General features: G+C 44.1%; 4 protein-coding genes and 1 pseudogene across 7 annotated transcripts; 2 read left to right on the top strand and 3 right to left on the bottom strand.

The window, feature by feature from the left end:
• Positions 1–1,219: 1,219 nt before the first annotated feature.
• On the bottom strand, positions 1,220–12,152 carry LOC133914743 (cytochrome P450 90D2-like). 2 transcript variants are annotated; one of them, XM_062357791.1, is made up of 10 exons: positions 12,004–12,152; positions 10,595–10,645; positions 6,559–6,893; positions 6,071–6,407; positions 4,946–5,098; positions 4,508–4,771; positions 3,549–3,638; positions 3,241–3,426; positions 2,560–2,681; positions 1,220–1,768 (listed from the first exon to the last, which is right to left on the bottom strand). In XM_062357791.1, the coding sequence occupies exons 1-10, from the start codon at positions 12,013–12,015 to the stop codon at positions 1,681–1,683; spliced, it is 1,638 nt and encodes a 545-aa protein (XP_062213775.1). In that variant the 5' UTR covers positions 12,016–12,152; the 3' UTR covers positions 1,220–1,680. The 2 variants fall into 2 exon arrangements, with proteins under 2 accessions (XP_062213775.1, XP_062213815.1); XM_062357831.1 differs by having other exon boundaries at positions 4,946–5,095; positions 12,004–12,150.
• Positions 12,153–15,919: 3,767 nt separating this feature from the next.
• LOC133914661 (uncharacterized) lies at positions 15,920–17,743 on the bottom strand (annotated as a pseudogene).
• A 2,072-nt stretch (positions 17,744–19,815) lies between these two features.
• Positions 19,816–22,756, top strand: LOC133914503 (PRA1 family protein F3-like). 2 transcript variants are annotated; one of them, XM_062357677.1, is made up of 2 exons: positions 19,816–20,584; positions 22,489–22,756. In XM_062357677.1, the coding sequence occupies exon 1, from the start codon at positions 20,009–20,011 to the stop codon at positions 20,582–20,584; it is 576 nt and encodes a 191-aa protein (XP_062213661.1). In that variant the 5' UTR covers positions 19,816–20,008; the 3' UTR covers positions 22,489–22,756. The 2 variants fall into 2 exon arrangements, with proteins under 2 accessions (XP_062213661.1, XP_062213620.1); XM_062357636.1 differs by having other exon boundaries at positions 19,816–20,619.
• Positions 22,757–23,456: 700 nt separating this feature from the next.
• Positions 23,457–29,056, top strand: LOC133914398 (uncharacterized). The gene is made up of 3 exons (XM_062357537.1): positions 23,457–23,807; positions 27,083–27,206; positions 27,681–29,056. Exons 1-3 carry the CDS (start codon positions 23,657–23,659, stop codon positions 27,742–27,744), a joined length of 339 nt encoding a protein of 112 aa, XP_062213521.1. The 5' UTR covers positions 23,457–23,656; the 3' UTR covers positions 27,745–29,056.
• Positions 29,057–39,231: 10,175 nt separating this feature from the next.
• Positions 39,232–42,299, bottom strand: LOC133914228 (putative transcription factor bHLH041). 2 transcript variants are annotated; one of them, XM_062357447.1, is made up of 5 exons: positions 42,047–42,299; positions 41,809–41,924; positions 41,008–41,688; positions 40,501–40,908; positions 39,232–39,844 (listed from the first exon to the last, which is right to left on the bottom strand). In XM_062357447.1, exons 2-5 carry the CDS (start codon positions 41,899–41,901, stop codon positions 39,731–39,733), a joined length of 1,296 nt encoding a protein of 431 aa, XP_062213431.1. In that variant the 5' UTR covers positions 41,902–41,924; positions 42,047–42,299; the 3' UTR covers positions 39,232–39,730. The 2 variants fall into 2 exon arrangements, with proteins under 2 accessions (XP_062213431.1, XP_062213370.1); XM_062357386.1 differs by having other exon boundaries at positions 39,233–39,844; positions 41,809–41,893; positions 42,047–42,298.
• Between the last annotated feature and the right edge of the window lie 18,649 nt (positions 42,300–60,948).

Below are 60,948 nucleotides of genomic sequence, written 5' to 3'. Positions count from 1 at the left end.
CCTTCATCACCGGACTATCCTGTTAGTTTATCTTCGTTCTTCAGCACAACACCCTTCTCTGGAAGAATTGATCTGATGAGCACATTTGCTAATCACCAGACCTTCCGATGAGGTCTTCAACCCTCTCTCCTCCTTTGTCAGATATACTCCGATGAGTTCAACGCTTTGAACATCGGATGATCCGGTGAGTTCATTTTTGATGAGACTTTTACAATTTAATTAAATTTATCCCGGCTATGATAATTTCTTCATGTATTACATTTATAAGATCTACTAATATATATTCTTAACAAATATATTAGTCTCGTTAACTATATTATCATTAATAATCAAAATTACCGTCATAACCTAATAAAACTACTTTCTTTACAACAACCTTTCCATCACCAGTCACTGACATGTTACAGATAGGCTCCCGCTGTATTGGGACACCTATGTACAATATTCTTCAAGGAACAACGCACAATTCAGTTCCTCGTCCAATCCAACTTTGGAGAACACGTAATTTCTCAACGAATTGTACAATATATGTCTAGTTTTGCCTCGTGAGAAAAATAAAACCCAGAAACCTAGCTTAAACAAGGTGGAGGGAAACAACAGGTGGTCTCGAAATTATGGATTAGCCACTGTTTACGGTTGGCAACTGAACGAGTTGGGTCATCTGTTCTTCTTCAATGCCATACCACCTCCTGCCTCATGAGAGCATCCCCAAAAAGCATCCAGTGCATTTACCCTTTCTTCCACCGGAGGGACATCATTTTTTGGCAGCTGCAGCTGCAGCATGCAGGAATCAGGATCGCACAAAACTGTGCGGATGGAGTTCCCAAGGAACTCGTCACTGTTCATCCATTTCTATCCTCTCTCTCTCTCTCTCTGCCGTTCTGTACACATGCGTCATGTTCTTCTTGGACCTCTCTCTCTCTAGGCCCTATATAGTATACTTGTTTGCCTGCTCCCCAAAGGAAGCAGAAGCATGCAGTAGCAGGTGCATGCCCACCAAGCTGCCCCAGTCTCATACACAAAACTCCAGCTTTCCAAAAAGTCCATCAAGAACACAGCTTATACTAGGACCCATTCCTTTGAACACATCCACAACCCAATTTTTTATTAGATTTATATCATTATAAATATTACAGTTTAAAATATGTCACTACACTTTTGATATTTAAAAAGACGTTATTATAAATCTCTTAAAATTATATCCATACAATTACAAATCTTCTGAAATTGGATCACACAATTATAAATCTTTTAAAATTAGATCCATACTATTACAAATCTCCTAAAATTAGATATATATCATTACAAAATATGCCTGAAGACTAAGGTAATAGTGTAGATCCAATTTTAAGAGATTTATAGTGATATCTTTTCAAATACCGAGTGTAATATCATATTTCAAAACCGTAATATTTATAATGACATAAATCTTAAAAAAACCAATACTACACTCGTACTAGTAATTAGTATTACTCCCTGGCTGCTTGATCTGCCTACCCTTCCTCTCTCTTCTGTACAGCTCCAATCTCCAATGCACGGCAATGTGGAGCAGCAACATCTTTCTGCCGGCACCAAGACGTACCTTTTGAACTTGCCACCTTCAAGGATTCTTCGTTCTTGCTATGAGCCTACGATGGTGTATACTTGTGTAAGTTGCAGAGCTGCATTTGCAGGCTTGCGCTAGTCTGTGCTGGTGACCCGGATGGGCATGCCTCGCTTGAGCCGCACGGTTGGGAAGTTGACGATGCGGTCCTCCTCCGCTACCCACCTACAAGCGCAGGGTGTCGATTCAATGCGATCAGTTCATCAACCAGCAAACACCCAGATGCAGAGAAAGAGAAATATCAATCACACAAGCCGATGCCGATGCCGATGCCGATGCCGATGCCGATGCCATGCACGATCTAATCCACATGTGACTGGTCGGGTGACCGGACTGGGCACAAAGCATGTCACGGATCCGATCGAACTGGTCGAGCCATCTCCATCGGGATGTGTCCAAGACTCGACGGATGCTCAAAAGCTGGGTTGTTTGAAGCAGTACGTACTTGCTGGAGTGATTCACCCGCTTATAACGCTAGCTCTATCGCATTACTACTCATAAACACCCAAGACACGACCTAGGCTAGATGCACGTATGAGTTGGTAGTACTTGGCGGTCATGTCGCACGTGCGGGGCCACTCAGGACTAGACGAGCCGAGCCGAGCCGAGTCCCCTCGACGACTAAGCTGTGTGTAGTGTAGGGGTCCCCTTCCTCTAGGCTTGGACCTCCCTACGCATCTTATCTCCCTGTTCCAGCAAAAATTGAAGATCCAAAACTCGATTCACTTTATAGGTGAAATCCATGTCTTTTATCATCGGTTTTTGGTAAGATGAGTTCGACTAATAGGTGAAATCGATTAATCACGCATGAACAAGCTAGCTATGCTCAAATGATAGGAAGATGAGATATATCGGTATGATTTGTGAGTGATGTGGTCATGTATGCAAGGAATTGAAGGATCCGATAAAATGCCTTTTATTTTGGTTGTGTATCGATGTATGAGATTGATCCATACCTGAAGCTGGTGACCAAGTGATGCAGAAAAATGGAAGCTTCCAGCCTGGCCAGATCCAGGCCTGGGCACAGCCTCTGCCCACCGCCGAAAGGAGTGAAGCTGCTAGTGCTCGCGTCCTTCTCCTGTTATGATCAAGTTGTTGACCACAACAGCACATTATTAGGTTTCTAAATCAAATCATAATAACGATAAGCTTCACAGGTAGCCCACATCATTGTCAACACCATCTGCTTAGATTGATCTTCAACTTGGATTCAGGTTTCTATTTCTTCTGGATGTTAAGCCACCTAATTCCTCTAGGTTCGTCCAGTTTTTATGTTCATCTCCTTGACAAATGTACAGAACTCAAAATTGCTACTTTTTCTAGTGCATTTATTTTTGGATACTCGACCGCATTGAGCCTAGTGGGTAGTAAGAACAATGCAAGCTTTAAGATAAAAAGGGTCTTTGTGATTTCCTGCCATACTAGATGTTAGTACAAGGCAATTCTATGATGAGCTTAACCCATATAGGAGTAAACACTAGTGTTACTTGGACACCCATGTCCAATTAGGTAACACTGGTAAACACACATGTCAGGAGTCCCACAAACCCCACTCATCAAATCCCTATTATGTTGGTGTTGACTAAAGGAGTAACAATTGGATGAACATCTCTACCAAATGTGGGGCTCCTTCTTACCTTCCACCTCCATGGATTGAACCTGCAGGGCTCATCATAGAGCGTGTCGTCGAGGTGGACCGATCGGAAGTACACGAACACACACCAACCTTTGGGGATGAGGTGCCCCTTCACCTCGACGTCCCGGACCGCCTTGCGCATGATACCGTTGATGATGTTGCCCATCCGCAGAGTCTCGGTTATGACCTATGATCAAATGTTTGATCCAGGCAAGGTTTTATTAGAAAAGAAAAATGGACACTCAAAACGTACACGATCATTGGTGACATAGAAATTTAGAAGTTATGAGGAGAATCGGGTATACTTACATGTTGTGTGAATGACAAGGACATGTAGTCTGTCCACTGCAAGGTCTCGCCCATGTCAGTTTTTCGCCTCTTGAGCTGCAGGTTCTCCTCCTGGTCATTGCAATTTGGTTGGTTTCATTATTGCAGCAAATGATCACTGAAGCTGAAGGGAAAAATCAAAATAGACAGGCATGTTCTCTAACAGTAATTCAGTAAAAGGCAGGCAGAGGTTTCAATGAGTTCATTGTTTCACGTGGCATCAAAACTGAACATGGTGGACAGAAGAGTACTTTCTTAGCGCTGTAGCGTTGCAAATGTAAACTAGTAAATGACATGATGCTGCTTGGGTTGCTGTAAGAGGCCATGCGTCGTCTAATTTCCATTAGCAAAAAAGAAAAAAAGAGTTCTACCCCCCTGTTCTCGGCTGATGAACTGTATGTACAAAATTAGCTTTGTGCAACTTAGTTTTTTCCCCCATTTTAGAAAAAAAGGCCTACCTTGTGCAACTTAGTTTTTCTTAAAACTATGGAAACAGTATGTCCAAAATTCAGTGCACGTGTTTGTATTTAGGTGTGCATCGCTATCAAATGCACTAACTGGACAAATTAGCTTTGTCATCATACAATTCAGTGCCGAAAGCTAGATAACAAGAATTAGGTGGCATGATAACGTCCAATTGAAGTGACTAAATGCACAATAACATGACTATTAATCGACCAAGTAGATGGCACATCATGATACTTTTTGGAGTGAGAAGATGACTACTAGTGATGACACGTATGCATCTGACTTAAAAATGGTGCATGACTTACTCTAGATCCTGCTTCTCTATATTAGGAGGAAACCAACCATAGTACTCAGCTATAATCGATCTAATTGCAAGTGCCTGGTTGTTACTCGTTAGGATGTTTTGTGGGAACTCTCCCAAAAGGAAATGTCGAGTATTATGCTAAACATAGATGCGCACATACACTACTTACCTCTAATTGTTGCAGAGCCAAAGGGCACTCGCTAAGATACTTGATGGCAAGCGTGATGAGCACGGGCACAGAGTCCTCTGCCGGGATCATCAGGTCGATCATGTTGTCCGATATCAGTTCGTCCGTGAGCTCGTCGCTCCCGTCGCTTATGAGCACGTCGATGGCGTCGCGGGGGGCGGCACGCGGCCCCTCGCCGTCAAGGATCCTCCTCCTCCTCTTCTCCTGTATGATCCTCTGTATCAGCCTCGCCATCCTCTTCTTGGCCTGGCAACAGTAGGTACATTTACACCCCAGAAGCGAGGCAAATAGAAAGAACAAAGAAAGGCTGATAATGTTAGCAGTGACAGTGATCGATGCTGCTTCAGTCTGATACAGATACAGGCCATTGCTTGTGTGTGTGCAGGTGCAGGTTAGTGTAGTAGTGGTAGTAGTATATACCTGGAGAGATCTGTAGAGCCTAGTCCCTGGCAGCTTAATAGGAAGGGACATGAGGCCGACAATAAATTCCTGGAATTGCTGCTTGAGCTGCTGCATTTCTGGCCCAGCCTCCAGCCCGATCAGACCCCTCACCAGGATTTGGAACACTATCTGCTGCCACACACATTCATTCATTACTCACTGCTATTGAGGACATAGTGATACACGCGCTCTTTTTTTCATTCTTTTTCTTTCTCTCTATCCATTTTTCTTTGAAACTAAGGGCAGGAGCTCTGCCATTTATTTCAAGAAGAAGAGCATACAGTAGTCCAAAGGGGGAAACACCACAAGAGAAAACACAAACACCAACCTTTCTCCCTACTCTGCAGCAATGCGAGTACTAGATTATCATTTCATTGGTTAAGATCACTTGAAACGCCAGAATTTAACAGACTTGAAATTCCAGGATTCAACTGAACTATTCTGTAACTGTAAGCTATCAGGAACAGCCTGCAGACCATGCATACTGGTCTCCTGGAATGCAGAAACGACTATGCTAGACCGTGTGACTGACGGTAAGTGCAATAAGAGTGTGTGTAATGCCTTTGTAGACACAACATACGATAGACATACTGTAGTACTGTACGTTTGGTCTGAAGAATGTAAGTTTTGCCGGTAATTCGATGTATGTAAAGTGTGTGCGCGTGCGGAATTGAATGGGGAGAAGAAAAGGTAGGCACCAACAGTGCTCCAACTCCCCCAATCTCATCAAGATACCACGCACATACGAGTATGTGGTGGTACGACTGAGATGAGATTTTTGGGCCTTCCTTTCCCGGCCTTGGATAGCTACTTCCGTGTGGTGACACGGCCGCGCACGTGTGCACGCCGTCCTCACCCCCTTGGTCTGCGCGCCATGTCACCTCTCTCTCTCTCTCTCTCTCTCTCTCTCTCTCTCTCTCTCTCATCCAATTCATCGCAATCCTTGTTCCGGAACATGACTGTAGAGCGCAGCGCATGTGAAAGCAAGAAGCCAAGGCGGCGGCCATGGACATGGAGGAGGGGAGTAATCACTACTAATCAGCTAGAGTAGCGTACTAAGTCGTATATATAGGCTGTAGGTAGCAGAGAGAAGCAAGTACGTACCGTCTTGGCGTGGTCCTGGATGCGGAGGAGCGCGCCGGGGCCCTGGGCGCGCCAGGCGGCGAGGGTGGGCACGAGGCATCGCTGCATGTCGGCGGTGACCTGTGCCTTGAGCTGCGGCGACTTGAAGAAGGCGCCGACGAGGCCGTGGACGCGGCGCTGCAGGCTGCCGTTGATGAGGAGGATGGAGGACTTGCCCATGAGCTCCGTCAGCGACCGCGGGTACCACGGCACGAACGCGCGCGCGTCGCTCTGCAGCACGAACCGGCTCACCTCCGCGTCCGCCGTCACCACCGTCGCCGACCCGAACAGGTGCGACCGGAACACCGCGCTCCCGTACCTGCGCGCGCACGTGTGAATGCATGCCATGCCCATCGTGTCACGACTCCACGTACACTGTTCGCGTACCTGCCTATATGCGCGCGCGCGCACGTGTGCCGGAGGCAGAGAGGAGAGAGAGAGAGAGAGAGACAAGCTAGCAAGCGACTTACTGGAGGCGGCGCTTGTCGACGAAGGCCTCCGGGCGGGAGGAGTAGGCGCAGGACACGAAATCCAGCGTCTCGCCGACGAGCGGCCACCCGAAGCTGCCGGGCGGGAGCCGGGCCTCCTTGCTCGCGCCACTCCCCCCACGACGACGACGCTCTCTCGCCCTCGCCGTGGCCGGCAGGAGCTTGCGGGACAGCAGCATCCACACGCCGGCCCCGGCGATGATAAGCAGGGACAGCGCGACGCCGGCCGTGCACGCCGGCTCCGGCCAGGGAGCGGCGGCGGTAGTCGGCATGGTAATCTTAGCGTGTTTGTTTGCACCCGCCGAGCGGTGAGCGAGCTACGAGAGGACGAGGGAGGAGAGGCACTTATATGTAGCGAGAGGAGAATGGAATCGGCAAGTGCAAAGTACAGAAGAGGAGACGAAAGGATTTTAAACTAGTAGGAAGGAGTATGTCCTGACAATTGAAATTTAAAGAATTTCCAGATGATTTAGAGTAGTTTAATTTTTCTTTGTGTAGTCCCCACGTCTATGATTGTGTGTCTTTGTTTTTGCTTCTCGAGGATTGAGAACTGAGAGTCCCGTGCAGAGGTGAGGCGACAGGGCTGAGCTGCTGATGAGTGATGGCCGATGCTCGCTCACCTCCTCGTGCACACGCGTAGTTAAAAGGCCTGTGCGCCCTTTCTTTATTTTAAAAGATTCTTTAGTTAATATATGCAGAAAATTCATAGTAGAAACGGTTCGATGTCTTCATGATGTAGACATGATCCAAAGGAATTTTGAAGTTCAATGTTCAAAACATAACTCATAAATGGACTCTTTTCAACAGGCCCATCTCGGGTGTTGGATAAGTGGTCAAATGAACGGTGTCCTAATAAGTTATGTGTCCGCATGTTTTAGTAAAATTTTCATTGGGTAAGAGACCAAATTCTTGAATAGAGTGAGAGCCTGAGCTACGCCAAGCTACCAAAAAGATTCCTAGTGCAGCACTGGTAGCGCTCCAAGACGGCTAGACTACCACAGTACCGGTACGTCCCACGACAAATCTGTGCACACGTTCGCTTTGAAAGTCTTGCGAATGCAATCAATGCCTATCCCTATCTCTGTCGGTAAGAGGAGATTTTTCTCAGCTTTACTTAATTCTGGAAAAAAAAAAAATTGAGACACAGCAAGGATGAAGAGACCATTGCGAGGATCCCCACACCACACGATCCACTGTTCGGCATGTGTTTGTCTCGCCACTTATAATCTAGCATTCGTTCCTCCTTAGCTAACAACTCATGTGGTGTCCATTTCTTTCCAATTGATTAGCTTGTGATGTCCTTTACTTTATGTAGGCTGCCGACTCATGAAAAAGAAGAAAAGATAAGGCACATGCAGAACGGTTTAATCTGCATCGTATGCCATTATGCGTCTGATCTAAAACAAACAGAGACGCCGTTGACGCAATCAAGAACAGAGGAAAGTAAACTTTTAAACCTCAAGTTGATCAAAGCTCGATGCACCAGTCACACAGCCGAAATGCAAAAGAATGATGCACAACCATGGATATCACTAGCTTCAAGCATAAGTGGTGGGTTTATTTTGATCGAGGCGGCTTTGCAGTTGATTACGTATATGAACCGCATTACATATTCGAAAAGCAAGCGAATACTGCCCCACGAAGAATCTTAGGCAATGAAAACAGTAAAGAAACCGTGGCAACTGCTGGGGCAAACCACTGTGCAGCTCAACGTGACTCCTTTCGGCTAGATATGTTATCATAAAATTAAAATATTTAGGTAATATCATTAGCCTAATACTCCCTCTGGTTACAAATGTAGGACGTTTTAGCTTCCTCAACTATTATCTAAATATAAGTCATTCTCGAACTTCTATGCATTTTTTTCTCTTTTGTTCCCGTCTTACTCTTATTTAATAAATACTACCACTCTCACAAATGAATAAGTTATCTTTTTCAATACTAAATAAATAAAGGATAATAAGATTATTTAATCTACTTTCTTAATCTTTGTGCACATATCTAAAATAATCTACGTTTACAATCGAAGGGAGTATTAAAAACTCCTACACGATGTTCAAGAATAGGGTCTACGTTGCCATGTATACCTTCAACTTGGGGGCACTTTAGGCAATTGGGTCTGCGTCAACTCACTTTATGTTGCGACGAAACTACATTCTTAGATATGAACATGTTTCCGTTTACCACTAATACTTTCCCAACATGAACGAAGGACAGATGCAGCCAGCCACCTTCTGTGTCCGAGAGGCCAGTGCAAAGCAGGCTCAGAAAAAAATTCTGTGGTCTGTCACACTATCGTCTGGACGCACCTCCAAGACAATCAAGCGACATTACATCACGAAAGAAAAGCGAGGTCGATTACACTCCCTCCCAAAGCAACAATGCTAATAGCACAACAACAAAGCTGGCAAGGAAACAAAAGCAGCGGCGGCAGCAGGAACGACAACAGCGGCGCGGCACGGCAGCGGCAGGGCACACCAATAACTGGAGGCGCCGAGCACGTACGTCCATGCCGCTGGCACTAGGGCTGCGTGTGCTCGCGGCCAGTCCGCGTCGCACGTCCTCTGCTCCCCCGAAGCGGCACATCTGCACGAGCAGGTCGCAAACGCACGAGCGGTCGCAGCGTGCTGTTTCCCTTTACCTGTTGGGAGTACTATCGTACCAGTACTGCATCATCTGATGCGGAGTTGCATCAAAGGGCAGTGGTACTCTGCTTCCGACAATTTTTTTTTTTTTTTTTTTTTTTTTTTTTTTTAGGGAGGTCAAAGAGAGCCGAAAGGAAGGTCCTCTCGGAAATATCATGTCACTCACTCACTCTGTTCAGCATTTCACCATCATCGAAATTGCAAAAAATTCGAGGCGGCCATGGGTGGGGCAATCAATGGATTGTTAGGAAACGTTTGGGACTGATGAGTTCTAGAAATTTTTGCAGCAAATTCATTCATTCACAGGACACAGTTCAGTTACCAAAGGATGATTGTTTCCCGTGTGCCAGATGAGAACTGAATGGCCTTCCTAATCTTCTAGTGCGGCTTGGATAAGTGCCCGGTGGTGGGAGTGCAAGAGTGTGCAGCTCCTGGCCGAGCCAGAACAGATCCGATCCCAGTCACATTTTCACTGTTTATCTAATTTTGTTGTCAAACCTTTAATATTTTCCAACTTCTAAGGACGTGTCGAATTAGCAAGTAAAGTCCAAAATAACAACAACAAAAAAACTCAAAATGACATGCTCTCAACAGGGACCCTCTGGAATTTCTGGTTTTGGCACTAATTGGTCGACTACAACTGAATCTGGAACCCTAGCCCACGGCATGCTACTCCATTGCCGTCAGAAAATATGTGTAGAAGAGCATAAATTCTTGGGCAGTGCGGTATCAAGCAATGATGTGACCAAACCCAAACCCCACACTAGCAAAACGATGCACATCACACTCCAATCACTTGTTTAATGGTGCTTTTCTTCTATCTGTCCCACCTCTAAATTGCTAGCATACTTCTACTCTTCTAGCTCTGCAGATTTGATTAACACAGCCATGCACCCGTGGTTGGGCCAGGGATTGGAGCTTTTGATTCTGTTTTAAGGCAGCTCCCTAGTCGGTACTTGACCTAAGTTTAGGGTACCTCAGTGGGAAACCAGGGCTCACCATTCTACTTAACAATCTTAGCCTAATCTAGGCCTGATAAGTTAGTTGATCTAGGTTAATAGGCGAAATATTGCACTTACGAGTTACGAAGCATTGTGCAATGACAAAGGAAAGGATAAAGCGGATCCACTTTGTGTTTTAGCTGGAATTTTCCAGGTTTTGGATGAACCCATAGGTGAAACAAGGGTCTGCAGAGAAGCTGCTAGTTGCCACACTTGGTATTGTGCTTTAAACAGATCTATGGATTGTGTTTCAAAATCTTCCTTTCCCCTAAATTAGATTCGTTCCAAATGATTTGACTCTGGAAAGTAGCAAGCTGCAATCTTCATGCTAAAAGAAGTGAAAACCAGAGGAAATAAGCAATGACACTTTACCTGAATTTGAAGCTGACGATGAAAAGGTACAGATATGGAAGTGCCGTCCCTCTGCATTACAAAAGAACAGTTCTTTTAGGCAGCTCCAAAATTGCTGATACGCAAGCCTTTAAATTCAATCCAACATAAGCATCACACACACAACAGAAAATGCTATGAAAATTTCTTAGAAAATTTTGTTCATGTACGTAGAAACACTCATCATATGAAGGTGGAGGTGGCCCAGTTTTGGATATAGATGGACGTCAATCATTAGGATTTGCCAGGAATTTCTTGGTCAAAGTGATGGGAAATGCCAGCTTGACTATGCCCAGACAGTCACTGGAACATTCTTCTAATCCTAGCCCTAACAAACAGAACAAGCTAAGCTAGCTAGCTGTATAGGAATGGAGACACTTGAAACTTCAGATACGATTTGACTACGACTGGTTACCCAATCCTTGGCAGGGTTAGTGGAAGAAAATAGGAAAGTCGCATGCAAAAACAAAACAGGCCGTCCTGTATGCACAGAGGGGCATCACATTGGGATCGTAAAGGAAGGAACAGAAGGAATCAATGATAGAGGCCCTTTCTTCATGGAAGTATTCATCATTGCTGCATGGAATATCTGGAAACAAAGAAATAATTTAATCTTTAGGAATATCAACCCAACTTTTCAATAATGGAAAAATGACTTCATTAAAGAAGTTTATCTTCAATCTCACAGGATGACAGAGTCTTTGAATCTTCTTGTTTCTGCTTGGCTCTCCTCTTTTGTATAGCTGCTCTTTTCTTTTCCTTCCTTTCTCTTTCTGTTGTCCCCTCTTTAGGGGGTCTTTGCACAGTGCTTCCTTTAATTTATATTAATATATTTTACCACAGTAGGGGATTCCCCTACTGCTTCCCCCCAAAAAAGGAATCAATGATGGGTGAGTGCAACAAGGACAGAGGCTGGAAAAATATTTAGGAGGCAATGGCCAAAGGGGGATCTCAATAGTGACCTTGTACAGTTGTACAGGGCCTTGCTCTTATTGCATGCAGCTGACGAGGACACTGGTGAGTTGCAGTTCAGGCTTTACGAGTGCAGGTACAAGAGACATGTACAGAGGCAAGATGGGCACGGAGGTTGATTGATCAAGACCAGGAGCAAAGGAGCTCTGTATAGGGCAACAGAAGCAAGTAGAGCCTAACTTTTGGTCCTAGAAATTAGTGCCCACAGATTATCCTGCAGTCTTGCACTCTTGCACCATTATGGACTCGTTGGGTACGGAGTAGTGCCATGGTAGTACTCCTAAACGGTAAAGGCAAAGATACCGGACAATGTTCTGTGCAATGATGCGAATGCTGGGTATGAAAGTATCGCAGAACGGCAATGGTAAAAGAAAGGAATGACAGGTGAGGTAAATTTACTCGATGAAGCAATTACTGACCATGAGATTCATACAGCAACAGTATTGCTGGCATGGACAGGCTTCCTTTGTCCTGAGAATTATTTACTACAGATCAACCTGCTGGTAGTTCCTGCAGCTGCGGCCAGTACACCTGTTTCTCCTGGCAGACCAGCACATATTATCACAACCTTTCATGTGCACTGTGAATAAGCGCAAAATATGTAGGGAGCCCTGCAAGAGGAGTGGCATTGGTAAAACACAATGAGGAAGAATTTACTCAGCAGTTCTGCAGAACTAAAAGTCTGGTGCACAATTACTAGTTTTTTTAACACAAATAGCAAACAAGGAGATATATGTAGCACTTGAATGCCCTGGCAAATCTTGCAAATCAGTTGTGACTTATGACTAAAGGAAGAGCAGTACTTAATATGGTCTTCAAAGGAAATAAACTACTTAATATAAACTCATGCAAACAATGAACTGTGACAATGGTAGAGAAAGGACCAACGCTTCCATTTGGCAGATCCAGTTCACACAGTGAAGCATTTCTAGGGCCAACTAAAGCATAAGCACATTAACAACTAATATGGACCAAAGCAATTAAGATTATAAACTACCAGACAGCAAATGCGTACATGGTCTGCACGACAGATTGGGTGGCATTTGGACCCTAATTATTTATAGCACATACTGTTTCACTATTACCATGTTACCGGTTCCAGAAAGCTTAAAACAAGGCCACGTTTGCTACTGTTCACCATATCATTAATCTCAATCTGTTCATGGCATAGTTTGGGAGACCAGCATACGGCTGACACCTCTTGCTTGCACCACACTGCCCAACTATGTTGAAACAGCCAGTGGATCGCATGGCCATTATGCTCTTACTGTGTTGCATTTATCACTAGATCACATGGCACCTCAAGTTAAAAGGGACGGTAGATTCAAGCAATAGGACATCTTAGACAGGATTAAACACATCAGGACCACTATGTACAGACAATATAATTGAGTAAATTTCACAGAACTGTACTAAGATCTATCGCAAAATTACACTTTCAATAATCAGTTTCGCAAAACTATACTCTTATTGTAATTTCATCTCTAAAAATTACACTTTTAAGAATGATTTTCCCAAAACTACGCTTATATTGGCATACCGTATTGCAAAACTACACATTTATTGTCATTTCATATCGCAAAACTACACTTTTAAGCCCTAATGGAAGGTGTAGTTTTACCATACAGAATGACAATAAAAGTGTAGTATTACAGCACCGAATGACAATAAAAATGTAGCTTTGCAAAATTGATACCTAAAGTGCAGTTTTGTGACAGGAAATGTTTAGAAAAGTGAAATTTTGCAATGCTTTTCCCAATTGTATTGTAGTTTGGTGAAATTTACTCAATAAAATTAGATTCAACTAAGAGCTAGAAAAAAATATGCTCGATAACAAGTCATTTATCTCTGCTATTACTGAAAGTTACATTGTTTTTTACACAGACAGCATCGCAGCAATTATTTGTAAATATATGAAATAAAACAAGGTATAATAAAAGGACTAGTACAAGTATCAGTGTTACCATTTCAACAGTATCAACTGATCTTGTATTCTTGAATCCTGCATATATGGAGGATAGAATCCAAGTTATCTCATCAACATTACTCTGGACCCCATGATCTAGGAAGTTACAGGAAATCATCAATGCTGTTCTTTTCCTGGGTCCTCGCTACTTTTCTTGTTCATTCTGAACAAATGAACATCGTCAAAAACACATGAACCCAATTTCAACACAGAGATTACCAGCAACACTTCTCATTTAATATGTCCTATTTTTGAAGAAGGATTTTTATTCTATAGATAGCAACATTAATCACTATTTCAAGAAAATAACTGCAATGTACAACCATATAATAGCTACTAAATATGACAATGCCTATCTACTTGCTATGAGGCTATTTTGCCCTCGAAGGCTCTAACTGGTAGCATACTTCAATACCGAACCTAGCACATGCTGCTGAGAAGGGACCACACAAGCCTTCCCACTGCACCTGCTTCCGCAGCAGCATCTACTGTGACCATTAACTCGTGACAAAGAAAACACAAATCAGCTCAGAGGAGTATCTTGCATGTGGCCCTCAAGTTTCACAGATAATGAACCAAGCAGAATAAGTAGTTAACAAAATTGCTCAGTTAACTAGAAATGCATTTAAGTAGATAATGTACTCAGTTGCACGCTAGCACAGCATTTGCACAAAGAACTACAGAAAAAAATTATAAAGCATGTGCAAGAGAATGAAAGAAGAATGATGGCAAGTCTTGAGGCAACTGAGATAAACAACGATACAAACTGGTAAGAAATAGGAAAAAAACAGAATTCTCTTCTTAAATAGAAAACACGCAGAGCAATGCTCTATAGAATACATAGAATTTCTAAGGCTGGAACACTGAAGGATGCCCTTTTCGCCAAGAGATCCAAGACAAGGTAGCAATTACATCCTTGGAGACTCCACATGGAGGTAACCAGGTCTAAATATAAAATCATATACATGCAGACCCACTAGGAGGTGACTAAATTCAAATTAACCAAGTTACCTTCTACAGCTAATAATATGGTAGCTTAAGTGCAACAAACTCCAAATTATCATGCAAGTTACCTTTGAATTTCAGATAACTGTTCCAGCAAGGGAAAAATAGGATCTGTTATGATTAAATCATCACAAAAATATTCTGATCCGGATCAGATAGAACAAGCATGTTCCAAGTAAAAGCACCAGACAGATTATCTGCCAAAAGAGCTAGTGAAACTGACCATCTAAGGTAAGCTATATTGTACCATCAAGTGTAGGTACAAAGAAAAACGTTAGATTTTTGCAAGGTTTTTTTTTTCTGCGAGGGAAAGAAAAACATTAGATGGCAGCTATGAAGACATGAACTAGAAGATTAGTTACAATTCAGTCTATATCAGAGAAGTGTAAAATTAAGAACTAATGACTATATTCAAGGCAGGATGTATAACATTTTCAACATTCAAGATCTTCTAACTTTGCATCAATAAGACCAGAAAAGCTTCCTTCAACCAAAGGTATAAGATGCGTAGCATAAGCTTAGGTTCAGGCGTTCAGCAAATGAAACCAACAGTATTAATAAAATTTGAAAATATGCAGGAAACAAAAGTAAGGATGACTGTAGAGTTTAGAGGCACACAGTGACACAAAAATGTTAGGTGCATAAACAAAATGGTGCTTCATTTCAGACGAAAGGAAAAAATGAGTTGCCGACAATAGTTCTTCATTATTTCAACTATATACAGAAAGAACTGTTATGCACAGAGAACCAACCATGGTGTTACAATGCACTCATGAAAGCTATCAATTGGAACAATATAGGTTCGAGTCTCTTACGTGGTCTGCAGCACAAATCCAAATAACCTTAGAAGAACTTGTTATGACCATATTTTACTTCTAGTCATGGAACAGTCCATTCATACGCCTAGTATTTGTTACCCAGAAGAATAAAAAGGGTCTACAAGTTAGTCTGAGATATCCTACTTAATCATCTAAAAGGTGAAAAAAAAACTATATTATGGCTTTCTGATTTTCACCATACAAGCTAAACAAAGAGCAGTAACAGAATTTGTTTGATGACACCATACCAAACGATGACAAAAGCGTACAAACACAGTAAGAGAGTACCTCTAAGAAAAGTACAAATAGTAAGGGAGTAGGACAAAGAACTGATGCAATCACAAGGTGGTAAATTTTGTTTTACTTCTTGCCTATATAATATGCTGCCACACAATTTTCTGTTACAGTTTCATATGTTGGGATGAGTAATCGAGTATACCTGTATTTATCAAATAACACATATTCAATAGTCTGGTGCATTGCCAGGTAACAACTTATACAAAACCCAAGCAAATTATCATAATGTAATGCAATGGTTGAAATGAGTACCATGAAATGTTGATCAATTAATCTCTTATCAACAGGACGAGCATAAGCGTCACCTCAAGCAGAAAACATGGAACTTAAATGAACTCCTATGAAAAATCCAGCACAATAGAGCAGCTAAAAGGTTTGATGTGAATCGTGTTACCAAATGATGTCCCTAAGGAAAAGATACCCAATACTAGCAGCATTTTCATTCAGACACAGTGAACAAATGCTGGTGACAGAAGTCTAGTTTAAGAGGTGTACAACAACAACCAAAAGAGAACACCATCAGGCATCAGCGTGGCCTTACTCCTATAAAACCACAGCTCGTACATGTATTCATGATCACTTGCTCGGTAAAAGAATTGTGCTAGGGAAAGAAGCTGAACCATTGTTCAGAGCTGGCTTCAAACTGAGAATGGAAGCCATGACATTGTATATCTCCACATTCTCAAATGAGGGCACAGTCCTACCCCACTGAAAACGAGGTCCATGTGCGGCAAATATGGTCCTCATTGAGAAGAAGGCATTGTCATACCCATGTGCCCCTCCACACTCATTTCTCTTGGAACGTTTCATCTCCACCTTATAGCCTTCCTCTACCAGCCCAATGACTGGCGGGATCCTATAATTCTCACAATAATGCAGGCGAGAAGGCAAATCCTCCTTTAAGTACATCTTCAAATATCCCCCATTCTCCACCTTCCCAGACCCAAGCCCCTCATTCATCTTGGCCACAACCTCAGCAGGCAGACACATCATCTGGCGGCCTGATTGCCAGCAATGGCGTCATTGACAGAACCCAATCTTCCTTCAGCTCAACTCATGGAGCCAATTCTTCGAGAAACACTAGCTTCCTGTCGCAGGTCCCAACCATACCATGGTCCCCAACCAATATAATGTTCACATCCTCAAACATCCCCCTTGCCTCTAAACCGGCAATGAGCTTCCCGATCATCTCGTCAATCCGTATAACCGCATCAGTGATAGCCGGGTCGTCAGGACCCACCTGGTGCCCCTGGTGATCAGGATCCTCAAAGTACAGCGTAAGGAACTGGGGCATTTCGTCAAAGGGGAGATCAAAATAACCAAGGATTGCCTCGACCCTCTCCTCAAACGGCACAGAGCCATTGTAGTGGCGGCAGTACTTTTCCGGGCAGTCCCAGGACCCCTTCTTAACCTCCGAGCCTGGCCAGAAGAATGTGGCGGCCCGGACCCCCTGGGCAGCGGCGGCGGCCCAGAGGGGCTCCCCGAGCCACCACTTAGGATCGTGGTTGGCCATGTTGAAGCGGTCCCCCGAGATGGGGTCCGCGAAGTAGTTGTTGATGATGCCGTGGGAGGAGGGGTAGAGGCCGGTGACGATGGAATAGTGATTGGGGAAGGTGAGGGTGGGGAAGACGGGGACCAACCCCTCGGCGGCGGAGGTGCCATTGGCGATGAGGCGGCGGATGTGCGGGGTGGGGGCCTTGTACTGGTACCCGAAGCGGAAGCCGTCGGAGGAGATGAGGAGGACCACAGGCTTCTGGAGCTTGGCGAGCGGCCGCGCGATGGCGGCGGCGGGGAGGGGCGGGCGGAGGAGGAGGAGGAAGGCTGTGGCGGCAGCGAGGGCGGCGGTGAGGAGGAGCGGGAGACGGGAGGCGGTGGGGCGTTGGGTCCCGGGGGCGGAGGGGGAGCTGGTGGAGGAGAGGAGAGGAGAGGAGAGGAGAGGAGAGCAGCGGTGGGCGGAGACGAGTCGCCAGGGGTTCGGTGCTGGACGGAGAAGTGCGGAGACGCCATAGGACTTGGGAGGCAGAATGCTTCCTGGCTGGGTTCTGACTTGGGAGTCGTCTGGATCTGGCGCTGGTTATGCGCGAGCTGGCGAGTCGCGATCGTGTTTGATTGATGGGCCTCTGCCCTGAAGCGGGTCCGGATCCGGCTCGTCTCGGAACTTAAGGCCCGTGGGCCACTTGGGTCCTGATTAGACCAGTTAGCTAGGCCCGTGCTAAAACCCAGATAATTTTTGGAGGTTTGTCAAAAAAGAAAAACCCTATGGGCTCATGTTGCGCTACTTCCTCTTCTCTGCGATATTTATTTTTCTCCCATTTTTTCTTCCCTCACCATATTAGGTTATTAGCCTATTTACTGCCACGGCTGGTGATTTCCATCGTCAATAAAGTGCTCTCTCTCCCCTAGTCCTTGAGGATTGGCCATTTGGACGTCGTTACTAGAGGCAGAGTTCAACGCAAAATCAATGCCCATGGCATTGAATCGAGAAGATGTGTTGAGGCGTTTCCTAGATCTAGTGAGAATAGGAGATAATTGCTCTGCAGAAATCAAGGCTGACATAGAGGAGCTCAGCCTCGACGGAAAGGAGCTCCAGTCCAATTTCGATAGTGAAATCTCAATCCTGGGTTGAGGAGCTCAGTCATGTCGATTCATATGGACAGATGCTCAATCCCCCCAAGAGGGCATCAATTTGGGTGACGAGGAACTCATTTCGGATAGGAGGGCATCGTTTTGGGTATTGGTGAGAGCAGTTCTATAGCTTGGCGATACAGTTGTATTGATTTGCTTCTCTAGCCATAGTAATTTGCTTTCAAAAATTGTATTGATGTGCTTTTCATTTTGAATATACACATGATGTGGTGATTCTCGTCACCGGTGGAGTTCTCTCTCTTCCTGGGTTGACGATTGGGCGTTCGATGCTGGCTGCTCATCCCTGACGACGAGGAGCTCGTCCTAAACACGATGAGGAGCTCCATCTGCTCTATTTAGGTGGCGTGTAGTCTAATTTTGATGGTGAGGTTGTGGAGCTTGGTCCTATCGATTCAAACAGTGAGAAGTTTGATCCCCCTGGAGGATGTCTATTTGGGTATTGGCAGAAGCAACTGCAACTTGTTTATAAGATTGTACCGATTTGCTTTTCTTGTCACAAAATTTGTATTGATGTGCTTCTCGTTTTGATTTAAATGGGGGAAGGTTGCGTACGGTTGCCTTGCGGAGCAGAGCAGGAAAATAACTAATTAGTCACTTTCCTAATATGGTTAGTTGACCTAATTAGGAAAACAACTAATTAAACATTTTTCTAGGTAGAGGTGTACGACAGATGGACATTAGCATGCACGTGCATGTATTAGTAAGATCCATAAAAAGTAATATGTACCAATGATGGAAGTAAGGAGCAGAATAAGGGCTCCTCCATCCCTTTCTCTCTTCCTATTTTTCTCCTCTCTTTATTCTTTCTCTCCTTTATCCATGGCCTTAAAGAATAAGAAGAGCTCCATGGTCTGCGTGCTATTATTAAGCTCTGTTTGACACAACTTCAGATTCAAGATTTTTTGGAGCTGATCAAATCTAGTTTCAAGAAATCTCAAATCTAAAACCATAGGTGGATTGAGGGTATTTAATTGAGTCATCTAATTTTTATTTTAAACTAAAAATTTAAACTACTTTATTTTATCATACAAACTCTATATCCAATATGAATCTTAGAGCAAGCTATACCAAACAGTACCTAATTCCACCCTGATCTGTACAATTAGAAATCTTTGATTCAGAAATCGATGTGTTGCTAGGCTGCTTGGAAGATGTAGAAAACATTAAATTACGAAAGCATCGGTTTAAGTTGTTTCCTATCAACTAGTACCTTTTTTTTTACTTATTTTGATATAAAATATTTGACAGAATGTGTGGATAATAATAAATACATAAAAAATATCACGACGGCCCTATGGGCTGGTCTGGCTCTATGGACCTAAACACCAGGCCCGCGTCCGGCCCGACATCAGATGCCCTCCCAATACGGTCCGCGTTCACAACTAAAAAAAAATCATCTAACGAAACTATTCCGTGACATAGCATCTAATCACTAAGCTCCGTATATCCATGACGACGTCACCCCGTAATAACAAGCCACGTGTCATGGTCGCTCGAAGCTCACGTTGTCTTGTCGCGTAAACTGGACCCCCTCCAGTGCGGCAGCGCTCCCCCCATTTTCGTCGACCCCATCGTCTTCCCCGATCCATCTCCAGGCTCCTGATCCGGTGATCCCCTCCTTTCTCTTCGCCTCTCCGATCCAAATCCATCCCCCACCGAAACCTGCAAGCGCGCACCTCGCCGCCTCCGAGCATGTCCAAGTACGGCACCATCCCCACATCGTCTTCCGCGGGCGGGGCGCCCCTCGGGGGGCCCTCCCGGCCCGACTTCATCTCCCGCGCCAAGGCCCGGGGCGCGACGGCGCTGGCGACTCGCCGGCCCTGGCGCGAGCTCGGGGACATCCACGCGATAGGGCTGCCGCACAGCCTCGGCGACGCGTACCTCCGCGTGCGCGCCAACCTCTCCCATTTCGCCATGAACTACGCCATCGTCGTCCTCGTCGTCGTCTTCCTCTCCCTGCTCTGGCACCCCGTCTCCCTCATCGTCTTCCTCGTCTGTATGGTCGCCTGGCTCGTCCTCTACTTCCTCCGCGACGACCCGCTCGTCCTCTTCGGCCGCGTCGTCGGCGACGGCTTCGTCATCGCCGTGCTCGCCGTCGTTACGCTCGGTCTCTTGCTGCTCACCAACGCCACCGCCAATATCCTCTCCTCGCTGCTCATCGGTCTCGTGCTCGTCGTCCTGCACGCCGCGCTTCACAAGGCGGAGGACAACGCCGACGACGAGGTTGTTCGCTGGTACGCGCCGGTGCCGCCACCGCCGTCGCACTAGGTGTGAGATCGCCTGCCCTCCGATTCTTCTTCCTGGTCCGTCCTCCGTATGATGATTTTTACCACTAGTGTTACTGTTGGTGCATGATTTATTAATGTGTTCTTGTTAATTGTCATGCTGTTGCTAGTTACCACTTACTCTTGGGCATAAATGCAAAGGTTTCTTTGTGCTTCTTTGCTATGAGTGACTTGGACTTCGTGACGCTTCTCATCTCTTGGCATGAATTTTAGTCGTGCAGTAATCGATAAACTAGAGCAGCTATTTGTGCAATTGGAGCTCAACTTGGCACAATCATGTACAATCGTGCTGCTTCTTTAATTTCTGTGTTGAAGAAGAATTGCATTGTCAAACAGATTGCCTCTCGCTCGAGGCTTTTGTCTGTTCTATCATCAGTCGTTTTCATTCATTCGCCTTTTGTGCTTTCTGAATTCCCCAAACTGATAATTGAGAAGTTGTTTTTTCAAACATAGATTGAGACATACTGTATTTCTACGTACCGGGTTTGTCAACACCTCGTAGGAATAAAAGAAACCTCCAAGTGTCTGCACTATATGTCAGAAATGTGAAAATGTTTAACCGAATGAGGTTTGATTGAGATTATACTGAGTTAGTGTGATCCCAAGCACTTGTCGTCATCATCCTACCCGAATGCATCAAAAAACAATTCTAGCAATCATTTCATCTCTTTACATCCTAATATATTCCCCCTGATCACTGGTAGTTGCCAATTGTGTATCTGTTTATCTGTTTTTCTTGAAGGGCATTACAAGTGCCAGCCAAAAGGGAATGGATGTGGGGCAGCAGTTTTGGTAATTGTTGGATTGACAAACCTGGGCCAATAGGGTGTACTAATTTTATTGAGAGTCAGTAGTTTGGGAAGGAGTTGGGGGCCAGCTCCTTCCCCACTTGGCATTAGAGAGGTACAGCAGACCAACAACTGAAACGAACTAGCTTAGCAGGTTGTTCGGGCCGAATCCTGACCTGTTGACTTAGGAACAAACCTTCAAAAATTAGAATGTAAGCTCATTTGGTCTAGTTTCCAAAAGGCCCGATTTGTTAGCTTGCTTGCAGAAGCATGTCTGTTGTTCCAATTTCATTTTTCTATTTTCAAGCAGCCATGTTTTTTTTCTGGACTTATTAACCAGATCTGTTTGTCACGAGATGTACATTTTGCATTTCGGTTTCATTTTTTCAGTTCCTAGCTGCCATATTATTTCTGGACTTAATAATCAGATATTGACAGTACTTTTCCCATAATGTGATGGCTGGGCCAGTAAATTGTTTAATTATTAAGTTGATCGCGGCTAAAATGATTTTCAGATACAGTTGAGCCTTTTTTGACATTTATTGTATTGTCATTTCTCTTTTTTATTGCAGTTCTTTCCATTTTATAATAATTGACTAAACATATGCATTTCGTAAACCCTTGCCTAAACTTAAGTTTAGTGTGAAAGTAGTTTATTACCATAAGTTTGATGCGATATTTAGCTACAGACATCTCTAAATGTGCCATACATATCTTATCATAGAATACTGACTCTAGAAACCCATGAATGAAACGTAAGTAATCTCATCCTTGCGTTCAAACGCTGCTCTTATCGAGTTGATCATTGATCTGCCCATATTATTTTTGGATCAGGGGCTCTAATAGGTTGTGTGAGCTGTGTTTGATCGATCACATATCAAGCTAACCTAAAAGATCATTAAGACAGATGGAAGCGAAGGCAATCAAGAGAGAACAAAAATAGCATAAGTGGTTGGCAACTTTGAAATTGGAATACATAATGGCCTGCAGTTGTGCTTAATCTGCTATTTACTGTTTGTTCTCATGAAATTAAGCATTCACAGCGTGACGATCGAAATTTCCGTTTGAAGACTGATAAATCCCCATTTGTGTTTTGCAGGATCTGAATGTGGTCATTCTGCCCCGTGTTGGTCATCCTGTCCTTGTTTCCAAGTATTCCAGCTGTGCAAATTGGGCCACCCGTGATGAAGAACGTGTCCATGGTGATTGTGTTCCACCTGTTGCTGGTTCTATTAGAAGTTTTGGATCCAATGATGATGCAGGGTTGTAAGATCTGATCTTCACGCGCCACTTTTGTGAACCGTATAAAGCCTCTTGTTCACATGTCTCAAATTTGGAGAAAAATCTCTCTCTCTCGAGTTTGTGAATTGGGGATGGATGGGACACCCGTGTCGAGGTTGCTATCGACTGAAACGTGGTTTTGTCGTGTGCCTGTTTTGTTGCAAGGGATAGAGCAACCCTTATGTGCGTTCGATTGGCGTGGCAGAAGTTTGATTAGGGATGGATGTGGAATGATCTATAGATTTATTTTAGTTTAATTTAATTAACTAATTAGTTATTTTGATTAGATAAAATGACTAGTTAGTTAATTAAACCGGTGTTGGTGAACTCGAGCCTATGGTGGGGTGGGATGGGATGGTGGGATTCTGGCTGTAGCGGGGCGAGGGTGACCGTGTGGAGTTCCCAATTATTTTAAGAGACAATTTATCTGTCATCCAATCGAAAGTTATTAAAATCGTTGATTTGTATGTCACTGTTTGAAATTATTCTTACTCTATATGTCGCTGTTATTGTAACAATATTAATTCGAATAGCATAGGGGATGAAAAACTAAATTTTTCTTTCTTTATGTTTATTGCCGCTAGCTTTATTACTATGACAGTGGCACATAGATGAATAGAAATTTTAAGTGGTGGCATACGAAGGACAAAGAACTTTTTTATGACATTGAGTGTTCCGAAAATTTTTAATGGCATACGAGGAATTATCTTTTATTTTAATCGTCAAGCGTCGAACAGAGGAATCTTCTTCCGAGATCAAGCGTCGGACGCTGCAATGTGCTCGGTTTTTAAATCGAACTATGCTGCTTGCTCGCTTCATTTTTTTTCACCACACTGGAGGTGCTCTTATCAATATTCAGACTGGGAGTAAAAAAAAAAAAATCCTAAAAAAATGTTCAGCCTGGGCCCGGCCACATTTGTGGACCAGCATAGCATTTATAGGCACGGCACAATTCGTCAGCTCCTCTCGCCCTCGTCTCGGATCGGATGCTCCCGGCGGCGAGGGGTGGCGCGGCGGTCGCCGGTTTATGTCACGAGTGCAGCGGCATTGCGCGATCCGCCGAACCGCTTCGCCTCCAGCGCCTCGGCCTCCTCGACTCGCCCGAGGCCGCCGTGTGGCGCGCTCCGCTCACTCAAGGTAGTGTACCTCCGCGTAGCGGCTAGGGTTTTCGGTTCTCTTTGCTCCGTTGATGCCCGGAGGAGTCGATGCGTGCGCATTTCGTCACATCCTATAGCCCACCGGCGGTCGCTTTGATGCGCCGATGATGCTATGACATCGACTATTCTAGATATGCATGGAAGTGCTTGTCTAGTTCGCGAAATTCAACACGAGATTTCCATATTTTCGTGTCAGGAATAGTAGGTTCGTGTTCTCTCAGTGCATCATACTGGCAGGACTAAAGCAATTAGAGGAAATCCTAGGGTGTTAGTATTGGCCAAGTGATTTCGGATTAGGGAGTCTGATAAATTCCTCCTGTTGGAGGAATTCTTGTGGCGAGTGATTTTTGCATCCTCGCACAGTGGATTGTTCGTCTCGTCCTGCTCTGCTTGCTTTCCCTAGGGGCACAAATTGCATGAGGAAATATTCTTTCTCCTGTAATAAATTCTACACTTCCTCATCTTGTCGGAAACATACAAATTGCATTAGGAAAACTAAGAAATTTTCTTCTAGAGCTTCGTGTCCTGGTTTACAAAGTGTTATGGTGTTGACCCGTTGTTCTGTAGGGCATCTGCTATTGTTTGTTTGTTCCCCTAGCAGAGGTAGTGAACTAGTGGTGTTTGCCACACTCGCCTATAGCTATTTGCAACACATCCAACTGGACCACCGGTGCCTCATAATGGCTTTTATCCATTACACGTTGCAGCTGAGCTTAATGCATAGAACATTGCTTCTACTTGCTTGCCAATCTGTGTTGGTATGGTAGCCGAGTCCAAGGCGTGTCTCTATTTGTCCATTAAAACCAGAACCATCTCATTCACAATGCAAAGCTAAAGAGCTGGATGCCATGCATTCCCATCCCAACATACTCCAGTGGCCTTGCTATTCCGTGCATGCTTACCCTCCCCTCTGTTCATTGATTCTGCCCCTATGTAGAAGAAATTACATTGTCGCATTTACAGGCCCATGTTGGCAGTGCATTTGCCATCATGAAATACACTGCTTGTGCTTGGGGTTGATAAAACTTCATAAATTAGGACTAGCTTTCCACCTTTTGCTGACATTTTGGCCTCCATCCAACATATACAGTATAGACACTGCAGTTGTTGAGCAAACAACTCCAAGATCTTCATGTGGTGGGGAGATATGACTGAATTGTCTTTAGAAACACCATGATATCATCCCAATATATTGGTGCTCCAAACGTCATCTCTGCGAACACAATTCCAATTAATGCACCTGCTTGCTCATCTTTGATAAGAAGCACAGTAAGCATGTCAAAACAGGGATAGTTTACTAGGGCTACTTTTCTGCAAAGGGTCACCTTGCCAAATTGCATGCCGCGCCTTGGGTTATAATACATATCATTATACTTTACAATGGATATTGTTCATGAAATATGAATTGTACAGTATGCATAGGTAATCATTCGCCTTACATGTTCAGTGACAATTACTATGCACCCTGTTAGTATACGACATATGATCTTGGTGCTTTGCTTGCAAACATGCTATGTCATTCATGGGAAAACAGAAACTGAGGTGGCACAGCTGCATAAAATGCAATGCTTTATTGGATATTGAGTTCACCAATTGAAGCCAATGTCACGTGGTGCAGGTGGTGGTAAGATAGCTGGTTGAAGCAATGATGCTCTGGACCTAATGTCTATTGATGAAATGCTTAAGGCAGCATGTGTGTATTACGATCTGAAAATTGTTATCATGCAATTTTCCTATTAGTTAGGCTTTTAGAGCTCCTACTGATCTAGATTTGCTTGTTCAGTCCCATGTGTCGTTGATGGTGACCGTGTATATGCACAGGTAGGTCTTGTACTCTTGTTCAGTCCCATAGTAGGCTTTTTTTTACTATTACTAGTACCTTTATTATCATTATTGTTTTCTCGTTATCTTTTAGTTGGATCCTGTGGGTTTCATCTCTAGCCCACCCCAACTTGCTTGGGACAAATGCTTCATTGTTGTTGTTGGTTATCCTGCCATATCCCGGTTAAGCAATCCCTTATGGTGCAAACTCAGTCGACCAAAACACATATTGCGTAGTTTGGCCAATGATGAACAGTTGGATGGCCTTACGAACTTTGTAACAGGTTTTTTTGTGAATATCCTTATATTTAATTTTGTGCATATCCTCATATCTCTTTTGTAATGTCCAGAGTTCATTGTTTCTCAAACTGTATCTTGCCTGGTCTTCAACTGAGTGGCATACACAAATAATTGTTATAATTTGGAGCTACTACATCTGATCCACAATACTTGTTGCTATCCTATATGTTCAGTCAATCTTTCTAAACCTTAAGTGTCAATCAATGTATTTATGATATGCTGATTGGCTACGTGAAAATAACATGAGTACATTTCAATTAGACAAATGCACGTTGCATTTCACCCTATTACTAGATTTGCATCATTTTGTGAATAATATATTTCTGTGCAAACATTCCTTCGTCAGTAGTTCAGCTAATTTTTTTAATCAAATGAGAAAAAACTCTCTCATTTCTACGCATTCGAGTGCTGACAATTGAATGTGAGGGTTCTTCCATTTCTACCATGCAGCAGTTACAGAGATGGTACTCAATTTAGGATCGCTTTATTAGGTCAATTTCTAAATGTGAAAGTGCCATGCGCAAGTGCGCGCGCTATTCTAGATAAAGATGGATAATACTAGCACCTTCTTCTTTTTCTGTGCGCTAATATAGAACTCTACAATGCTTCTTCCTCTCCCTCTCCCTTAAGATCAGCACCCATTTGGTATATTATGTCCTGTTGGTGTTGTTTGCATAATTCGGAATGCCGTGTGTTACTTACCCCCTCTTTTCACATTATTTTTCCATTTTCATGGGGAGCACCATTTTATAACATTTGTCCATTGAGAAAATCAAGAGTTTGATTGTCGAATATTTCCACCTTTTATTCCTATTTTAATGCCATGAAAGAGGTTAAGTGGTTGTAGCACTGCCAGTCAATAGTGATTTGTGTGGTCATTTGCCAGTAAATTTTGCTTAGATTTTCTTTTGGTTTGTGCACATGATGGGCTTAGACAAATATTGTGGAATGGAAAGATTATTCTTTTTTACTTTTGTGCTATCACCTCAGATGTTCTAGAGAAGCCTGATAGCGTAGAGAAAAGGATAACTCCTGTCTGGCGATTTCATACATGTTCAGTTGACAAGTTATAATCACTGTAATAAGTGATGCATAAAGACTTTGTAGGTATTTCACAACTTCTTTAATGCATAGGTTCAGAACTGAAGGATGCCACAGTGGTAAACACTGCTGCTTGGTGCAGCGTCAATTTACCTCTCAAATTTGGGGATTGTCTCTTGCTGGATAGTTTATGCCCTCCAGGAAAAACCTGTAGAAGGTATTCCTCAGCATTTTCTATCGCAAATAATATCCATCACTGTACACATGTTTGTTTTTTCCTTTAAGGTCTTTCTGTAAACAGCTAAAAAAAAAACCCGACCCTTCTTTTGTATATGATTAAGCCTCCATATGGAGATGTTAAAAGGAACCTTTAGCACATTTTTACTGAAGAAATATGTATTGACTCCTTTTGTTGGTTAATGAAAAGGCAAATGAGGTTTATATTTAGAAGATAACATCAACCAGTTTTTTTCAAATTGATCATTTGTTGTTATTTTATCCCCAAGTGGCTGGTCTTCTGTCAAAATTGTCTTCATGACCGTCGTCATTGCTATACTAGGATACTACTATCATATTGCTGCAATCATGCATGTGTATTTGAAACAATTAAACTTCTAGAAGCTCACTCATATGTATAGGCGGAGGCTTTTGTTTATTAGTTTTACCATTGTACATGCTATTTTTCTGTTAGGTCCATGGCATCATGGACCAAAGGGTGGGTGTTGCTCGAGATCACTTCAACTGTAAGCAATTAATTCTCTTCCTTGATAAATCATTATCTATGCAACTTATAGTACCAGTTGATATGGTCATCTCTGAGATTCTGACTGCCATTTTCTTATTCATCTGCAAAGAAAATTACCAGAAGACAACATCCAGATTATTGTGGTTTTATCGACATGTGTTTCAGTTGTGTAATCAGTGAGTGGACAAGATGAAGTGTTTGAGAGATTTTAAGGCAAAAAATCCTGAATGGCAAAACTTCACTATACAACTACACAGAAAGAAGGCCTGGGAAACCTGAGGTTCTTTTGGAAATGATGGGGAAATCTGTATAGATTTTTGCTGCCTAGGACTAAGGGTAGAAACAACCGACCATTTTCCCCCCCAATGTCAAATCACTTCTACCGACTTTTTGTTCCCTTGCATATTTTCGTCCTAGAGCCACATTCCTGCCAATTTTACCTAGATACGGAAGACTGGAAAACGAAATAGTGAATTACGTTATGTTGACATAGACTTGTCATAACCGGAAAAAAAATTTAGGATGGCCTGGAGTTTTTGTAAGCTCGTCATCTAATCAGGTAACGCATTTCCTTTTGTACTATCTGCATCATAATTGACCAGTAGTAGTATGATAGACTCTTTATTTGGTCAGCTGACTTCCAAACGCTTGCACTTTTCTCCTTTTTATTTTTTGAGGGAGGAATGGTGGGAGTGGGAGAGGGAGAGGGAGAGCATTGCATTTCCTTCCTCAGCTTTTAAAGCTTTGTTGTCCTGGTGGAATTATTTCTCTTTTCATATCTATTCAACGTAACACATCTATGGAAATCTGCATCATGTACCGTGGTGACAAGATGACCTCCCTATCTATGTTCTTTTCTAACTAGTAGTGCACCTCAGGAGCCAATGTAGGTCATTTCAGAAATACAGATAAGATGTTGCTCCTTTATCTTTGAGACTTTATCATGACCCAAAACTTCTCTTGTGATATTTGGCCGCCCTGCACGGGACATGAGTGCCCCGCTGAATTATCTTATTGTTATGATTTCACTAGACTAGTGCAAGAAACACTTTTGCAATCAAACCCTTGTTTCAGAGGAGTTATACTGAATTGTCTTTCTATGGGTGTAACTTAGTCCAGTCCCTTGTACATTTTGACCACCAAACGAGCTGTGAAAGGAATACAATCATATAGGAATAAACAAGTAAGCTAAATACTGATCTTTTCAAGGGTGAAAATGTGAGGACCACTATTCTCAGCAAGTAGCAGGGGAAGGGGAGCACCTTGCAGTTTGGTCTCTGGAGTTGTAACTTCCTGGAAATGTCGGAGCTGAGATCTCATTCCAGCAGCTGCTATCTCAAGTATGGAACATGGTTTGCATTACAGTTTACTGGCCAAGAAAATTGACAATCTGCATTGCTGTTGCTTTCATGAAAGTTGAGTAGCTTTCGCTGCCAACTAGTCTGCAACCCCTAGCCCGGTCGATGCAGACAGGCAACATTCCCATACTATAGAGGATGGAAGATTTGAATGACTTGGCGGAGAAGAGCCTTGGTCAAGCTTGCCCATGCCTTGACATGTGCTCTTCCTAGAGAAATGTACAAGGAGAAAGGTCAATTTCCACAGAGCTACGAATGCAAGACTTCCAAGTATTCATCTCCGTTTGATCATTCTTCCGTGTCTGCATATTAAAGTTTCGGTCGGCCGTTCCAGGTTGCGGTGAGTAGCAGACTCTAGTACTGAAGGGGTACATGGATAAGGGTTCAGGTTTCAATCTTGTTTACTTTTAAGATTCTTGGTTCAAGGTCATGCCCAAATTCACCCAACCGAGATGGTTCCTAGGTAACTTCCTTACATGCAGTTTTCTATTGCGTTGTGAGTTTTTATTGGTAGTTACTGGGAAATATAGACGTTATGATAGAGGTCTAATCACGTGCCCTGGTGTAAATCTCAACTAGGAAGGCTACGTCCTTCTGAGTTTCTCCTCGAATTATTCAACCTGCTGTTTTACTTTTTACAGTTTGTTGCCTGACTTCTGGGTTCTGATTTAGTACAAACTGTAAGAAATAATTTTTTATTTGGACCACGTAATTCATTTACCTCAGAACCAGTGTGAGTTAGCATCTACATGCTATGTCAACCACATTGATCACATGCACCAATGGATGGATACTTGGCACAATTGAAAGTGTAACTCAACCGTCAACACTAAGATGGTAGGGGAGAAAAGGCGAATAAGGCGAAGGGGCTCTGGCGACTGCACACGCTACCGGTGCCTTGTTGACGACCACCCAGTTTCCTAGTCATCCCAACGCTTGACCCCTCCACTTTTCGTCCCACTCACCAACTACCTCCACAGCCCAAGTTCGCACCCATGAACTTAGCTCAAGCCTCGCCCCTGCACCATCCCAAAACCCAGATCTAGGACACTGGCTTGACTTGCCACACGACGTTGAATCTTGGAGCTCTGATGAAGACGACGAGGAGGAAGACATAAAAGGGGGATCCGTGCGGCTTGAGGTTTGCCGTGTCGCAGATCTGCAGGGTATGGCTCTTGTTGCGAATCTGCTTTTGAAATCCGTAGTGGTGGGCACCGCCTTGTCCGGAGGTTCTTGTTCCGACGATTGACAGTCGTCGCGATCCATGGTTAAGGAGGATTGTGCAAGATGGCGAGCACATTCTGATGCGGCCTCCTGGGAGGACGACTCCATGCCGACCAGACGGCTGTCTCTCTTCAGAAGGTCAATGGCCCCGGTCGGGACATTTGGTCCTGGCTTGGGGTGTCGACAACGCATCGGCTTGTCCATGAAGTCTTTGATGGAGAGGTAGGGTGGCAGGTGGTGAATCGGTCGCATTGGTGGCATAGGAATCGCCCCTGGATGCCTCGACGGGCGCGTCGCTCGGAGGAGGGGCGTGACGCCTTAGTGTTGCGTGATGCCTATTTGAAGAAGCTTCGGGGCCGCTGCTTTAATTGCCTGGCTCGTGACCACTTCTCCGCTGAGTGCCAGGACCTATCGAGGTACTGGGAGTGTGGTAGGCTAGGCCATTGGGAGGTGAAGTGTCTGCGACATGCTCCCGGAGAGGAGCCCAGGCGGCTGACGACACCTTCCTCTGGGTCGACTGTCGCTGCTTCAGCTCCCATGGCCCTCCTCGACAACCTGGGCCTTCGCTCGAACCAGGAGGTCTTCATGATTCCGATGTCGGAGGAGATCAGGGAGTGCGCAACCTTCTTTGAGCGCTTGGCCCTGCTGGTGTGGATTGGCTGCAGCAGGCCTGCGACGGAGTCATAACGTCGTCGACACATTCACGGCGGAGTTCGGTGTCCATCTCATGGACATCCAAGTCACCAATTACCACCTCGAAGATTTCATGGTGGTGCTCTCTGACCTAGCGGCCTTCGAGAGGGCCAGCTCTTGCTCTAGTTTCTTCTTCGGCGAGTGGGAATTTCGACTCCGCCGGTGGTCCGTGTGCAGCCAATCCAACGGGGCAGCTCTGGAGTTACACGTCACGCTTACCCTGGATGGGTTGCTTGCGCACTTGTGGACTGAGGAGATTACGGCCACGATCATCAACTGCACGAGTGCGATGCGCTATGTTGATAGGCCTCCTGCCACAGGAACAGGGCGGACGCCTTCACGCTGTTTGTGTGGACGTTGGACCCGAGCGCCATTCCAAAGGCGGTGTGGGTAACTGTCACTGAACCAGAGTTAGAAGGTCCTATCCCACATATTCACGTCCCTCTGCCGCAGGCCTACATCGAGTGGGCTAAGTCGCGAGTGCCAAAGCGGGGTCACACGTACAAAATGTTGGTCCACTTGGTACCTCAAAGATCCGTGGTCAGTAGGAATTGCAATCAATCCTAAGAGGCACAACTTCATTTGGCTCCAGGGCGTTCAGGACGGAGACACGTTGATGGAGGTCGTCCATGTGAGAAGCTCGTGCAGTTCCTTTGACTGATCCCACATCTTGCGTCGTAGTGATGACGAATATGAAGATGGAGGCGGGGGTCGGCATCCGGGTGATGGAGACGGTAGCCCTCGCTCGGTGTGCCAGACGAGCTGGTTTGGTCGCCTCCACTGGGGTGGCGACTATAGCAACAGCTTGTCCTCCAGATAAGGACGCGATAGCCTCCATGACGGCGGTAAGAACCATGGCCGCAGTGAGCCATCCGCTGTCGATGGGATGAGGCGGGCCGGTGGGGTGCTCGTTGAAAGGGCAGAGCACCACCTTTGTATCTCTGCTCATTAAGGGACGTCGGTGGCCGGGATTGGTCAGCCCTGTGTCGCTCCCCCGTGCAAGCAAGGTCCTAGACACGAGGCCCGTTGATCACCGTCGGTTCTCAAGCTCCGCTAATGCCACCTGGGGTTGACCTGTTAGTGCAGGAGGGTGGGCTGCTTGCGTCGGTTGATCCTGTGTACTCGCAAGGAGGCCTCCTGTTGGATGACCCGATGGTCAATCAAGGCGCCTGTTGCGTGTGGCACCACGATGCACAAAACTTCACATCTGCCTGTTGCAATGGCAGGTATGGTTGCGTAGGACCACTCAGTGTCCACCTTAGCACCAACGGTTTCAACGGCAAGTGACATTGAGCACTTCATTGCTGACATTGCAACGACAACAGACAGGGGGCTCGTCTCCACACCTGAGAAGGCCAAGATTTGAGGTTTGAGGCTTGCCAAGGGAGACATAGTACGTCGTAGTGGCAAGATCGCAGACAAGAAGAGGGCTGATGGGGTCAGCCTCTGAGGAGATGGCAATTGAAGTGCTTGCAAAGAAGCTGGGTGCCCTGTCACTAGCAAAAAGCATCAACGTTCAGACCAAAGAGAGGCTGATAAAGATGTTTGAGGGCCCCCTACTGGCTGTGGCTCTGGATGTGATTGAGAGCTGATCAAGGCAATGGATATTGACATGGTCAAACTGCCAAAGGGGGATCGCAAGAAGATCGAGATGCGGGAGTGATGCATTTGTGGTGGTTAGTCTAGAAGTTTAATCGGAGATTGCAGTCTGTCATGTGTAGTTCTGATATGTTTTATCTTATGTCTAGTGTATCTTTGCTGGAGGGCTTCTTTTTAGGCTAAGTGTTGCTAGGCTGGGCGCAGAACCGTTGTCCCTTTGGAGGAAGAGGAGGCCAGCGGGTCTGTTGTTTCTTTGGGTTTGGCTCTTGCCATCTTGTTATGACAACGATGCTCTTGCCGTGTGGTCTGCGGTTGTTGTCATGCCCATCGTTGATGTGCCGAGCATGCCTGTCCCCTCGTCCTATTTGTTCAAATGTACATTCTGTATGGTTCATATCTATGTGTTGCCTACCTTTGTGGACAACAAGGTATGGCTTGTGTTTTGTGAAGTTGAATCCTTCCATGACAGTCAATGATATCAAACTCTTGTGTTGGAATGTCCGGAGCGTGAATGCAAGCATAAGAAAGGATGCAGTCCATGAAATGGCCAGAGCAATATGGGATTCAGTTGTGTGCTTGCCAGAAACTAAGCTGGGGCAAATTGATGAGGATATTGTGGCACATACTTTGGGAAGGAGATTCGCTGCAAATTACTCTTATGCACTAGCAGATGAGAGTAGAGGTGGGGTGCTAATTGCGATGGATGAGGCAAATTTGCTGCTGATCTCATCCACCAAGTGTGCCAACATGCTGGCTGTGACGGTAAGACATTTGGATGATGAAACTAAGTGGAGTCTAACAACCGTGTACGGTCTGTAAGGAGATGCGGACAAGGTGAGGTTTATGGAAGAGCTCAAGGAACTTAACATGACATCGAGCATAAGGTGGTTTGTTGCTGGATATTTCAATTTAATTTACAAAGCAACATATAAGAATAACTCTAGGCTAAATATAGGACCAATAAATATGTTCAGGACCACCATTAATGGGCTTGGCTAGAAATAATTAGAACTACAAGGGCACAAATATGCCTAGACAAACAGGCAAGTAAACCCTACAATGACTTGGATTGATAGAATGTTCTGCTCTGCCGATTGGGATTTGCTCTTCCCCATAGCCACCTTAACTACTGCTGCTTCCACTTTATCGGATCACTGTCCCCTTGTTTTGCATGGTAATCCAGGGTACAGAAAGTACCATGGATTTAGATTCAAGTCCTTTTAGCTTGTCATGCCGGGTTTTCTCGAGGTCGCGCAGGATGCTTAGAGCAAGTCGGTTTTTGTCTGTAGATGCCACGAGAGCCTTCCACATCAAGCTATCATGCACGGCAAAGGCGTTATAGAAATGGATCAGGACCAACATCGGCAATATTAGGTTGTAGATGGAGATTGCTAAGTGGGTGTTATCCTTGATGGATGGTGCATAGGAGTCCAGAAGCCTCACAATCAAGGAAACAAAGTTCAGAACAAGAATCAGAAGCAAGTTCTTTGGGCTAGTTGCTATCCAAAAAATCAAGCACGACAACATGCAAGAATGGCGCATATTAGAACAACAGACATAAGCACCAAGTTATTCTATCTGTATGTTAATGGAAGGAAGAGGAACACATTCATCTTTTGAGAACAAGCGAAGGGGTTGCAGTCACGCATGAAGAAAAGGAGCATGATATCCTTACCCATTTCAGCACCATTCTTGGCTCTTCTCCAAGGCATGATCATGCTGTTACTTGGAGTAGCCTTGGCTTGTAGCGGTAGGACCTTTCTGAGTTAGAAAGAGACGGTGATGAGGATGAGATTAAGAATGTAGTAATGGGCTTACCAAAGGAGAAGGCGTCAGGTCCAGATGGTTTCATGGGGTGCTTTTATTCTACATGTTAGAATATCATCAAAAGTGATCTAGTAAAGACAATTAAACAACTAATTGACCTCAGAGGCCCTCGGCTAAACCTACTAAACTCCACAAATATTGTGTTGCTGCCTCAAAGGAACATTCTGAAGCTATCACAAACTTTAAACCTATTAGCCTGATCCACAGTTTCAAAGCTTTTCTCAAAGATCTTGTCAAACCGGCTAGCACCACATTCACATAAGATTGTCTCAAACTGTCAGAGCGCTTTTGTCTGTGGGAGGAGCATACATGATAGCTTCCTTCACATGCAGTGCCTCATAAAAGACTTACACAAGAAACGGAAGCTGACGCTTTTCCTCAAATCGGATATAACTAAGGCTTTTGATTTTGTACTTTGGTCTTACCTCATTGAGATCATGTAGCATGTTGGTTTTGGACCGAGGTGGAGGGAGTGGATTTGCATGCTCCTGGCCTCTAGCTCCTCAAGGGTTCTTCTCAACGGCGCCCCGGGCAAACTGATTCAGCACAGAAGAGGCCTTCGGCCGGGGGATCCGCTATCTCTTATGTTGTTTGCTATAGCCATGGAACCCCTTCATAAAATTTTGTGCTTAGCAAAAGAAAGGAGCCTCCTTGGTCCGGTCCACCCAAAATCAAGGGGTTTTCAATCTGCACTATGTGCAGATGATGCTGCTCTTGTGATAAATCCAAGCACGCAAGAGGTATTCACAATATATGCAGATGATGCTGTTCTTGTGATAAATCCAAGCACACATGAGGTATTCGCAATTAAACAGCTTCTAAGGATCTTTGGTAATGTATCAGGTCTTCAAACAAACCTTGATAAGACTAAGCTATATCCAATCAGGTGCAATGGGTTAGACATTGAAGATATGTTGCAGGTTTTTCCTATGAAAGTTAAGTGTTTCCCTCCCTTGCAAATATTTGGACCTACCTCTGCACCTTCATAATCTTAGAAAGGTTGATTACCAACCGCTAATTGATAAGTTGGCAGGACAGATACCTGATTGGCAGGGTAGGCACCTAACAAAGGTGGGAAGGATTGAATTGACGAAATCGGTACTAACATCTACCGTGACATACTGCGCCACAGTGTTCAAGCTTCCTAAATGGCTTATAAAGATGATTGATAAGATCCAAAAGCGTTTCATTTGGTCCGGGACAGAAGCTGATGAGGGAAGATGTTGCAACTTTGTCAACTAGGAGGTAATGTGTAGGCCGAAAAGCCTTGGTGGGGTTGGAATTCTGGACCTCGATCGGTTCTACCAAGCGCTCAGAATGAGGTGGCGATTGTTTTCCTAGAATAATCCTGATAGGCCATGGAACACTTTCTCAGTGCAGCTAGACGACACCGAGAAAAAGCACTTTGCGGCATCAACATCTATTCAGATGGGAGATGGGAACAAGGCCCTGTTCTGGATGGACAATTGGCTTGGCCAAGGCTATCTAGCTCATATTGCGCCAAATCTGTACAATATCGCTAAACACAATAATTGGACAGTGTCTCATGAGCTAAACAACTCAAGATGTATCACAAATATTAAGCGCATTCATATCTTTCAACAATTGAAGGACTTTGTCGAGGTTTGGATGTTGTTGCAGGGGGTGGCTTTGCAGCCGAGGGTGCAGGATGCAGTGGCCTGGAAATGGACTTCCACTGGAACTTACACGGCTAAATATGCTTACGAGATGCAGTTCGAAGGTGCAAGACTACCTTTTAGGGACACATTCTTCTAGAAGGTGAATGCAGATTCCAAGGTGCGCTTCTTCACGTGGACGACCATGCACAACAAATTGCTCACAGCTGACAACTTAGAGTCGAGAGGCATGAACTATGGGATTATGTGCGCTTTGTGCCACCAGCAACCAGAGACAGCTACACATCTGCTCCTCCAATGCTCCTTCGCGAGGCTTGTCACCTCCAAGGTATGGTTTTGGTACCACATTGCAGGAAATTTTGAACCATCCGAGCTGCAGGACACTCTCACGGAGTGGTTGCATAGGGTCGTGATGCTAGGAATAAGTAAGGAGCGTAACGTGAAGACTGGAAAAATACTGTATGTCTGGTGGAACATTTGGAAATGACAAAATCGACGTGTTTTTGAAGGACGCGAAGAAAATTTTGAGAAGGCGGCGTTTAGAGCCATAGAAGACCTCAACGGTTGGCGCATGAAACCTCTTTGTATTTGTTCTGAACTTTTTTTCCTGGTTAAATAAAATGGCAGATCACCTATCACTTTGCTTTAAAAAAAAGATGGCAGGGGCTATATTGCATTGATCTAGAGTCATGGAAAGTACCTTGCGAAAAGTTAAAACTTAAGTATCACAGATCTAATTATGCGCACCACTGCAAATCTTAATATCGAATCCAAAAAAAAAAAAAATGGTGCAAAATGTAGAAATAGTGCTACAATCTATTTGCCCTCTGGAAGAAATTTGCTGAAGAGAGTTACTAAAAGGCTGTGTTGCTGGAGCCTTCTTTAGTGCTACAGTAAGGAGAGGCGAAAAAAGAGGGCGACTTCTTCTTCGGCGGCGATCCGGCCGATTCCTCCTCCCTGGCGTCATCTCCGGCGCCGGGAGGGGAGGGAATCGGCCCGGTCTCGGCCGATCTGTATATAGGTACTAGGTTTTACTACTACCTCTAAGTTTTACCGGTGGCGTTGGTGATGATGGCTTCGTCCGGCTTCCGGGAGGGCCAGGCATCTACGACTCCACGACGGCTTTTGCTCCTCCAGCGGATCTTCGGCGATGGCGTTTGTGAAGGCGCTCTACCGGGCGACCCTTCTGGGGGGTCCGTTTTCCTCAATCTCATGCGGTGGGGTTGGTGCATATGCTTCCCCCTTTTGGGTGGACTTTATTCCGCGTCGGTGGATTTTGGTCTGACAGCGGCGGATTCCGTCTTCTTCTCTAGTGACGAAGCTGCCGATGGTTGTTTAGTGGTCTCTATGCGCGTCGATGGTGAGCTCGGCGTGCTGTCTTTTGCGGCGTTTCCAAGGGTTGGAGCTTCTTCACCGGCTTGGAAGGAGATTTCTTTCCTCACCCTCGGCGATTGTTTCTCTCGGTTCCTGGTATGGCAGCGGGGGAAGCACGGGTCGGAGGTGGAGAAGATGAACAGGAGGCCCTGTGCTGCTTTCCTTTGTAATTTCCAGTTCTTGCAGGGGCCTCTTTGTAACAGCTGGGTTGTAATATCCTTTTAATATCAATATAAATCCAGCCCTTCCGAAAATTTTTTTTTTTGCTGAAGAGAGATTCCTTGCATGTAGTCTCCCTGATGACGCAAATGGAAGAGGAGACAAACTGGCACTGGTGATGCCATATGATGCTGACAGCATGCTATTGATCATATTATATTGGTTAACGCGAAGAATATATTGTAATGATTGGTTCGCACATCTGAATCAGGTAGACGCATGATATGCTCAGACAAACGTCAGTCACGCTGAAATATGTGATAGGGCTTGCAGGAAAAAAACGTGTCTGGGGTAGGATGCATCTTTCGCGTAAGCGAGTAGTCAGCTTTGTCCATGCCTCTGAATTTTCTCAGCTCCTTTTTCATGTGATCTTTTTAGGCAGGATATTTTTTTATCTTCGCGAAGACTTCACCGAATAACGCCAGATTAAACCTATAGAGATAACTGAAGCAGAAAATTTTAAACACGCACAGAATAACCGAGCACGCTGCAAAAGTTTGCAGCAAACACGACTTGACTTTAGCTACGACTACGAAGCAGTGGACCGGTGGCGTGACGGCCCTCCTACGTTGGTTTAACGGCGGCCTGTGGTCTGGCGGCGGAGGCAAATGTGTCAGAGGGGTTGCGCCGGCGTTAGTTCTTTTTTAAATATATAATGGAATAGAGTTTTCGGCCTCTAGCAAGTCTTCTGCACATCCTTTTTTCTCTAACAAATTTAGTGTAGTATCTAGTATGTTTTTCTCTAAAGAGTGTCTTACATAAAATATATTTTTTATCTTTTCGTCAAAAATGATATTATTATGGCATAGCTCTATAGCCTAATATAAAGCTATTATATCAACACAAATGTTATTCGGAAAACACAACTCCGCAATATGTTACGCATGTAGGGTATATCTTGGATGTTCATTTCTCCCATATGATACTCATCCATCTCTTGATTCTCTCATATACTATGATTTTTTCACCTACCATTTCAACATAAATCTTAACACAAATAAACAATCCTGGTAAGCCATGCGTCCGCATGACATTGTGGAAATTTCTCTTCCATGTTATTCTTGTGTTTTTGTCCAACACCCCTAAGTGAATTACCCATCATATATATGCGTAGTGTTTGTAGGTGTGTTTATGTCAAAAGCAATTTTGACAACATACCAAACAGATTTAGCAAAATGACAGATGTTGTATGGTTTTCATAATGAGTACATAAACAACAATTGATGTTCCCATTTCAATTACGTTTTGCTAAATTGTCTTTGGTCATGATAACTCCTCCCTCTCCATATACCACATGATTGTCTTTATCTTCCATGGAATTTTAGTTGCCAAAGAAATTTGTTGGGAAAGGGTATACTTGTGTTAGTTGTACGTTGATACATGGAGCGGACTGAAAATTACCCATTCGCATGTAAGTTCCATCTAAAGGCATGCCTTTTCTTTTCTTTAGACAATTCGTGGCGGTAGCTAGCCGGTGTTTCCGTTCTTCAATTCCTAACGGAATTAACAAACTTGGTTCAAACATGTGCTCAGTCTTGTTTACAATACTAACAAAGATCTCGATCGTATGAACATCTCCGAGGGAGGGAAAGACTGATCGTGCATTATATGAATTACTACTGGTAAAAGTACATATATATGATGAGATTATACAGTCACACTCCCCCCTATTCGAAAGTCCAAAACCATCGAAAGCTCCTAGGTTGACGTTCACATTGCATACATGCATGTTAGTACTCCTCCTAGGTAGGTTGACGTCCACATTGCATACATGTTAGTACTCCTCCTACTGTGTACTTTTCCATGGATTCGTGTGGTCTATGCTAATCATGTGTGCACATCATCATCCGTCAACATCGTACGTGGAAGTAGAATTGTCCACGCGCTGACACTTCTTCCTCGGACCACACCGATCCACCATGCATGCACCCATGGAGTGGGTCGGGTTGGTGTCACGGACACTCGGACGGGTCTTCTCAGTTAAGCGGCGGTCTCTTGGGGGCGTGCGTGCTCGCAGCAGAGTAGCTAGCCAGCCGCTGAGTTCAGAAGCCTCGTCGAAGCAGCTTTACTGGCGCTGAGGCGCCGCCGCGGTTTCCGAAGATGGCAGCGTCAGCGCATCGGCGACGACCTTCGCCACGGCGTCCTTGACCGGCTGCTCGTCCCATTCAGCGCCCGGCGACTGCGACATCATCAGTGAGAGTGACACGAAGCAACGTTAGACGAACAGTGTCAGGAGGAGTGATCAACATCCATCGACAGTCGTCGTCGTCGTTCTCAAGTGACGATGGACGTTTTGGATGAAAATATCGGCAAGGCATGTAAAGTTGTAAACGTATACGTAAGAGATACCAACAAGTGGCGTGGGGGAAGCTTGTTGTCAAAATTAACTGCATAATTTTCCCTAGCATGCGACAAGGTTGGAGTCTTTGGTGAGTTCAGGGGTTTTACTTTTCATGGAATCTTAATTAATTACCGTAACTAGCTAGTGATCGATGCATCCCTTAGTCAATGCATGCAAGATTCCTCTGACCCTTCTTAATTGGGTTACGTGGTGCACAGTGCACACTATCTACCTTCTACCTCTAAGCTTAGCTAGCTTGCTCTTCATCTTGCATGCATGGATGGTTTTGGTATATTTTGTAACCTCAGAAGAATAAAGAGAATCGATCAGAAGATATATATATATATATATATATGTATATATATATATATATATATATATATATCTTCTCAAATTAATTTGCGCTTGCAGTTCTTTCTTCTTTCTAGTGAGAATGGCATATGCATGATCAACTGTTAATTAATCTAGTAAAACATGTCAAACTGATTATATACCTTGATTTGCAACGTCAGGACAGTTCGTGGAAAAGTGTTCGTTTGAGGAGGTCCAGTGCTGCAGCTGGTGCTCATTGCCACCATGCTGACGCCATCCCCCACCTGATCTTTCAGGCACTGCAGCGTCCGAAGCACCACGTCGGTCATGCTGCACCGCGACCTCACCACTATCTTCAGCGTGCAGAGATCACGAGGTTCGATTGCCCATTCCTCCGCTTCTCTGGTTATCTCGATCCGCACCTTCTCGCCGAAATCGTTGTCGCCGGCGTCCTTGCGGCCGTCGTCGCCGCTGTCGCGCTGGGTCAGCCGCGACTCCAGCGACTTGTTCTTCTCCTCGAGCTCGGACAACTTGGATTCGAGAGATCTCAAGTACTCCCTTGCCCTGATCAGGATCGACGTCTTGTCTTTCTATTGTAAGAGAAGAAGACGAAGCAAATGTTCGTTCGTCAGAACCAGCTCATGCATGAACACAAAAATAGTTGACGATTGACATGCACATCCACGTACTTTGGCGCCTAATGGAAGGACGGCCTTGAGGGCGTGGAAGCTGTGGTTGAGCTTCTCCCGCCGCTTGCGCTCGGAGATCATGTGTTGCAGCTGGTTCACAGATGCTGGTGGCGCCGCCGCCTCGGCGGACGCCTGGTAGTAGTACTGCTGTTTATGCCTCGCCGCCATGTGCATCTTGGACAGCACCGAGATGGCCGTCTTGAACATCCTCTGGCCGCACGCGCCCGGCTTCGGCGGCCTTCTCGGGCCGAGGTGCCGCGCGTAGCGCTTGAACGCACCGGTGTTGGCCGGCAACTCCGGCGCCATTGCCACCGCTTCGTGACGGGCCGCTGGTGTTGGCACGTGAAGGTTGTTCGCGTACTGGCCGTGGTAGTGGTGGTCGTCGTTGGGCAGTTCGTGTGCTAATGGTAGTACGTGAGAGGAGACCTCCGGGTATTGGTAGCCAGCCGCCGGAGCTGCGGCGAGGATGCGCGACGAGCTCTCGGGGCTGCAGGATAGGGAGGCGGAGCGCAGCGAGAGCGAGAGCGAGGAGGAGGATGACGACGATGGGAAGCTGCCGGCGGCGTGGTGCGAATCGAAGAGGCCGTCCACCATGGGGAGCTGATGCTGCATGTCTATGGCTCCGTCGTTGGAAGGCACGTCGTAGACTGCCTCGTCATCCATGCTCATGTGCATGCTGATCTGCACGTACGAATCAACAAATGTTACCAGTCCATATATATTGATCAGATACTTCAAGCGTGTCTGTAATTGTAGTATTATGATTGCATGGTTGAATCAACTGATCAATCAATCACTTGCCTGGTTCAGGTGGTGCTGAATCTGTGAGCTGATGAGCAGTTGCTGCTGCTCCTCCTCCCTGTGCTGCAACTCAACAGGGGTGTAGCTGCGCATGCAGAGAGTAATCGATCAGCTAGCTGTAAACACATGGGATTTATATGCACTAAACTACAGAGGACCAAGAACAATCGATCTGATGTTCATGAAAGGATCAACATCTCATCTCGATCGATCGATTATGCATAGTAAGCTTCGGTACCTGGCAGCGTAGCCGCACATGAAGCCGTTGTTACCGGTGTTGTTGTTGGTGTAGCCATGCAGCCAGCTGCTATCCATGGTGATCAATCGAAAGCTGCTCAATCTCCCAGCTAGGATTCAGCTACCTCTAATAACTCTAGGTTAGTCGGAGATTACGTATGAGTTGACTAGCACCATGCATGCGTGTATATATGTAGAACAACAGAGATAGGAGCTGGCAAGAATCCAGTGGATTGGATGCGTATATATAGTAGTGATAGGAGGATGCTAAAAGGCTAATGGATATACCAATTGGTACTGGGCATGGAAAGAGAGAGTACGCAGCTAGGGCTAGGAGAGAACGCAAGTGCTGGTTTGTAGTGAGAAATTTTGTTGAAGTCACGATGAGCGACCGGAGGAGTCTACGGTCAATTTGATTTGGCTGCGGCAGAAATAATTTACTCACCGTTCCAAGGAGAAAAGCTTAATCTTTTGAACAACTCTTGGATCCATTCGAGGCATGGATCGTATGTCGTCATGTCGATCGAGCTAGGAATACAATATCTCTTCGTTCAGCATGCATGCATATGCATGCAAGAATGCTTGGTTAATTATGCCATGCGGCTAGTTTAATCAACTTGCTGGTGTTAGTTGCATCCTAGGTTCCTAGCCAACGAATACATGCATGCATGTGCCGGGCATAGTTGATTTGGCAAGATGCAGTGGCGGAGGCAGCCTCCATATAGGGGCTTTCTTCTTCCTCCTCCTCCTCCTCCTCCCCACCTCATCTCCCCACTTCTTCATCTTCTCTCATCTCCTGCACCACCACCACCCCTACTTTCCAATGGAGATGTAGCCAGTAAGTGGGCTAGAGCCCGGCCCGTGGATCCGCCGCTGGCAAGATAGGACGCATATGCATGCAGATAGGCCGCTGTTTTTTACTCACACCATGTAATTTTTTCAATGCAACGCACTAGGAAAATATATGGTAGCAGCAATTGTTTAGGTGCGCACATGGGGTTGGCTCTTGAAGAACAAGCCACATACTATGACTAGTGCTGGAGAGCATGTAATACGCATAGTCATTATTCAGAAAACATGATTGTTGCAAACATGTTAACTAATCTTTTCTTTTTGCATACACCCAAACATACCACTCACACAGTCATGAGTGTGTGCTTATCACATATATGCCCATAAAATTTATGGATAAAGGCAACCACGTGTTTGTAAATTGTGGCATCGAGTTTTTGACTCTTAGATGTCGAAGTCATACCATCGAATGCGCCCCGCCCCGCCAAGAGATAGTTCCCAAAGCATTCAGTTATTCTAACAAATATAATATACATACCCACTAGAAAAGGTTCCATGATTAGCTCGTGCATCTTATTCCTACGTATAACGAGAGTGCGTGCTTGTTACAACTTCCTAACTGATGTATATATTTTTTTTTTAATAATGTAAACACGTTCCGGCCTTTTGCATCATTCCATGCATACAGTCCAAGTTCATTATTACAATATTTAAAGTGGTGGAACTAAAAGAAAAAGATTACAAAATATTAAGCACGTAGCCTATAATATACGGTAACCTATTCTTACCGAAGATTTGCATAACCTTCAGTATATCCTCCCTTTTTTATTCCTTTTGCAGCAACCTCTAGAAGCGTAACCAAAATGTACCTCTGAAAATTGCCTGCTTCATAGTCATAGTAGAATTTTTATTAATGATAATATCATTTTGACATATCCATATAGACAAAAAATAACAGCCATGCCTACTAAGAGCCATCTATTAGCAGCTACCCTTGATCTAAGCCAAAATCTCATCATATTGCCCATGCTTCTAGGTTTCTTTATTCCCAAAGCAATTGTAATTATATGCCAAATGGATTTAGCAAAATAACACTAAAAAAACAGATGTTGAATGCTTTCATTATGATTGCAAAAACAACATTTAAGGCTACCTTTACAAATTCTTTTGGCCAAACTATCTTTGGTCAAAATAACCCATCTACATAAGTACCATAAGAAAATCTTAATCCTAAGTAGAAGCTTAAGCTTCTATAGACCCTTTGCTATGGTGGAAGTGGGTAGAGCTATCATTTGATTCTACATATAATGAACTGAAAATAATTCATTCTCATGCAACCCTACTTAAAGGTATCACGTCCATTGCATAGTTGGACATATAACAATTTGAACACCATATTATGCTAAGCAATTAGTTTATCCCCATTAATAGGTCTACAGAAAGAGAGGTTTAGCGATAAGGAATGCATAACTTCCGCCACTGTGATTTGATTTCTTCTAACCACATTATACAATGATGAATATTGTTCACTCAAAGGGAAAACTCCAACCACATATCATTTCAGAATCTCGTTTGGCATCCATCCCTAACCCGGAAAATCCCATATCTGAGTAACTCAGGTTTCACTTTCATAAGAGCAGACCAAAAGTGAGAATTCCTAGTTTGCCTTCTACCTGAGTGATAGATTTACCTCATGGGTATTTATTCCTGAGCATTTGTTGCCAAACCCCATCCTCATTAATTAGTCTAAAAAGCCACTTACTAAGGAGGCAAATGTTCAAGACCAAGATTAGTAATGCCTAATCCACCCCGGTCTTTCGGTTGGTAGACGATGTCCCAACGAACAAGTAAATATTTCTTATTAAGGTTATCCCCTTGCCAAAAGAACTTAGACTAAAGATAGTCCAGTCTTTTAAACACACCCTAAGGGATTTCAAAGAAGGATCATGAAAATGGGTAGACAACTTAGAAATGTGTTTAGAAGTACTAATCGACCTCCAGCAGACATCAATTTTCCCTTCCAACTGCTCAGTTTCTTTTCAAACTTTTCTTCAACCCACTTCCAATCATTATTTCTTAGCTTCTTGTGAATCATCAGAATGCCAATATATCTAAAAGGTAAAGAACCAATATCACATCCAAATAATTCTATGTATTGGTCCTCACATTGTTTTTATAGGATCAAGAGGGCGACTAGAGGGGGGGGTGAATAGGCTTCTCAACAAATTTCTTACGAAATTGATGGCCTTCTCCTATTCGAACACCTAATGCACGTCTACAAGAGAATCACAACAGAACACAACATGAATATGCAGCAGAAAAACTACACCTACTCAGAAATTCTGGAAACTCCGGAGAAAGATCAAAAACCAAACTAGAAATTTCAACAAAAAATAGGTCTCATGGTTGGAATCGAACACTAGATTTTATAAAAAAATCAATCCATGAATCATCCCACACAAAGGTTGAATGTTGAGAAAAGATCACTCAAGGATCAAGAGATGAACAACAGTTGAAGAAGATCTCTAAGATGATGGTTTAAAGGCAAGAGAATTCAAGACCCTATCACATATGCATATGTATGTGAATTTTATGCCTTTAGCATCAAGAAGAACAACCTCCTAACGTGTTAAAATTTCAGTTCAAAAAGAAAAATAAAAATCAACACCGAAGAAGAAAAACTTGCACACAAGATAAGAGAACCAAGAGAGAGAAACTAGAAGAAGGAGAATTCAACCATATAAAACAAAATAAACTTCATTACTCAAAGAGGTCAACCCTATCTTAGGCGAATTACAAAGATTTTTCTCTCAAAACTCTCACATATTACATAGGCTAAGCACTCATCCTTTTCTCTTCTAAAACTCTAGCACAATGTTCTCATATGGGTGGCACAAGGGTCTTAAATGGCTGGTTCCACCTCTATCATAGCTCTACCCCTCTATTTATATGTCTAGAAAATTTGATCCCTAAGTTTTGTAGCTTTTTCCTAAAATAACCCTCTTTTGTAGTACACTCCTACCTACCACTGAGGGTATTTTGATCCATTTTCTTCTCTATTCATCGGACTGCCTCGACGCCTTCACGCCTTAGCTTCGCGTTGATACAAACTTTACGATGATGTCATGTACTCTTCTAGTCCTCCTACGATTTTGAGGTCAAACCGCGAAACCCTAGCATGCTTCTCAAAAGCGTGACTAGCCATCACTTGCTTCTGATGATGACATGTGTCCTCCGTGTTACAATCTTGACTGCCGACAAGTCTCTCCCGCTCCTGATCTATTAGGCCTCCTTGTCACTTGCACTGGCATCCCCTTCGCTTGACTTTGTCAACACACTGTCTTTATCCTCTATTTCATGCTTTGCTTGACCTTCATATGTACAACTAGTATCATCCTTGACTCCGTTCGGCCCTCCTTGATCATACGGTACCAAGCACCCACTTAACCCTGATCAACTTTCGTCGACCGTCAAGTTTCATCCGTCACCTGCACACCTTGAAACAAGCAAACATATTTCTCCACACTCCATAACATCTCCAGGTTAGCACAAAATCAAAAACTTCAACTCAGAACACATATTGTAGAAAACGTGAACACCAGATGTTCCGGTGTGTTCTGCTCTGAATACCGGACCATTCGGTGAGTGTAACACTATCTATTCTAATAAAATTTTGCCCTCTGCAAGAAAAGTTCCGGTGAAATATTCCAGTGATCTCATGTCCATCGTCGGATAATTCAGCGTGTGCCAATCCACTGAACCACTCTTCTACAACCTCTCTGCAACAAAAGGTCCGACGCATTCTCCGGTGTTCACAAACTAACATTGGACTATCCAGTGTATATAATCAAACTTAGTGCCAAAAATCTCATCTCTGCAGACAATACTCTGGTGCTCTCAAAGTCCATCACCGGACCATCTGATGTTTACTTCCATTTCTGCTTTAGCACTAAAAATGCTCCGGTGCTCACTTCACCAAATACCGGACTATCCAGTGTGATCAAAAACCCATACACCTGATATTTCGGTGAGACATAATTTTCTAGACTATAAAAAACAGTATGCTTCAATTCAAACTTTGGTTAGCTATAAACAAGATCACACCCAAACAAACTCATGCCAACCAAAATCATTTCAAATCTAATGTTTTGAATGACTCATCACATGAAAACCAAAATATCTCATTTTTATGAAAGTTAATCTTAAGCCCAGATAGTTGTTCAAACACACATAGCAAGAGCTTCATATTTCTTGCTTGCTTGATATTATGATCCATGAAAATGATTGTTCTATCTGCATATTGCAAAATAGATAAGCCATCATTAACCAGGTGTGGAACCACTCCTGTGATTTGCCTATTCTTTTTTGCTCTTGAGATTAATAATGAAGCATATCTGTTACAATATTAAAAAGAATGGGTAATAAGAGATTTTCTTGTCTTAAACCTTTTTTTTTCGAAAATAAAGTCCAACTTCATTATTGACCTTAATTTCTACATAGCCCTTAGACACAATGCTTTGGATCCAGCTACACCATTATGCTGAAAAACCTTTCATTCTAAAAGCCTGCTGGAGGAAGGGCCATTTAACCTTGTCATATGCTTTCTCAAAATCAATTTTAACAATCACATTATTTTTTTTCTATGCAACTCACGAATGTTCTCATAGAGTATTATCACTCTTTTCATTACGTTTCAACCAGGCATGAAAGCAGTTTAAGAGGGACTCATTATTTTTTCAGCCACCCTACCAATCCGGTTAGTCATAACATTAGTGAAAATTTTAAAGTTGATATTAAGGAGACATATCAGGCAATATTCTTGAATCTTCAGCTCATTACTCTTTTTAGGAATCAGGGTAATAACAATGAAGTTCATGTTGAAAATAGATAATTTTCCCTAGTGAAAGTCCTTAAATAAAGCCATGAGATCATCTTTGACTATTTCTCATAAAACTTGGTAAAATTCAACAGGGAAGACATTAGGGTATGAAGATTTCTTATGCTCCATTTGAAAAATTACCCTTTTCACCTCGTTCTCTCTGAAAGGGGTGGTAAGAATCTTATTTTTGCTTTTATTTCCTTGAGAAATATCATTAATTATTGAATCATCCATCGCAAAATTATTATTATTCAGTTTGCCAAATATGCCTTTGTAATACTTTGTGATATATTTTTTAAGGTTGATCTCTCTAATTACGGTTCTAACTTTATGTTCCAAATTATATATCCTTATCTTTCTATTTTTATCATTGGGCACTAGGTGGAAAAAATTTGTATTATTATCTTCCTCTATAGTTGTTTAATGTTAGCTCTTTGGTATTATTTGAGCTCTTATTCTTTTAGCATATAAATTTACCTTTTATTAAGATAATGTTTAAAAATTATTTTATTAGACGTTAAAAGATTATTCTCTATTTTTTATCTAGCTTATTTATCATTAGACGTTAAACTGATGTATATATAGTCAATAACATGTGCAATGTGTTAGAGGGTGATTAGCCAGGGAGGACGGTTCAGATCAGGACTAGTCAGGGTCGAGCCAACGGACCGGCCGGCAAGTGTTCACACTTCACACTAGAGGCAATGGGGCTAGCTAGCTATGCTAGTCAGGTCTCTGTCCGGTGCGCACGAAGAAAGTTCGCCGCTGGTTCGATCGGTCGGACTCGGGCGCCGGACGTCGCATGCAATCATGGATTCCAAGACAGGCCCCCGGCCGGCCGTCCGGCAGACGGAATGGGAGTCTGCAGCGCTAACTTTTTCGAGTTTCCGAGCTGATTCCAACGCGACTATTGACTTATTGAAGAACATGTGTGAAACTAAATTAGAATATATCTTGTATTTATTTATAATAAGCTATTGATAAGATTATAGTTTTGGGTTGATAATTTTGGGCTGTATGAGCATATTTATATGTTATAAATATAATCATGTCTAATTAAATATGAAAAAATAGAGTTTATGTTTTTGTCTCTGATTTTAAGTAAATTATACTCACCGGATGGTTCAGTGTGTAAAAAATTATACACACAAGATAGTCTAGTGATCAGAGATAGTGTACACCAGAGCTTTTTCTATACATAGACAAAACTTGAACTGTGCACGGATGGTCCGGTGTTCAGGGATGTAAACACCAGAGTATTTTCTAAAGAGATATGTTTTTGGTGTTAGGTGAAATTTGACTCAACAGATGGTTCGGCGATGGAGCTCAGTATACACCGAACAGTTTTCTAGAAAAGTTTGTTTATGCTGATAGATAGAAGATGTACTTATCGAATAATCCGACGATAAGCAGAGTGGACACTAGAGGGTACAACAGACCATTTATTAGAGATATTGCAAAATGAGGTGTGATGTAAATGTACTTACTGAATAATTTGGTGATGGGCTTGGTACACACCGGAGGTTTCACCGGAGGGTTTTCTAGATGGTTTCTAGCAGAGAAATCAATGCACACACCGGATAATCCGGTGTTCAGAGACGGTACACATTGGAATATCCGATGTTCATGATTTTTCATTGATTTGGTCTTTTGATAGGGATTTTAATGTTGAGCTAATTGGAGATGTTTTTGGAGGTTTGAAAAAACATGTTTGCTTGTCTAATATTGTGCATGTGATGGATGCAACTTGGCGATGGATGACATGATGATCAGGGTCAAGTGGGGAGTTTGGTGTCAAATGATCAAAGAGGTCGGATGAAGTCAAGGGTGATCCTAGCTATGTGCATGGAGGTCAAGCAAAGTATGGAAGGAAAGATGAAGACGACGTGGTGACAAAGTCAAACGAAGGAAATGCCGGTGTAAGTGACAAGGCGACCGGAGATCAAGAGTGGGAGAGACTTGCCGGTGGTCAAGATCGCAAGATGGAGTACACATGACGACATCAGGATGCTTGTTTGGGGTCAAAGCATGCAGTAGCGAGTCATGCTTTGAGAAGCGTACGAGGTGGTTTCGATATTCGGCCTCAAAATTGTAGATGGATGGAGTGCATGTGGCATCATTGCGAAACAAGTATTGAGGCGAAGCTAAGTCGTGAAGGTGTCATAGCTGTTTGATGGACAAAATAAAAAATGGATCAAAATATTTCGGTGGTAGATATGAGGTCATTGGAATAGAGGGGTATTTTTTGGAACAAAAAAGGTTAAGGACTAAGTTATCTTCATAGGACTATAAATATAGCGGTGTGGCTGTTGGGAGAGTGTGAGACAACCATTTAAGAGCCTACTGAAAGGTTTTGGAGGAGATGAGAAGATAGGCTTAGCCTTTGTCATAAATTAGAGCTTTTGTGAGAGGAAAATACCTTTTAATCTGCTTAAAATAGGGTTGATCTCTGTGCTTAATGAAATTAATTTTCTTGCATGAGCTTGTGTTCATCTCCTTCTAGTCTCCTTTTGGTTCTTTTGCTTTTTTTTAAGTTTTTTACGGTTGTGATTTTTGTTTTTCTTTTTGAGCAGTAGTTTTTCCACTATTGTGAAGTTGATCTCTTTGTTGCTAGGGCATAAAATGCATGTACAACAGTACAAATTTGGATCTCACATTCTCTTGCCTCTAAGTCGTCAACTTAGAGAGTTTCTTCACACAGTGACTATTTTCTTGAGTTTCTTTCAAAGTTGCGAGCATTTTGTGACTAGGATCATAGAATGGTCTTAAATGGAACCTTGCGTTTATATAATGGAGTCACATGTTAACAATTCTTTTCTTTATTTCTCTCTATTTGCTTCCACTTGAATTTTTGAGGTGCGTTGGGCGAAACAAAGGAGAAAGCCATCCGATTCGAAAGAATTTGGTGAGGCATCTATTCACCCTACCTCTAGTCGTCAATCTCGGTCATACAATTGGTATCAGAGCCAGTTTGATCATTTGTTGACCTTAACTTACTGTGTGATCCATAGGCGACAATGAAGAGAAGTGGGAAGATTCCGCTGTTTGACGGTCGAGATTTTTCGTACTGGGAGGTGCGCATAGAGGCCTCTCTCTTAAGCCAAGGAAGTGTAATTTGAGAAATAGTTGATTTCAACTATGGGATCCCTACTGCTCGCATGACTCAGATTCTAATTGAACAGTATGAGGCTAACAATAAGACCAGAAATATTTTATTCACAAGCCTGAGTAGAAATGTGTTTAACAAAGTCCGGCACCTCTGTACTGTCCGGGAGATCTGGTCTACTCTGAGTGCGTTTCATGAAGACACTAATTAGATTAAAGCTAGACGACAAAGCGTGTACAACCAAGAATATTAAATGTTTATGCAAGTACCTGGAGAATTTTTGGATGCTATATTTGCTAGATTTGATAGAATTATTGGCAATCTTAGATCCATTGGTGTTTTTCCCTACTTTGATTATGAGAGAGCGATCAAGCTTTTGTATACTCTTGATCGTAGCATATGGGAATTAAAGATCTTAAGTATGGAAGAGTCACCAAGTTATGGACATTGACTTATGATTGAAACTTCAGCAAGCTCAAGTTCATCGAGATAGCTAAGACGACTCGGATAGGTCTCGGAAACCCCCTGTCTCAGAACATAACATTAGTTTCCAGATCAAATAGTGGCAATCAAGCTGCAACTAGCTTCTCTTGTTCTAACACTTCACCGAGTGGATTTGATTTGTCTTCCTTGGTTTCTATCATAGAGGAGCATGTGGACGCACTGGATGATGATGACCTTACGCTTATTGTGAAGAAGTTAACTCCCTTCTACAATAACAGAAGAGATGATACCACTCACTTTAAGGCGGATTTCCCCAAGCTCAAAAAGAGGGAACACCGCGACTACAACTACGACAAGCCTAAGAAGAAGAACAAGAAACCCTTATTCAAGAAGAACCGCAATAAGGTGGCCAAGAAGACGACCAAGGCAGCTTCGAGGGTGTTCGTGGAAGCTCTCAGTGAGATCGATACCTCTTTAAGCAAGGATGATAGCTCGGAGTAGGAGATGTCGATGAGGGACAAGAAGAAGAAGAACAAGGACTTCACTATCCTTTGTTTCATGGCAGACGGCAATGACAATGATAGCGACCCCTAGCTCGATTCCTTCGAGGTATCGCCTTCCTACGATCAGCTTTCCATCCAAGTTGATACCTTGAATGATGCTCTCGTTAGCCAGGATATGTTACTTAAGAAAGTTGTGCGTGAGTTGAAGGAGCATAGTGTCATGGCCCAAAAATTTTAATTCAGTCGCGGAGCATGCATAAGCATTATAGTGTTTTAAAATCATGTTTTAAGTATTTAAAACATTTTGAAAATGTATGTTGGGCCTCCCTAATCATCTAAAAACCCTCATCGTACCAATAACCCCAAAATCCCCCAAACCTTTTAGAAAGAAGCCAGGAAGAAACCCCCTGGTGGTCCAACTGAGTTGCCGCCGGTCTGACCGCCAGTGGCATCCAGAACTCCCAGAGTCTCTACTCCTAGGCAATGTGATCAAGCTACCTCGCGGTCTGACCACTAGTACACAGAATCGTCACTTAATCCCTCGACCAATCCAATCCCGTTAGAAGAGCTACACAGACAAAAGAAGAAGAGATCTGGACTTTAAAGTCGAAGAGTATCTGTACCTTAAGGTCTAACCAATACGGGGAACCGGAAGCTTTCGAGTTCGCAAAAAGTTAGCTCCCCGATATATTGGACCCTATGAAGTTCTGAGAAAAGTTGGTACAGTTGCCTACAAGATACAGCTACTGCAAGAGTTGACAGACGTACACGATGTCTTTCATGTCTCCCAACTAAAGGAATGTTTGAGGGTACCAGAAGAACAAGTCACCGTGGAAACACTGGACCTATAGGATGACCTTCAGTATCAAGAAAATCCAGTGAAGATCTTGGATACAGTCACCTGTCAAACCAGAGGATCAACACTATGTTTGTGCCGAGTGCAGTGGAGCCGACATACTGAAGCAGAAGCCATGTGGGAACGAGAAGACGCCCTAAAGAAAGAGTTTCCCTTTCTGTTCAAGGATGATCCCAAATCTTGAGGTCGAGATTCTTCCTAAGTGGGGTAGGTTTATAACAACCCAGTTTTTTGCCGAATTGGAATTTCAAAAATCTTTGCAAAAGAATTCAAATCTATCTCCTATTTCAAAACCCAAACAAAAAAAAAATTCAAAACCTCTCTTTACTTCTCCCTCCCTTTGGGCTCAATTCCCTTTTTCCTAGCCGGCCCACTTCTCTTTCCGGCCCAATTCCCTCCCTGGCCTCATTCCTTTTCTTTCTCCCGGCCTGCGCGCCACACCGGCCCGACACCCTTCTTCTTCCTCCTCTCGACCTGCTCACACACACACGCGCACGCGCCATGCCGTGCGCTCACGCCAAGCTGCCGGTCGCCGCAACACCACCAACCCCCACCTACCAGCTATCGACCTTTACTCTGTCTCACCGTACCACCTTATCCCACTACCATTGCCACCGCGAACGGTGACCGCACCCGAGAACACTGCCAGCCGAGAGCACGCGCGCGTGGAACAGCTCGTCGCTACCTCGATTGCCGAACCGGAATTCCTCACCGTGCGCTGCGCATGTCCACGCCTCTACACCACCTGAATTTACTCACCTTGACCAAAATTACACTATACCGCGCGTGCTTCATCACCGTTGACTCCATTGCTAGCCATTGTTGCCCTTCGCTGCTTATAAAAACCGGCCAACCGCCCCCTTGCCCTCACCGCCGCTCGTCGAACTACCGAGGCAAGCTCCACTCTTCTGTCATCCTTGTTACTCTGCCTCTCTCCATCGAGCCAAGCATTTCCGCCCCTCGTCGTTGATCTACCTCACTAGCACAAATCCTCCACCGACGAGTCGTTCTAGAGCACCACATCCATCTCCTTCGACCTCCCATGCACTCATCTCCTCCCCTCCAGCCTCCATCGAGCCTCTCCATGAGTTCACCGACATGCTCCCATGGCGGCTCGCCGCCAGCCAGCCTCACTCCCTCTCTCACTCGAGCTTCCGCAAAAATGGATTCCCCGCACCTCCTTCTCTCTCCTGGTGTTTTCGCTGTCGAGAACGGCGTCCGAGAGGCCTATTCCGGCAAGGCCTGGTGAGCAGACAAAAGTACCACCCGTGAGCCTCTCGGTCGGATGTCGTTTCCTCTCGACCTGTACAAGGCCACCGCGGGCCAGTGGTCAGCTGAGCCCGCAGTGCCAGCCCAGCCACAGCCCAGCAGCAGAAGCCCAACCCAGCTCAAGCCAAGCCCAAATGAACAGTAACTTTTCCTATTTTTTCGAAAAACCAGATTTCCATGGAATATTCTAGGAATATTCCTCTCCTTTTCCTTTTTTCAATTTAATCTGCCGACCAACTTCCAAAGCCCATTTCTCCTCCGTTTCAACTCCGATTTCAACGATTCTTCCACCAATATTCATCTAAATTCAAGCTCTATCTATTCATACCAATTTCATATTTATTCCAAAATTATTTATATTTTATTTGTATTTATTTGTGTGTTGTGCCATTGTTTGTGTGCCGCGTTTTAGAAACCGGAGTGTTTGAGGAGGAGAAGGAGGGGCTGGGAATGCCAGACTTCATGCAAGACCCCCTCGAGGACTTCAATGAAGGCAAGTCTCAATCCGTTTCCCTTTGATCATATTGAACCCAGTTTTATCACCACATCCCATAGAAACCATTTTCCACATATTCAATTGCATGATGTATTACTTAATGGCATAATTTGTGAACATCCTGAGTATAATCTTGATAAACCTAGGACTTTCGTCTCGGCTATTGTTACGCTAAGACGATTACCTTGTTACTAGTATGCTTAGTAATCTTTAATGTTAGTTCATGCTTAATCAAGTGTAGCTTTGCGAACTGTGTGAAACTTGGTGTTTGGTGTCGCGTGGGTTGTGGGATGAGAAAACTTGCGGATGATGATAACAAATGAGAACCGGTTAGAGCTGGGGCAAATCAGGGTTCTATTTGGGACGCCTTGGGAGTCAAAGTGATGCCTGAGTGGCAGGCTTCGTGAGGAGTGCTGCCTGTGTGGCAGGCTCCATGTGGAGATGTTGCCCTGGTTCACATAAGGACTGAGTTGATGTGACATCCTACCTAGTCTTGACAGTATATCCACATGACCGTGTATGGGCAGGACTTAGCATATACCCCTCCAGCTAGTTTATTGTCGCCCGGAGGCAGGTGTGCAACGGGAAACCATGGAGCAGGTGCAGGCAGTGCAGGCTTGGCAACCTGGTTGGAGGCCTAAGTTAAAGTCATGAACCCCTGGTTAGCTCCCATAGGCGGCTAGTGGGATGATGATGTGGTGGGTAATGACTTTGTTGAGTTGCACTGCCACGACGGTGGTATGATGCCAAACTCAGCTTGTGGATAAAGTACACCACTCTGTATTGGTTAAACTATTAGAATAGCCATATCCACGGTCATGGACGAACTACGGTTCAATCACAACAACAAGCATGGGTTGTGTGTGTGTCTCCTTGGTGTGTGAGGGGGCAAAGTGTGCCCGTTTTTGAAAGGTAGGTCCTGTTGTATTCCGTGGGTTGCCGTGGACGGGGTGTCCAGCAACATTAAAACTTGGGCTCCGGTGATCTTCCACCACGGCCGAAACCCCCCTTCATTTAATAACGATGATATGTTGTTTTCGCGAACTTGCCTTATGAAGATGAACCCTTGCATGTGTGTACTTGGCATTTCCACAAAGTTAACCTTACAACTCTATCCGTGTTAATATCATCTGCATGTATCTATACCCCTGCCGTAGGGAAAGGGTTGAGGCTTGCTGAGTACTCTTGTACTCACCCTTGCTTATGCTTTCAGAGGACGATCTGGACTTTACCAAAGCAGACGGTGAGGCTGAAGAATAAGGACTCGGTCGCGTTGGCACCCAAGTTGCCTATGGAGTGGCGTGTTCATCATGTTGACCCTGTGGTCCACTCTGATAACGTGGATTCTGTTGATCGCTGAAATCCTTTATGTATTTCTGGGATGGTGGGTCTTAATCACCACTCCCCGCATGTATGACTAAGATACTATCTGTTGCAAGACTCTTATTTATCAGCAACTGATCCAGGGACTGGTTAAATAAAGGTTTTAAGCACCGGGGATAACCTGGGCGCTTCAGAGGAGTTCCTCAGGGTCGTTCAGATAGGAGCCTGGATGCCGTAGACCTCTTGCATCATTTAAGCACCGATCGTCAGTGTTGTTGGCTTTAGCACTTTTTCGTACTTATCACATGTCGCATATGAGAATGATAAGCCAAGTACTATAAGTCACCGCATTCATTTTACCTCTAAGTTGAGGTGTGGGCGAGAATGTTGTTAGGGGTGCCTGAGGTTGTGTTCAGTAAGTCGTGGTACGCAAGAGACCTAGGTGGCCTCCACATATTTCTCGATAAAGGCACAAAGGTTCAGGATGGGTACATAAATGGTTGATATGTGAATCATCACTTGCAACTGACGGGTCATGTGGGTCCAGAAGTACCCCTGCAGGGTGTAAAATCAATTCGAATTGCCACGCTCTCGGTTATCGAGCAAGCTTATGTCCATTTGTATTGGTCGTAGAGTCACAAATATGGGATGATATGGGGTGGTTTGGTATGTTGGGGCATGGTGGATATGGTTTTGTTTTACAATTATGTTTATATTGGTTCCAGTTATATTTATGTTCAAGTTGTCGATTACAGGATAGTTTTGGTTTATGTATTCTAGCGTAGATGCTCACATGTTTATGTCAAAATTTGCTTTCTCTTACAAAGTTACTTAACCATGTGGCCGCTTTCTTGCTAACATCGAAATGCATAATCCTTGGAGTCGGGCTATTTATATGTGCCCAATATGGATTAAGTCTTGCGAGTATCTTCGTACTCACGCTGCTTATTTTCTTTTCAGGTGGCTGTTAGGTGTCGGCTACTCTAGCCCTCGGTCAGTTGCCTTGTGTGCAGATGACGCCACTAGTTTTGTTTCTTAGGTTGTTATTTTGTTTTCCGCTGCAATGTTTGTAAGTTAACGCTAGTTGAAACCTTGTCACTTGTTTTATGTCTCAACTTGAAAGCTTGTAATCTTGTAAATCCTTTGTTGTTGTGATATTCATGTTGTTGAAGGTATGTGTGGGTAATAGCTTTTCCTGGGAGTTACCAATGCACACACATACGGGACTACCAGAATTGAATTCGCTTTAATCATCGGTGGTTTGATATCTGTGATTAGATGTGGGTTAGCACGTGCCACGTCGAAAGACATATGTGGGCTAGCTCTCATCTTGTCAAATGATCGCCTCGGTGATTAATTCGAAATTAATGTGGATAGGTCCTGACACTTAGGCCTAAGTATGAGTCTGTGTTTACTGAAAGTGCATTGCTTAGGTGTAGGCCTGATGTTGAGGAATATGAGAGTTGTTTGATTGTCATAGTTGAACTTGCCGAGCTTCTGAATGTGCATGCTCAAGTCGCCAGTCAGCTTGAGAGTGGCGAGAAGAAGCTCTTTGAGGAGTCTAGGTCTACTCTCTCAGGCGCTTGTAAGAATTGCCCTTTGCTTACGAAGGATGTAGAATTGAAAGACTAACGCCTTGGCGCTAGAATCTAAATTAGAGAGTGCTGGGTGTTTGAAGGATGTACAACCGAACTTTTCCACTTGAATAGTCTTTCAGGATAAGCTCAGCTGGGTTAGAGCGTAAGTTCAAAAGCTTGTAACTGAGAATGAGTAGTTCCTTTCTCTAGTGGAGAAGTACTCAGAGGGTAAGGGAAAAATGAATTTGATCTTGGCCAAGAATAAGATGTGTGCTGACAAGATGGGTTTGACTCTTGAGCTGGGGTTTGAGAGGGTTACAATAGGGAGAGTAAGACTGTGTTCACCACACCTACTACCCTAAAAACTGAAAAATCCAAGATTAATGTCACATCACCACCCATTAAGAAGAAACTCACACCACAACCCATCAAGAAGAAACTCGTACCACAACCCAAGAAAGCTCTACAACCTAAGGTGAGAGTCTCTGTGAGAGCCCAGAGTAACCAACAGTCGAGTTTTTGAGATACTCTACCATTGCACCTACTGCTAGAGAGAGGATCACTTGGATGGATTTTGCTTTCGTTGTAGGAGAGATGAGTAGCATGAGTGAGAGTGAAGCACTCGTGATATATATCACCCCTCTGTTAGTGTGCATGAGCCTTTTCCTTGCTCCCACCTATGAGTATCAGACGCTCTTCAGTTCTCCTTTAGAGGCAGTGCCCGGTGTGGAATCTAGCATGATTCATATGGTTTTGGTTTATGTGTAAGAGGCTTTGAGTTGCAGCGCTTTGGCGGACCATGTTTACCCTATTGTGGCACTCACCCTCAGCGCACTAGTATTAATTTGCACGCACCTGCTTTTACTACTTCAAGGTGGATGACCTAGTACTCAATTACCAAGAGGTTTTTTGTCTAATTCTAGTACTGAGATATCCATCTATTATTTTTCTCATATGTATGTGGCATACGGAGACCTGGAGAACAAGTGGATCATCAACTCTGGTTGTTCGCGCCATATGATCGGAGATTCATCATAATTCTCTAGCCTCACCATGATGAAGAGATATGAGTATATCACTTTCAGGGATGATCGAAAAGGAACGGTGAAAGCTAAAGGTATGGTAAAAGTGCATGAGAGTTTCACTTGAAAGATGTGGCTTTGGTGGAGCATTTGTCATACAATTTGCTTTATGTATCCCAGTTGTTGGATAAGGATTTAGAAGTGCGTTTGAAACGTGATACTCTCGAGATCTTGATTCTTTAGGCGCTTTGATTTGTCGGATTTCTAGAGTTGAGAGAGTTTTTGGAGCTGTTTTTTTTTAATCTGTTGGTTCTTCTCGATGCTTAATTGGTCAACCCTTCTCTAAGCTTTATATGTGGCATCGGAGACTATAGTACTTGAGTTTTGATTTACTTTCTTGTTTGAGTGCTCTAGATTTGATCTGAGGATTGCCGAACCTCAAGTTTGAGAAGAACCTTGTTTGTGCTCCTTGTCGGCATGGCAAGATAGTTGTCGCATCTCACCCACTAGTTAATCTGATGATGACTGAACGACCGGAAGAACTTCTCCATATGGTCACTGTTGGTCTTTCCCGGGTTCGATCGGTGGGTGGGAAGTGATATGTACTTGCCATTGTTGATGATTTCTCTTGCCACTCCTAGGTCTTCTTTTTTTGTAAGCAAGGATGAAGTGTTCTCACACTTTTGGAGCTTTGCTTTGAGATTGTTCAATGAACTCTCTGGTGCATTAAAAGTAATTCACGATGATAATGGCACCAAGTTCAAGAACTATCTCCTTGATGTTTTCTGTCTTGAACATGGTATTGAGCATCAATTTTCTACTCCACACATCCCTCGGCAGAATGATGTGGTTAAGAGGAAGTATCGCATTTTGGTGGAGATTACTAGGACGATGCTCGATGAGCATAAGACTCATAGGAAGTTTTGGGCTGAGGCTATTAGCACCTTTTGCTACATCTCCAATCGATTTTTCTTGCGCTCCATCTTGAATTTGACATCTTATGAGTTGTGTTTTGAGAGGAAATCGAAGGTTTGTCATTTGAGAGTTTTTGGTTATCTATGCTGCATCTTAAAGCATGGCAATTTTGACAAGTTTGATTCGCATTCTTCCGATGATATTTTCTTAGGGTATTCGCTTTATGGTCATTCTTACATGGTTCTTAACCCACTAACACAATCATGGAGTCCTGTGATGTGACTTTTGATGAATCAACCTCTTGTGTTAGTCCTGTTCTTGAGTGTGCAGGTGATCAGAGATGAGCGAAAGCATCTTTGTAGATGGCGACCTTCCAGCTCTCAGGGATGATGAGGATGATCCACTACTTCCTACTACCACACTTGCTCTCGAGCTGGTTGATGCCTTTTCTACACCGGCAGAGGGTTCTGTAGTCTATACTTCCACTTCAGATGCTTTTGAGCCTGCACCAGCAGTGTTTGAGGAGGAGATCATCTCGCAGCGCAAGCTCCTGATGATGATTGGTAACGAGGTCCAAATCTGCTCACTATGCTCATTTCATTGATTATTGATTTGTTGCTTCTTTTGAGACTCATGATGTTGGACATGCTTTATCTGATTCAAATTGGGTCAATATCATGCATGAAGAACTAGAAAACTTTGAGAGAAATCAAGTTTGAGTCTTTATAGAGCCACCCCCTAACATTCACACCATAAGCACCAAATAGGTCTCCAAGAACAAACAATGGGAGGATGGGTGTCGGAGGGTGAACTCCTCAAGCGGGGATCCAAAGGAATCCCCTTTGAGATTCGACCGGGGAGATGATTCTAAATCCGCTTCGTAGGTGAAATAAATGGGAGTAAATGAGATGCAGGTGGAGGTGCAATGATCGGATGCAGGAATGAGTAAATGCTCAGGGGATTTTTTGACAAGTTCGGGTCGCACTGAGCGTAACACGCTACTCCTGTGTGTATGCTATAAATGCTCTAAGAATGTTTCTCTGAGGTTCTGCTGGGTTACAAGAATATTTGTCTAGTCTAGAGCCTCGTGCTTCTTGTTCTTCAGTGCTCATCCAGGCTCCAAGACTTAAACCGAGCTCGTACTGAAATGGACCTATTCTTCACCCTTGTCTTTCTCCGGGGAGCCCGCCCAGCTTATATACCCGCCGGGGCGGTAGCGTGCCCAGAAAGGATGGCGCGAGTTCTCAGGCACCATAAATGGAAAGCAACCATCATGGGCTGCTGCGCGAGGTGACGGGGAGGGTTGAAAACGCGCCCCCATTCAGTCTTGTTCGTCATCATGCTGTTTTTCAACGAGCGCCGCGGGGAGGGCCCACCGGGCAGCCTCCGAGCAGCCTGGCGTGCCCTCTTGGTCAGAGCAGGTCTGACATAGCAGGGCTGCAGGCAGGGTGCCTCGGGCTCTATGACGTTATCCCGAGGCGTGCCGGATGACGCGCGATGGGACCCGTGCATTAAATGTCCCCACACATCCATGCCAGGCCGTGGCAGGGACTGACAGCAAGCGTAGGGGGAGCAGTTGGAAATTACAGGCCACGCGCCCTTTTAAATGCAGCATCGGTCCTCTCACCAGCTGACACCTCACCGCTGGGCCTCTGTGGAGGCCACCGGCGAAGGACTTCTCAGGCTCTCGGGGAACCGAGTGCTCAGGGGCCACTGTTCAC

Source organism: Phragmites australis, chromosome 1 (genome assembly GCF_958298935.1).
Source record: "Phragmites australis chromosome 1, lpPhrAust1.1, whole genome shotgun sequence".
NCBI lineage: Eukaryota > Viridiplantae > Streptophyta > Magnoliopsida > Poales > Poaceae > Phragmites > Phragmites australis.
This window is presented reverse-complemented; position numbering and strand designations above follow the sequence as displayed.

What these genes read in the sequence shown, in the direction of transcription:
- LOC133914743 (XM_062357791.1), bottom strand. An exon ending in ATCGTCAGCTTCAAATTCAG is followed by an intron (nt 6,894 to 10,594) that starts GTAAAGTGTCAT and finishes GTCCTCTCGTAG; the next exon opens with CTCGCTCACCGCTCGGCGGG. An exon ending in CACTTGGTCACCAGCTTCAG is followed by an intron (nt 1,769 to 2,559) that starts GTATGGATCAAT and finishes CTGCGCTTGTAG; the next exon opens with GTGGGTAGCGGAGGAGGACC.
- LOC133914503 (XM_062357677.1), top strand. Translation starts at nt 20,009, where the DNA reads ATGTCCAAGTACGGCACCATCCCCACATCGTCTTCCGCGGGCGGGGCG.
- LOC133914398 (XM_062357537.1), top strand. Translation starts at nt 23,657, where the DNA reads ATGCTCCCGGCGGCGAGGGGTGGCGCGGCGGTCGCCGGTTTATGTCAC. An exon ending in GCGCGCTCCGCTCACTCAAG is followed by an intron (nt 23,808 to 27,082) that starts GTAGTGTACCTC and finishes TTTAATGCATAG; the next exon opens with GTTCAGAACTGAAGGATGCC. An exon ending in CCAGGAAAAACCTGTAGAAG is followed by an intron (nt 27,207 to 27,680) that starts GTATTCCTCAGC and finishes TTTTTCTGTTAG; the next exon opens with GTCCATGGCATCATGGACCA.
- LOC133914228 (XM_062357386.1), bottom strand. Translation starts at nt 42,123, where the DNA reads ATGGATAGCAGCTGGCTGCATGGCTACACCAACAACAACACCGGTAAC. An exon ending in ATGTGCGGCTACGCTGCCAG is followed by an intron (nt 41,894 to 42,046) that starts GTACCGAAGCTT and finishes CTGCATGCGCAG; the next exon opens with CTACACCCCTGTTGAGTTGC. An exon ending in TTCAGCACCACCTGAACCAG is followed by an intron (nt 41,689 to 41,808) that starts GCAAGTGATTGA and finishes TCGTACGTGCAG; the next exon opens with ATCAGCATGCACATGAGCAT.